Source organism: Meles meles, chromosome 3, assembly GCF_922984935.1.
Source record: "Meles meles chromosome 3, mMelMel3.1 paternal haplotype, whole genome shotgun sequence".
NCBI classification, from domain to species: Eukaryota; Metazoa; Chordata; class Mammalia; order Carnivora; family Mustelidae; genus Meles; species Meles meles.
In genome coordinates, this window is record NC_060068.1 from 26,580,256 (window position 1) to 26,652,344 (window position 72,089).

The 72,089-nt window shown below is 38.8% G+C and overlaps 1 pseudogene; it reads left to right on the plus strand.

Annotated features, from left to right (window-relative positions):
• Window positions 1–3,596: 3,596 nt before the first annotated feature.
• LOC123939177 lies at window positions 3,597–59,323 on the plus strand (annotated as a pseudogene).
• The last annotated feature ends 12,766 nt before the right edge of the window (window positions 59,324–72,089 follow it).

Consider the following 72,089-nt stretch of genomic DNA (forward strand, 5'->3'; position numbering starts at 1 on the left):
ATCAAAATTAAAACCTTCTGAGTTTTAGCGATAATTGTTAGCAAAGTGCAAAGGCAATGTACAGAAATGAAAAAAAAAAGAAATAGCCCCTTCCAAGATGGCCAGGGGTGGAGCCGACCAGGGAATAATAAGTCACAGAGGGAGGAGCTGGACTCCTTCTTCTTTCCTCTTAAAAAATACTGTAATTTCTACCTGAACGAATTTTCTTTTGGTGGTGCTACCAGAGTATAAGGGAGAGATTTTCTGATCACTTTCCAATGTCTCAAATCAGAAGCTTTACACAGTCTTCACAGCAGGAAGAGAAAGAAAAGGAGGACAGAAGGAGCACACAGGAGAAGAATGGGCTTCCCACGTACTCACTGGCTTCACCCTCATTCCTGCCCTGGGTGGGAGACTAAGTTAACAACTAACTCTTGCCAAGTCCAGTCATCAAGTAGAGCTGTGACAGCAAGAACACAAGGAATTCATCAAAACTGGCAAATATTGTAATGGAAGAACAAGAAGGCCTTGTTGGCAGACTGATCACAAGAGTATTATTGGCTTCAGCTTGCCATTTTATTGAGGACATTTTAATAAATATTTATGAGACACTGCGGGGAGGGGCAAGATGGCAGAGAAGCAGGAGATCCTGTTCCAACTGGTTCCCTGAAGTGAGCTAAATATCTACCAGAACACACTGAATATCAATGAAATCAGCCTGAGATGTAAGATTATACACTTCTGCATCTCTATGGGGACAGAAGATCATCAGTGGAGAGGTAAAGCGGATGGGAATGCTCAGACTGATATCAGAGCATAAACAGAAGGGGGAGGGAGCCACCAGAAGAAACCCGTTGAAAAGAAATACCCCAATACAAAAATTCGCTGTGATTGGGGACCATTAACTTGAAGTCTGGATAAAAGCACTCAAAAAGAGCAAAATAGCTTAAGGGCTAACTGGTGGAATCAGGTGGTCACAGACATGGGCTTCAGCCCATGATCCCAGGACAGTCACTGGCAGTGAACACCGACACCAGAGATAGCCCAGCAGGGGCTCCAGTCCGAGGTCCTCTGAGCTCATGGCTTTTTGCTTTTTGCACCACTGCTTGGGCTGGGTGCATTCCCATCTGCAGCTGAGAGAGCCTGGTGTGGGCGCCAGCTGGTGGTCTCTGGACCCACAGCCTTCTGTGACCCTCGTGACTGCAGGGTTTGAGTGCCTGTGCCTGAGAGATACCAGCATGAACTCCAGTTGGGAGTCCCCAGCCTGCAGCCATCCATGACCTGCACAACCACTGCCCCATGTGAGCACACCTGGTGCAGATGTGGGCTCCAGACAACAGTCCTGGCAATGGCAGCCATTTGGCTTCAGGCTGAGCCAGACCAATATTTCTGGTGGTTTTAGTGGCAAGGGGATGCATAGAAAAGTGGGGGGGCCTCAGGAGACCACTGAGATGGTGGCTGGGGGTGCGCACTGCCTGTGAGAGGCTGCAGTGTTCAGGAGAGTGTGCAGAGGAGGGTCTGTGTGTTCTGAACCACCCAGAGGGGGGCAGACTGAGGCTTCTTTCTGAGGCAGAGGTCTGGGTGCAGACAGTTTATTTTTCACAAACCATCAAAAAGCCCCCCAAAGCTGCAAACAACATAAACCTCCATAAAAGTAGAGTAGAAAGAACTGGTTTCCACAGAGCCCAGCCCCTTGATAGGGGGCAGGGTGACTCAGCCAAAGCAAGATTGACTGTAAAACAACGTGACAGGACCCTCCCCAGGAAAACAAACCAAAAAAACAAGAAGTCAACAGCCACAGGGTCCCCATAAAACTGTAAGCCCCAACATCAGGGGAAAACAATATAGTAAGCTCCCAGTATCACCCAAAACCTGTATATTTCATAGATATGTTTTCTTTCTTCTAAATTCTTTCTCATGATTTTTTTTCATTTAATTATTTAACATACTTACCATTACAACTAGATGTTTAATACAACATATTCCACAATAACCTTTTAACTTGAACTTTTTTCATACACATACTGGTGTTTCTTTCTTTTTGTTTAATATACATATAGATATAAGCTACAAGGTAACACTTTTTCCCCTATTCAATACTACTACATATAAAGCAATTTTAATTTAATGTACCTCTGGAGAGTTGAGTTCTTTAAAAAGAAAATAAGGTACACCCAGATTAAAAAAAAAAACAAACAAAAAAAAACAGAAAAAACCTCACCCACATTAAGGGTTTATAATCACCTTTCTATCTCCTGCTGTCAGTGTTTCTGTGTATTTTTTTTCTTTTTTATTATAGAAATTTCATTCATGGGGTTCATTTTGGCTGGGTTTTTCTTTTTTCTTTTTCTTTTCTTTTAATTGTGTCAGTCTTTTGGTTTGCTCATTTTTGTTTATGTACCTTACATTACTTTTAGGGCTCATTTTGGCTGGATTTTCTCTCTGCTTTTCTCTTTTTTCACTCTCTCTTTTTCCTTTTCTCTTTCTTTTTGGTGGTGACTTCCAACGGTTCCAAGACTTTCCAGGATGCACCTTGCCTGGATCATGTTTGATATATTTAGCTATACATTCCATCAATCACCTTTCACAAAAATGATTAAGAGGAGGAACACCCAACAGAGGAAAAATTCAGAGACAGTGATCTCTGCCAAAGAGATGGGCATAAACAGTAGGTCAGAAAGGGAATTCAAGGTAACAATTACCCAGGCAATGTCTAGGTTGGAGAAGACCATTTGTTACAGCATATAATTTCTAAGGGCAGAAGTGAGGGATGATCTGGAAGTACTAAAAAATGCTATCACTGTGATCAAATCCAATTCAAACACTCTAACAGCTAAGTAAACTAAGGCAGAAGATTGAATTAGTGATCAAGAAGATAAACTGATACAAAAGAAGGATCAGGAGGAGGCCTGAAACAAAAGCTTAGAATCTATGAAAACAGAATTAGGGAAATAAATGACATCATGAAATATTCCAAAGTCAAAATTATTGGGATTCCTGAGGGGGTGGAGAAAGAGAGATGACTAGAAGATATAATTGAACAAATTCTGGATGCAATTTTCCCTAATCTGGGGAATGGAACGAGTGTTCATATCCAAGAGGTAGAATGGAAAGCCCTCAACATCAACAAGTCTAGAAAGACCTCCAGAAACCTAACTGTGAAATTCACAATTCATAATTTCAGACAGGAGTTATTAAGCACAGCCAGGAAGAAGAGATTCCTTATGTACAGAGGAAGGAACATCAGAATAATGTCAGAGATTTCCACAGAAACCTGGCAAGCCAGAACGGGCTAACAAAACATAGTCAGGGCACTAAATGAGAAGAATATGCAGCCAAGAATACTTTTACCAGCAAGGCTGACATTAAAAACAGATGAAGAAATAAGGAGATTCCAAGACAGGCAAGGTTTAAAAGAGTATATGACCACCAGGAGGGAGGCGGACAAGATGGTGGAGAAGTAGGAGACACTGTTTCAACCCATCCCCTAAAGTGAGCTGATTATCTAGCAGATCACTGTGAGCACACATAAAATCAGCCTGAGATGTAGGATTATACACTTCTGGATCTGTATGAGGGCAGAAGAGGCCAGTGTTCAGGTAAAGCAGAGTGGGAACATGGGACGGATATCTGAAGATAAGCAAAAGGGAGAGGAGCCACCAGAAGTGACCCATTGGAAAGTAATCCCCAACACAATAGTGCCCTGTGATTGGGAACCAGAATTAACCTGGAGTCTGGTTAAAAGCACTCAAAAAGAGCAAAAGATCTTAAGGGGAAATTGGTGGATCAGGCGGTTAGAAGCACAGCCTTAAGCCCACAGATCCAGGATGGCCACCAGCAGCGCTGTTCCAGAGAGAGTGCAGTGAAGCACCTAGGCTTTTGTCCCTGAGACACAGGCTCACCTGAGAACATCTGGGTGGTGGCACACAGAGAGCCTGGTGTGGATGCCAGCCAGTGCTCTCTAGAACCACAGCTTTTTGCACTCTGCATGTGTGTTGTGCAACTGGGTTCTGAGTTGCACTCCACACCCTTCCCTGAAAGAGGTCCATGCAGGCACTAGCCGGTGTTCTCTAGGACTGGGAGAGTCTGAATACACCCAGGCTGTGCCAGTGTGAAAATCTCAGTGTGCTATCTCTGGTTGGGATCTCTCTTGAGGCCCTCTGGACCTGTACAGGCAGCCACAGCAAAGGCAACCACTGGAATACAGCTCTCTTGACTAATACTGCTCACTATTTTAGTAGCACTGTGGTACTAGCGGGAGCTCCTGTGACAGCTGAGACTGTGGCTGGGGATGTGCTCTGCTGGTGGGAGGGTGGGAAGTGGCATAAGGGGAGTTAATATGCTCTGTATCACCCAGAGGGAAATAGACTGAAGCATCTCTGTGAGACAGAGGTCTAGGTGCAGTTTTCTTTCCTCTAAACCTTAGAAGAACCACCAAAAGCAACCAATGGGGGAGGGGAACCTCCAGAGAACAAAAGCCTGAAGAAACAGTTTCCTCTGTGAAAGTGTGAAGTGAAGAAACCTTCCACTTGATGGGGGGGGGGGGGTAGGAGGACTCAACTCTAGCAAGACTGCCTGAAAAACCACAGGACAGTCCCCTCCTGTAGAAAACCAGCCAAAACAAAACAAACATACAGACATACAAACAAAAAACAAAAATAAAACAAAACAAAAGCCAAGAGGACAACCACCACAGGATCCTCATAAAACTAAAACCCCAATATGAGGGGAAAAGAACACACTAAGCTTCCGGAATTGCCCTAAAAACTGTAAACTTCATAGATATACTTTTTACAATTCATTCCTACTATTCTCATACTTTTAATTTTTTATGCTCCATCTTAGCTCTAGGGATGTGGTGTGGGAGTGCAGGTGTGGTGCAAATACAGTGATCTGGTGTCCCTACTGCACTCCAACTGAGATTGTAGGGGAAGTGTCTAGAACCGTGGCTCTTGGGCTGAGCTCAGTCATAGCATTTTGTTCATACCACCTGTTTATGTACAGATGGGAACAATGATGAGGCTTCCATTGTAGATTGAAAGTGAACTTCAGGGGAACTTGGTAAGTGTGAGGCTTGCATCCATAAGTTGGACGATGTATGAGCTGATTTGAGGGTGATGCTTTCAGGAACCAGTGTGAAGGCTGGTAGAGTCTAGGTAACTTAAATATAAGTGGGATGTGGATTGCTTGTGTGATCTTAGCACTTGAAACATCCTGTGCTTATCTGCTCAGACCCTGCTCACCCTGCCCTGGGTTCCACAAACATCAGGCCCCTGGGTTGGCTGGTACCAGAGAGCTGCTCACACCTTGAGTCTATATTCCTTCATATCAAAAATGGGGGCAACTTTACTAGAAGGTGATTGTGTGAGTAGGAGGCAGGAGAAGGTAGTTTTGGGGAGGAGATATAAAAGGGTAGGGACAGATATAGTCTAGAGGAAGGAAGGAAGAAGGGTAAAAAAGACTCTGACACAGGTCCTTGTCCTGGCCCTTCCTCCCCAAAGGCAAAACATTAGCTTTTGGGAGGTAGCAGGGTGTGGGTTGCCTTTGTTCCATACCTGGTCTTCCCTGCCCCTTAGGGCTCTAGGGCATCACAGGACAGCACCTGCCAAATCACAGACCAGCACTGGATCCATCCTGTCTCCTTCACTGTTGATTGACCCCCACACTTTAGGGTTCTGGGATCTTTCAGGACATTTGGAGCTCCAACAAGCTAGGGTGGGACTACTAGTCATAGACATGTGCTGACAGGTAGAGCACTACTAGAGACAGGTAGAGAGGTAGAGAAGTAGATTTATAGATTCACAGAAGACTCAGGTATTTCAGAATGTTCCTTCACAGAGGCACTCTTCACTCATTACAGCTCTTTCCATTTTTTTCAATAGTTACTAATAGACCTGAAGTAAGAAATTGTGCTCAGTGTTTCGTGGCATCACATATTTTCATTGTCTGGTTTCAGGAGTGTGTTTCCTATGTCATAGGTTTTATGTTTGTTCTGTAGAACCTATCAAAGAGCATCACGAGAATGGTTCTTCCACTTACCATCTTACCCACAAGGTAGGAGAGCTGGCTTTTTCCAACATTTGATGATTTTAATGTGTTTTGTATTAACCAGATGTGTAGTAGTGATAACTCAGTCAGGTTTTCATTTGCATTTTTCTCATGTCTAGAGATGTTGAAACTTTTTTTCTTGCACTTATTTGCTATCTGCATGTTCTTTTTGATGTGATGTGTGTTCACGTCTTACTGTCCATTTTCTGTTTGGATGTGATGTGTGTTCACGTCTTACTGTCCATTTTCTGTTTGGATTGTTTGCTTTTTTCCAGTTAAATATTGGGGGTTCTTTTTTTTTAATCTTTCTCTCAGTGTTAGAAAATTCATTGTTTATGCACCACACCCAGTGCTCCATGCAATAGGTGTCCTCCCTATTACCCACCACCCAGCTCTACATAGAAGTTCTTTGTCAGATATGTGGTTTGCAAATATGTTCACTTAATCTATATCTTGTATTTTTGTCTTCCTAATATGAGCAACATTCTTAGTAGAGTAAAAGTTTTCATAAGCAGTGAAGGCCTGCTTATAAGATGTTTTCTTTTATGAAGTGTGCTTTTAGTGCTATGGTTAAGAACCCACCAATACCTTAGGTCCTGGATATATTCTCCTGTGTTTCCTTTTTAAAATTTTAATACATTTATGCATTATTTCGATTCAATGGTGTCATAAATTTGAGTTCACTGTTGTATAAGGGGTGAAGTTTAGGTAGGTATTTTGATTTGCTTTTGCTTTGTTTCCCTGCCAGTGGGTATCTAATGTCTCTGATACATTTTGTTGAAAGGACTATCCTTCTCATTAAGTGGATTATTTACCATTGTCAAAAATCAGTGAGTCATACTGGCATTGGTCTACTTCCAGATCCTTTCTTTTCTTTATTGATCATTTCTTCAGCAATCTTGAGATGGAGCATCCTAATTGCTCCCGATTCATTCCTTTTCTTCTTCTTTTTTTTTAAACTCTTATTTTAACTTAAATTCAAGTTAGTTAACACATTGTGTATTTTTAGATTCAGGGGCAGAATTTACTTATTTATCAGGTGCATATTATGCAATCATCTGTCAATGGATGTCCAGGATTTTTCCATATTTTGGCAACTGTGGACATTTCTGCTATAAACATTGGGATGCAGGTGCCACCTCAAATAACTAGGTGTGTATCATTTGGATAAATAACTCTGCAATTCGTTGGTTGTATGGCAGTTTTATTTTTAGATCTTTGAGAAACATCTATATTGTTTTCTGCTGTGGCTACACCAGTTTGCATTCCTACCAATAGGTAAGAGGACCCCCTTTCTCTGTATTGTTGCTGAGATCTGTTCTTTACTTAGTAGTTAATTTTAGCCAATCTGATATGTGTGAATTTGTATCATACTCTTTTTTTGTTTTGTTTTGTTTTGCTTTTGTGATGGGTCACGTTTGTTTTTAATTGATTATTTTTTTAAAGAAAGAGGTAAAATTGTTTATACATAGATGGCATGATTGTACATCTAGAAAATAAATTTTAAAAATCTACAACAGGCATTAGAGCTTGAACTTGGCTAAGAAAAAGAACATATGGTCAATATATCAAACAAGTTGTTTTTCTATATTCTAGCAATAATTAATGTGACTTGGTCTCTATTTTTTTTGTTGTTGTTGTTGTTCGTCAACCCTATTAGGTGTTTGATTATTTTTTTAATTTTTATTATTTTTTATTTATTTGTTTATTTGTTTATTTACAGCATAACAGCTATTTTTTATTTATTTTTTATATTTTACTTTGTTTGTTCAGTGGTCCAAGATTCATTGTTTATGTACTATATCCAGTGCTCCATACAATATGTGCTCTCCTTAATACCCACCACCAGGTGCACCCATCCACACATGCCTCTTAACTCTAAAACACTCCATCTGTTTCTCATAGTACACAGTCTCTTATGGCTCATCTCTCCCTCCAATTTCCCCCAATTCACTTTTCTTTTCATTCTCCTAAGTGAAATCATATGATGATTGACTTTCTCTGCTGGACTTATTTCATTCAGCATAATCTCCTGAAGTCCTGTCCATGTTGATACAAAAGTTGGGTATTCATCCTTACTGATGGAGGCATAATATTCCATTGTATATATGAACCATATCTTATTTATCCATTCATCTCTTGAAGAGCATCTCGGCTCTTTCTGCAGTGGCCGTTGCTTCTCTGAACATTGGGGTAGAGATGGCCCTTATTTTCACTACATCTGTATCTTTTGGTTAAATACTCATTATTGCAATTGCAGGGTCATAGGGAAACTCTATTTTTAATTTTTTGAGGAATATCTACACTGTTCTCCAAAGTGGCTGTACCAACTTGCATTCCCACCAATAGTGTAAGAGGGTTACCCTTTCTCCACATCCCCTCCAACTCTTGTTGTTTCCTGTCCTGATAATTTTGTCCATTCTAACTGGTGTAAGGTGGTATCTCATTGTGTTTTTTATTTGAATTTCCCTGATGGCTAATGATGATGAACTTTTTGTGTGTATGTATGTATGTCTGTTAGCCATTTGTATATCTTCTTTGGCGAAATGCCTGTTCATGTCTTCTGCTCATTTTTTGTTGTGATTATCTGGTTTTTTTTTGTTGTTGTTGTTGTGTGGGGTGTGTGTGTGTGTGTGTGTGTGTGTGTGTGTGTGTGTGTGTGTGTTGAGTTTGAGGAAATCTTAATAGATTTGGATATCAGGCTTTTGACTGTAGTGCCACTTGTGAATATCTTCTCCCATTCCATGGGTTGCCTCTTTGTTTTGTTGACTGTTTCCTTTGTTGTGCAGAAGCTTTTGATCTTAATGAAGTCCCCCAAATTCATTTTGCTCTTGTATCTTTGTTTTTGGAGACGTATCTTAAAAGATGTTACTGTTACCAATGTCAAAAAGGTTACTGCTTATGTTCTTCTCTAGGATTTTAATGGATTTCTGTCTTACTCTTGTTTTGAGTTGGATTTCCCTCATGATAAGAAATGATGAGATTTTTTCATCTGTCTGTTGCTCATTTTTATCTCTTCCCTTGGGGAAATATCCGTACATGTCTTTGGCCCATTTCTTGAGTGGATTATTTGTTTTTTGAGTGTTGAGTTTGAGAAGTTCTTTATATAGTTTCAATACTAGCCCTTTATCTGATAAGTCATTTTCAAATACCTTCTTTCATTCTGTGGGTTTCCTTTTAGTCTTGCTGACTGCTTACTTTGCTGTGCAAAAACATTTTGGCATGTTTTTGTAGTTCTTGAGGAAATCCCAGTAGTTCATTATTGCTTTTCTCTCCCTTGCCTCAAAAGATCTATGTAACAAGAACTTGCTGCTGGTGAGCCCAAAGAAGTTATTGCCTATTTTCTGATCTAGGATTTGATGGATTCCTGTCTCAAATTTATATCTGTCATCTATTTTGAGTTTACCTTTGTGTATGTTGTATAAGAAGGGTCCAGTTCCCTTCTTCTGCATGTGCTTGTCCAATTCTTTAATAGCTATATTATTGACTTACAGTTTTTCTTCTGTTATTCATTGCTAACCTTCATTACATTTTTATGAGAAGATATTTTATATGTTTCAATATTTTAAGTTTATTACAATTTATTTCATGGCCTTACATATGGTCAGTCCTAGATACTGGTCCATATGGATTAAGGAAATGCATAATCAGATGTTGTTTAAGGAAGCTTTTGTTTTTGTTTCTAAGAATAGAAGATTTTATTTATTTATTTATTTATTTATTTATTTATTTATTTATTAAAGCTCTTGTTTATTTCACAGAGAGAGAGATAGTGAGAGGAGAATGCAAGCTGGGTGTGTGGGAGAGAGAGAAGCAGGCTTCCCTCTGAGCAGGGATCCTGATATAAGGCTGGATCCTAGGATCCTGGGATCATGACCTGAGCCAAAGGCAGATGCTTAATGACTGAGCCACCAAGGCTCCCCAATTTTATTATTTTATTTTATTTTTAGTTTTTATTTGAGAGAATGAGAGAGAGGGGAAGAGAGTGTGCATGAGAGATGGGAAAGTAAGTGGGAGAGGCAGACTTCCTGATGATCGGAGAGTCTGATGCAGGAATTAATCATGGGATTCCAGGATCATGACCTGACCTGAAAGCCATTGCTTTATCAACTGAGCCACCCAGGCATCCCTGGGAAACTGTTTTGTGTATACCTGTTTAGGCTGATTAGTTTATAATATTTCGGGTTATTTATTTATTTATTTATTTATTATTTTTAATTTAACTGGATTATTTATTCTTTTTTAATTTAACTTCTGTCTGATTGTTCCATTATTGAAGGAGGGATGCTGAAATTTTCAACCCTTACTGTAAAATAGTCTCCAACTAGTTTTTCATTCAATTCTTTCAACATTTGCTTCCTATATATTGGGAATCTGATATTTGGTCCATATAGGCTTATAATTATTTTGTCTTGTTTGTTCAAATTCCACTATAATTTATACAAAATGTCTATTTACTATTATTAATTTTTATATTATTTTATATTTCAGTGTTCCAATATTCATTGTTTATGCACCCTACCCAGTGCTCCATACAATATATGCCCTCCTTCATAACCACCACCAGGCTAACACATTCCCCCACTCCCCCTCCCTTCCTAAACACTCAGTTTCTCAGAGTACTCAGTCTCTCATGGTTCACCTCCCCTTATGATTTCCCCCAAATTACTTTTTTTTTCCTTCTCCTAATGTCCTCCATATTATTCCTTATGCTCCATAAATGTGTTCATAACAGCAATGGCCACAATCTCCTAATTTTGGAAAGAGCCCAGGTACCCTCAACAGATGGATGGATAAAGAAGATATGGTCCATATATAAAATGGAGTATTATGCCTCAATGAGAAAGGATGAATACCCAATTCTTATGAATAACTTTTGACTTAAAGTCCACTTTGTCTCATATTATTGTAAATTCATATTTTTCTGACTATGCTTTGCATGGGTTTTCTTTTATTCATATCCATTCATTTTTCAAAGTATTGAGACTTCATAAATACACATTGAATGTCTTATGGTGAATGTATACCATATCTTTATCTGTCTATATCTATATCATCTATATCTATTCCATTCTGAAAACCTATGGTGTAACTAGATTATTTGATCCCCTTACATTTACAGTAATAAATGTTTCTGATAAACATGGAATCGATTTTTCCATTTTGTCATTTGTTTTCTGTAGTCTTATAATTTGTTTCTTAATTTCCCCATTACTGTTCTGTGTGTGTGTGTGTGTGTGTGTGTGTGTAGTTGATTGTATTTTCTAGTGGCATGATCAAATTCCCTTTCTTTTCCTTTTTATACAAAACGAAAATGTGTTTATGGCCTTGAAGTAGAAACAGTCTTATTAAATAAGGCATAGAGAATGAACCAAATGGCAGTGCCTGGGTGCTCAGTCATTAAGCAACTGCTTTGGCTCAGGTCCTGATCCCAGAGTCCTGGGATTGAACCCCACATTGGGCTCCCTTCTCAGCGGGAAACTTTCTTCTCCCTATCCCACTCCCTCTGCTTTTGTTCCTCTCTTGGGTGTCTCTCTCTCTGTCAAATAAATAAATAAAATCTCAAAAAAAATGAACAAAATATATATTGATAATAATTATATTTAGAATATATTGCACTTTTAAATTTAAATTCAATTTAATTAACATATAGTGCATTATTTGTTTCAGAGGTAGTGTTTTATAAAATACATACTACAGATGGGGTAACTGGGTGATGGGCATTAAGGAGGGTGCATTATGTGATAGGCACTTGGTGATATATTCAACTAATGAATCATGGAAAAATACATCAAAAACTAATGGGGTTCTATATGTTGGCTAAAAAGTAAGAATTGAAGAAATTGATTTTCTTTTCTTTAATATTTTATTTATTTATTTGACAGAGATCACAAGCAGGCAGATAAGAAGGCAGAAAGAGAGAGAGAAAGAGGAGGAAGCAGGCTCCCCGCTGAGTGCAGAGCCCAATGTGGGGCTTGATCCCAGGACCCTGGAATCATGACCTAAGTAGAAGGCAGAGGTTTTAACCCACTGAACCACCCAGGCACCCAGAAATAGATTTTCTTTAACGTTATAATGGGGATTACATATAACAAATTACAGACTTAAAATTTGAATTTGAATTGATACTTCATTTTGTTTGTTTCAAATATTTATTTAAAATCTGGTTAATCTAAAATGTTAATGTCATAAAAAAAAATAAAATAAAATCTGGTTAATCTAATCTCAAATATTTATTTAAAATCTAGTTAATCTAATCTCAATATTCATTTCAGGAGTAGAATTTAGTGATCCAGCTTATATATAACACCTAATGCCCATCACAAGTGCCCTCCTTAATTCCTGTCACTCATTTAACCAACACCAACCCATCTATCTCCAAAAACCCTCAGTTTGTTAACTATAGTTAAGAGTCTTCAATGGTTTGCTTCCATCTCTCTATTTTTCTTGCCTTCCCCTATATTCATTGTTTTCTTTCTTAAATTTAATCACATCTATAAACTCGATTAGTATACATAATTTCTCCTCACTTTAGGTATTAATTTCCTCCTCACAAATTAATTCTTTACATTTCATTTACAGACTAATATTCTCAAACATACATCTTCTAATTTCTTTAAGAAATGTAAATTAAGTTTACAAATCCATATTACATTATTTTATTTCAACCTGAAATAAAGTGTCCCTTTGACACTTCCTGTAAGACAGGCCTGCTAATAAAAACCTTTCACTGTTTTTATGTATGCCTTAGTTTCTTTCTTTCTTTTTGGTAGGATAATTTTGCAGTTATAATTTTTCATTTAACAATTTTTATTCTGCCATCACTTTGAATATATTTTTCACTGTGTTCAGTTCTCAATTTCTGCTGAGAACTCAGAAGACATTCTTACTGATGCTCTCCTGTACATGACAAGTTGCATTTTTCTTGCTGCTTTTTAATACATTTTTAAATATTTTGATAATTTTATTGTGTTTGTTTTTGTGGATCTTTCTGAGGTTATCCTACTTGGAGTTTGTTAAGTTTCTTGCATTGTATAATCGTATCTGTCATCAATTTTGAGATTTAGTTTTTTTTTTTTTTTTTTTTTCATTCAAATGATCTCTCTGGCTCTTTCATTTTAATCTCCTTCTGGGATTCCTATAACATATATAGCATTCTACTTAATGGTGATCTAGTTATAATATTAGTTATCTTCCCATTTCTTTTGACTTCTTGTCTCTTTGCTCTTTGGTCTTTTTTCTTTTTCTTCTTAGAATCTGCAGATATGGCCCTGCCTTCATTTTCATTAGTGCATTTTTTCCTGACTGTTCAAACGTTCCATTGTATGTCCCTAGTAACTTTTTCATTGTAGTTTTTGTAGTTTTCAACTTTAGAATTTCTGATTCTTTTTTGTTTATTTTTTTGCTTTGTTTTACAATTCATATCACTTTGGTGATATTCTCATTTTATTGACTTGATTTTTCAAACAAAATTGCTTTAGTTATTTCTCTGTGTTTTAATTTACTCATTTGATCATATTAAAGTTAATTTAATTTTTTTTTTGTCTAGGATTTCTTATCTCTCTGTTTCCTAAAGGACAGTTTCTATCAATATATATTGTTTCCACCTAAGAACTAGGTTTTCCTACTTCTTTGTATCCTTGTGATTTTTTGTTGTTGTTATCAGCCAAAAAGTAGGCATAGGAAATGAAAAAATATAGGCGTCTCTCCCAGTTTATGCAGACTCCTTATGTCCATTATTATATTACTATGTAAGTACTTTTATTGCCTTTAAACTCCTCTGTGTTCTGACAATTTATTTCTCCCCAACACATGATCCTGTCAGCTACTGAACTTTTAATGTCTTCATAATGCTGCTCTTTCCAGAATATTTTATCGTTGGAATTTCACATTATATAGTGTTATAAGATTGGCTTCCTTCACTTAAGAATATACATATAAATTTCTTCCATGCCTTTACATGGACTGATAAGCTAGCATATTGTTAGTTTCCAAGTTTTTGCAATTATAAATAAAACTGGTAAACATATGTATGTTGATTTTTTAAAACATTTTATTTGTGGGAGAGAGAGTGCACAAGCAGGGAGAACAGCAGGTGAAGGAAGAAGCAGGTTTTCCACTGAGCAAGAAGCCCAATGCTGGATTGGATCCCAGGATCCCATGAATGGAACCAAAGTCAGATCCCCAACCATCCAAGCTACACAGGTGTCCCAAAGTTCAGTTTTTGTGTGGATATGTTTTCATGTTTTGGGGACTGCTGGATTATATTGTTAAGATACTTTTAGTTTATTAAGAAACTGTCAAACTATCTTTCAAACTGGTTGTGTCATTTTTCAGCCCTGCCAGTAAAAAAAATCATCACTTCTGTTGTGCCACATCATCATCTGCATTTAGTCTTATTGTTGCCTTGACTTTCATCATTCAAATAGATACTTAGTAATATCTTATTCATGCATTTATTTCCATATAACTGATGACACATAATGTGAAACATTGTATATTTTGCTTATTTGCTGTCTATCTTCCTTAATGATGGGTCTATGGGATGTAGTCTGGTTTCTTAATTTTTTTCTTTATTTTTGATTTCAAGAGCTTTTTGTAGATTTACAAAGACAATTTTTATCACTGATATCTTTTAGGATGTTATCCTTTCAAAATTTTCTGAATCTGCGGCTTCCTGTTTGATTTTAGTTCTTTCTTTCATATATCATAAGATTTAATTTAATAATTTGTAGTGTATTGAAACTTGTTTTTAAAATAAATTATTCAAACCCTCAGGTTGTTTTTCAGAGTCCATAGTCTCTTATGGTTCGCTTCCCCTCCCCAATGTCCATAGCCCGCTCCCCCTCCCCCAATCCCACCTCCACGCAGCAACCCCCAGTTTGTTTTGTGAGATTAAGAGTCATTTATGGTTTGTCTCCCTCCCAATCCCATCTTGTTTCATTTATTCTTCTCCTATCTCCTACCCTGCCATGTTGCTTCTCCATGTCCTCATATCAGGGAGATCATATGATAGTTGTCTTTCTCCAATTGACTTATTTCACTAAGCATGATACGCTCTAGTTCCATCCACGTCGTCGCAAATGGCAAGATTTCATTTCTTTTGATGGCTGCATAGTATTCCATTGTGTATATATACCACATCTTCTTTATCCATTCATCTGTTGATGGACATCTAGGTTCTTTCCATAGTCTGGCTATTGTAGACATTGCTGCTATAAACATTCGGGTACACGTGCCCCTTCGGATCACTATGTTTGTATCTTTAGGGTAAATACCCAGTAGTGCAATTGCTGGGTCATAGGGTAGTTCTATTTTCAACATTTTGAGGAACCTCCATGCTGTTTTCCAGAGTGGTTGCACCAGCTTGCATTCCCACCAACAGTGGAGGAGGGTTCCCCTTTCTCCACATCCTCTCCAGCATCTGTCATTTCCTGACTTGTTAATTTTAGCCATTCTGACTGGTGTGAGGTGATATCTCATTGTGGTTTTGATTTGTATTTCCCTGTGGGAGGTTGGGGGAACAGGTGGTGGGTAATGGAGAGGGCACGTTTTGCATGGAGCACTGGGTGTTGTGCAAAAAGAATGAATACTGTTACGCTGAAAAAATAAATACAATGAGAAAAAAAAATAAAATAAAATAAATTATTCCTCAGGACCTATGTCTGTCTCAATCAGTGAAGAATATGACACTTGATCTCGGGGTATTAAGTTTGAGCCCCATACTGGGTGTAGAGATTTCTTTAAAAATATAAGTTACAATTTGGCATTGTATGCAATGGTTAATTTCACATATCATCTAGAATTCTTCTGTGTTATCCTCTAAAAACATTGTAGTTTTACATTTTGCATTTAGGGCTTCAATGCATTTTGAGATAATTTTGGTGCAGAATGTAAAGTGTTTTTCTAGATTTTTTGTTTGCTTCAGGATGTCCTGTTGCTCTAACATCATTTTGAAAAGACAATATTTGCTTCATTGTGTTGTCTTTGTTCTTTGACAAAATTCAGTTAACTATATTTATGTTGTTTTTGTTTTTTTGTTTTGTTTTACCACTGATATCTTCATCTAGTCTCACACCAGACTTCTAGCCATGATTTGTGCAGCTTTGTAGAAACTCTTGAATTTGGACATCATCCATCTTTCAACTTTCTTCCTTTTCAATATACTATTGGCCATTCTAGATCTTTTTCTCCCACACGAGGTTTATAATTACTTTGCCAATGTCCACAAAATAACCTGATGCAATTTTGATTTGGATTTCATTAAATCTATAAATCAAAATTAGTAGATTTCACAATATGTTCACAATATGTTCACAACATTAAGTCTTCCTATCCATTAAACTGGATCATCTAAACATTTATTTGATTCTAACTGCATTCTTCAGAACTTTGTGACATATTCCTTAGAAGTGTGATACATATTTTATTTTATTTGTACCTAACCTTTTTTTCTCTTTCTTTCCCTTCTTCTTTCTCTTCCCTTCTTCCTTTTTTTTTTCTTGGTGATAATAATGTAAATGATATTGCGTTTAACATTTCATATTTCACTTGTTCATTGATGGGTAGTATTGCAGTTTGTATACTAAAATTTTGTCCTGCAAATTTACTCAGTTACTTATTATTTCACGAGAGCTTTTGTCTACTCTTGGATTTTCTACCCAAAAAATAGCTAATGTATTAACAAATTTTTTTTAATTTTCCTTCTCAATTTATATACATTCCATTTCTTTTGCTTTTCTAATTGAATTTCCTTCTATTTTCTGCACAATGTTGAAGAGGAGTAATGAGAGGAAACATACCTGTTTTGCTCATGATCTTACTATGAAAGCTTCTAGTTTCCCACAATTAACTCTAAATTTGGCAGTAGTCTTCTTGTAGAAATTTTCTCATCAAGTTAAATGGTTACCTCTATTCCTAGTATACTAAGAGTTTTAATTTTGAGTGGGTATTGGATATCGTAAAACACTTTTGTACAACAGAGTATTGTACAACAATGTGATTATTTTCTTCTTTAGTATTTTGATATAATGAATCACAGTAAGTGATTTTGGAATGTTCAGTCAATGTTGCATAATGAATAAATCTACTTAATTGTGATGTATAATACTTTTTATACATAGTTGCATTCAATTTGTATTTTTTTTTTTTTTTTTGAGGATGTTTGCCTCTATGTTCACAAGAGACACTGATGTGTCAGGTTTTACAACATTGTTGAAATTATGATAGGGTAATGATGATATCATAGAAGGAATCAGAAGTATTCCAATTCTTTTTATGCCCTGAAAGCAAATGCAGGTAATTAGTTTAATCTGTTCTTTCGAAGTTTAATAAAATTCACCACTGAACCCACCTGGGCCTGTGGTTTTTGTTTTGGAAGATTATTGATTTACTCAACTTATTCAACAGATAATGAACTCTTCATTTTGTCTATTTCTTCTTAATGAGTTTTGGCAAACTCTCTTTCAAAAATTTGTCCATTTCCACTAAGTTATCAAATTTACCACCTTCAGTTATTCATAGTATTCTTTACTGTCCTTTTTTTTTTTTATTTACAGCATAACAGTGTTCATTGTTTTTGCATCACACCCAGTGCTCCGTGCAGTACGTGCCCTCCCTATTACCCACCACCTGGTTCCTCAACCTCCCACCCCCCGCCCCTTCAAAACCCTCTGGTTGTTTTTCAGAGTCCATAGTCTCTCATGGTTCATCTCCCCTTCCAGTTTCCCTCAACTCCCTCTCCTCTCCATCTCCCCATGTCCACGGTGTTCTATGTTATGCTCCACAAATAAGTGAGACCATATGATACTTGACTCTCTCTGCTTGACTTATTTCGCTCAGCATCATCTCTTCCAGTCCCGTCCATGTTGCTACGAAAGTTGGGTATTCATCCTTTCTGATGGAGGCATAATACTCCATTGTGTATATGGACCACATCTTCCTTATCCATTCATCCATTGAAGGGCATCTTGGTTCTTTCCACAGTTTGGCGACCATAGTCATTGCTGCAATAAACATTGGGGTACAGATGGCCCTTCTTTTCACTACATCTGTATCTTTGGGGTAAATACCCAGCAGTGCAATTGCAGGGTCATAGGGAAGCTCTATTTTTAATTTCTTCAGGAATCTCCACACTGTTCTCCAAAGTGGCTGCACTAACTTGCATTCCCACCAACAGTGTAAGAGGGTTTCCCTTTCTCCACATCCTCTCCAACACACGTTGTTTCCTGTCTTGCTAATTTTGGCCATTCTAACTGGTGTCAGGTGGTATCTCAATGTGGTTTTAATTTGAACCTCCCTGATGGCTGGTGATGATGAACATTTTTTCACTTTACTGTCCTTTTAATTTCAGTGGGATCAGTATTCATGTTTCCTCTTTCATTTCTGATATTAATCAATTGTGTCTCCTCCCTCTTTTATTTAATTAGTCTGGTTAGAGTTTTATCAATTCCATTAATAATTTTGTAAGGATTTATTTAAATTCCACGAAGTTAAGATAAAGTGTAATATTGGTTTCAGGTATACAATATAGTGACTCAACACTTGTATACCTCACCTACTGCTCATCACAAAACAAAGGTGCTTTTTAATATAATAACCTAATTTCAAATGATTTTTTCTTTTTCTTGATTTTCTCCATTGATTTTACTGATTTTGCTCTAGTACTTATTATTCCTATCTTTTTTCTTTTTTTGCTACATTATAATTAATTTAATATTTTGTTACATTGTATTTATTGCTCTAATATTTATATTTCTTGAGATGGGAATACAAATTTATGATATTAGATTTTTTGTTCCTAACATATACATTAATATATGCATTCAACAGACTTCCATGTAAGCCATGTGTCTCCACATCCAATAAATTTCACTGTTTGTTTGTTTGTTTTTTTTTAATGTATTTCAACAGTTAAGGGGAAACTGGGTGTCTCTTTTAGAAGAGCCTGTGGTTTTCAAAATTGGGGTCATGAGTTCAATCCCTCATCTGGTGGTAGAGATTATATGTAATTAAACTTTAAAAAAAATCTTGAGCTTTATGTGTTTGCCTAAGTTATTTAGATGTGTGTTGTTTAACCCTCACATATGTTGTTATGTTTAATGTAGCTTTCAACATTGATTTCTAGTTGCACTCCTCTATATTCTGAGAAAAGATGTTATATAAATGCTATTAACATTTTTAAAAGTGTATTTTGCAGCTCAGAATGTGATCTATTTTGGTGTATATTCCATATATGTATGAAATAATGTGTGTGCTAATGATATTGGAATAAGTCTATACAAGTTCATTCTGTGGAAAGTTGTTATTATTATTATTATTATTATTAATTATCATTCAAAATATATTTTTTTAATTCTAGTTAGGTAACATATATGGTGAAATTGATTTCAGGTGTTGAATTTAATAATTTATCACTCACAAATAACACTCAAATGTCATCACAGCATGTATATTCCTTAAGGCCCATTACCCACTTGGCACATCCCCCTCCAAATTCCTTCATCAACCCTCAGTCTGTTTTCTACATTTAGGAGTTCCTTTAGGCTTGCTTCCCTTTTGTTGTTGGTGGTGTTTAATATCCTTATGTTTGTCTGTTTTTTTTTAATACCGCATATGAATGACATTATATGGTATTTTCCTTTCTCTGACCAACAAGATTTCATTACCATAACACACTCTTGCTCTGTCAACTTCATGGGAAATGGTAAGATTTCATTCTTTTGAATGAGTGTGTAATATACATATATAGGTATATACATTCATATGTATTTATATATATGTGTGTGTATAAAACATCTTCTTTATAAATTTCTCAGTTGACAGACATTTTGTCTCTTTCTATAATTTAACTACTGTTGATAATGCTACTATAAACATTGAGATGCATGTGCCCCTATGAATCAGTATTTTTGTTTCCTTCCAGTAAATACCTAGCACTGCAATTGCTGTGTCCCTGGGTAGTTCATTTTTTTTTTTTAATTTTGTCATACCTCCATACTGTTTTCCAGAGTAGCTGCACAAGTTTGCATAATCACTAAGAATGTCAGAGGTTTCCCCTAGTTCCACATCATCACCGACATCTGTGGTTTTCTGTTTTGTTAATTTTAGCCATTCTGATAGTTGTGAAGTGGTAGCTCATCCTGGTGTTCATTTACATTTACATCATGTTGAATGATGCTGAGAATATTTTCAACTCTCTGTTAATCTTCTGTACATCTTCCTTGGGGAAACGTCTGTTCAAATCTTCTGCCAATTTCTTAAATGAATATTAAACTTTAGGATGCTGAGTTTGATACATCTTTTATGGAATTTAGACTTACACCTGATGAGAAATTTGCAAATATATTCTCCCATTTGGTAGGTTGCCAGTTGTATTGATTGTTTCCCTTGTTGTGCAGAAGCGTTTTATCTTGATGAAGTCCCAATGGTTCATTTTAACTTTCCCTTCTCTTGATGCAGGATGCATATTTAATAATAAATTTCTGTGAATGTTGACAAAAAAGTGACTGCCTGTCTTCTCTCTCTCTCTCTCTCTCTCTATATATATATATATATATACACACACATATATATACATATTATGGTTTCCTGGCTTACATTTAGGTTTTCCAAATATTTTGAATTTATTTGTTGTGTATGCTGTAGGAAAATGGTTGTTTTATTCTTCTTCCATGTTGCCATCCGGTTTTACCAACACCATTTGTTGAAAAGACTGGCTTTTTTAAAATTGGATTTTTCCCCTATTTTGTTGAATATTAGTTGACTGTAGACTTGAGGATTAATTTCTTGGGCCTCTATCCTATTTCATTGGTCTATGTGTCTCTTTATGCTCCGGTACAATACTGTCTCAATGACTGCAACTTTGAAAATAAAGGTTACAAGGTGGAAATGTGATTCCTCCAGGTTTGTTTTCTCTTTGAGAATTATTTTGGCTGTCAGGGTCTTTTGTGGTTCTCTACAGATTTTAGGATCTTGTTCTGTTCAAAATGCTTCTGGTTCATTATAGGGACTGCATTGAATGGGTAGATTGGTTTTGGTATTATAGACATTTTAACAGTAATTATTTTTCCAATCCATTGGCATGGAGTGATTTTGCATTTCTTTGTGTACTCTTTAATTTCTTTATGTGTTCTATAGTTTTCAATTTAGAGACCTGTACCTCTTTCATGAGGTTTATTCCTAGATATCTTGTGTTTGGTTCCATTGTGAATGAGACTAACTCCTTGATTTCTCTTTCTGCCGCTTCATTATTGGAAATGCAACAGATTTCTGTATAGTGATTTTATATACTGCAACATTGATGAATATGTGTAATAGTCCAGTAATTTGATGGTGGAGTCTTTTATGTTTTCTACATAGAGTAGCATGTCGTCTGCATATCCTGAAATTTGTACTTGTTCCTTGTCAATTTAGATGTTTTGTTTTGCATTTTTCTTTTCTTTTTGCTGCCTGACTCTTAAGTCTTGGACTTCCAGTACTATGTTAAATATCATTTGTGAGAGTAGACTTCTCTATCTTATTCCTAACTGTAACAGTGAAGCATTTTTTCTGCTTTGAAGATGATATTGGCTGTAAGTCTTTATATATGGCTTTAATCATGCTGATTTATATTTCTTCTATAACAGCTTTGTTCTGGGTTTTAAAATTAATATTTCTTATTAACATATAGTGTATTATTTGTTTCAGGGGTATACATCTGTGATTCATCAGTCTTTAATATTTCATAGCACTCCCCATAGCATATATCTTCCTCAGTGTCCATAACCCAGCCATTTCAACCCTCCTAACTCCCTCCAATCCAGCTGCCCTTAATTTGTTAAGGGTCTCTTATGGTTTGTCTCCCTCTCTGGCTTCATCTTGTTTAATTTTTCCCTCCCTTCCACTATGGTCCTCTGTCTTGCGTCTCAAATTTGTTGATGGTTTTTATGTAGAATGAATGCTCTACTTTTTCAAATGTTTCTTTTCTGTACCTATTGAAAGGATCTTATGGTTCTTACCCCTTCTTTTATTAATTTGGTGTATAACTTCCATTGATTTCCAAATACTAAACCACCCTTGAAGCACAAGAATAAGTCCCATTTGATCATGTTGAATAATTTTTAATGTCCTGTTGGATTTGATTTGCTAGGATCTTGCTGAGAATATTTGCATCCATGTTCTTCAGGGGTAATGGCCTATTCTCCATTTTTATTGGAGTATTTATTGTTTTTATTATCAGGGTAAAGCTGCACTCATAGAATGAATTTGGAAATTTTCCTTCCATGTCCACATTTGGAAGATTTTATTTATTTATTTGACAGACAGAAATCACAAGTAGGCATAGAAGCAGGCATAGAAGGAGAGGGGGAAGAAGGTTCACTGCTGAGCAGAGAACCTGATGCAGGGCTCAATACCTGGACCCTAGGATCATGACTGAGCTGAAAGCAGATGCTTTAACCCACTGAGCCACCCAGGTGCACTCATTTCCACTTTTTGTAATAATTTGAGAAGAATATGTATTAACTCTACTATAAATGTCTGGTAGAATTTCCATAGGAAGCCCTAGGGCCCTGAACTTTTGATTTTGGGGTCATTTTTGATCACTGAATCCACTTCTTTATGGGTTATGGATCTGTTCAGATTTCTAATTTCTTCCTAGTTCAGTCTTGATAGTTTGCATGTTTCTAGGAATTTATTAATTTCCTCCATATTGCCCAGTTTGTTGTCATATACATTTTCATAATATTCTCTCATAATTGCTTGTATGTCTGTGGTGTTTGTGCTGTCTCCTCTCTCATTCATGATTTTACTTCTTGGATTCCTTTCTGCCTTCATTTTAAGAATTCCGCCTATGGAATTTACCTATTTTATTAATTCTTTGGAAGAAACATCTCTTAGTGTCTTCATTCTATTCTAGTGATTTCTTTTTTGTTTTGTTATTTTTATGTCACTTATATGTGCTTCCATCAATTTTATTGCCCTTCTTCAACTTCCTTTAGACTTAATTTGCTTTTCCTCTTCTATCTCCTTTATATGTAAGGTTAGGTTTCATATTTGACCCTTTTATTGCTTCTTGGGTTGGACTGTATTGTAATATTCTTCCTACTTTTGACAAATCTTGCTGTATCCCAAGGTTTCAGAATTATCTTATTTTCATTTGCTTCCAGGTATTTTTAAGATTTCTTATTCAATCTAATGGTTAGTCCATTCATTCTTTAGTAGGATGATCTTTAAGTTACATAAATTTGTGTTCTTTCCCATTTTTTTCTTGTGGTTGACTTCAAATTTCATAGTATTGTGGTCTGAAACTATGCCTGCTCTGCTCTCAGTCATTTTGTACTTGTCGAGGACTAATTCAGGACCAAGTATGTCATCTATTCTGGAGAATGTTCCATGCACAATTGGAAATAATGTGAATTCTAATATTTTAACTTGAAATATTCTGAATATATCTGTCAGTTCTGTCTGGTCCACTGTGTCACTCAAAGCCATGGTCTCCTTTTTGGTTTTGTGCTCAGATGATCTGTTTGATGCTTTAAGTGAGATGTTTAAGACCCTCACTCTTCTATGCTGCCTAAAGCAATCAGTATTTTCAATGCCATTCTGATCAAAATTCCACTAGCATTTTTCAAAGAGCTAGAGCAAACAATCCTAAAATTTGTATGGAATCAGAAGAGACCTCGAATTGCTAAGGAAACTGAAAAAGAAAAACAAAACTGAGGGCATCATATTGCCTGATTTCAAGCTTTACTACAAATCTGTGATCACCCAGACAGCATGACACTGTCATAAAAACAAACACATAGAACAGTGGAACAGATTTGAGAGCCCAGATATGGACCCTCATCTCTATGGTCAAATGATTTTCAACAAAGCAGGAAAAAAATATACAGTGGAAAAAAGACCGTATCTTCAATAAATGATGTTGGAAAAATTGGACAGCTATATGTAGAAGAGTGAAACTCGACCATTCTCTTACACCATACAAAAGATAAACTCGAAATTGAAACAAAACAAAATGAAAAAAACCTCAATGTGAGGCAGGAATCCATCAGAATCTTAGGGGAGAACATAGACAGTAACCTCTTCAACATTGACCACAGCAACTTCTTTCAAGAAATGTTTCCAAAGGCAAAGAAAACAAAAGTGAAAATAAATTTTTGGGACTTCATCAAGATCAAAAGCTTCTGCACAGCAAAGGAAACAGTCAACAAAACAAAGAGGCAACCCACGGAATGGCAGAAGATATTCACAAATGACAGTACAGACAAAAGGTTGATTTCCAGGATCTATAAAGAACTCCTCAAACACACACAAAACAGATGATCATATCAAAAAATGGGCAGAAGACATGAACAGACACTTCTCCAATGAAGACATACAAATGGCTATCAGACACATGAAAAGTACATCATCACTAGCCATCAGGGAGATTCAAATCAAAACCACATTGAGGCACCAATTTACATCATTTAGAATGGCCAAAATCAACAAGACAGTAAACAACGTGTGTTGAAGAAGATGTGGAGAAAGGGGAACCCTCTTACACTGTTGGTGGCAGTCGAAGTTGGTACGGCCACTTTGGAAAACAATGCGGAGTTTCCTTAAGAAATTAAAAATAGAGCTTCCCTATGACCCTGCAATTGCACTGCTGGGTATTTACCCCAAACATACAGATGTAGTAAAAAGAAAGGCCATCTGTACCCCAATGTTTATTGCAGCAATGGCTACGGTCATCAAACTGTGGAAAGAACCAAGATGCCCTTCAACGGATGAATGGATAAGGAAGATGTGGTCCATATACACAATGGAGTATTATGCCTCCATCAGAAAGGATGAATACCCAACTTTTGTAGCAACATGGACGGGACTGGAAGAGATTATGTTCAGTGAAATAAGTCAAGCAGAGAGATTCAACTATCATATGGTTTCACTTATTTATGGAGCATAAGAAATAAAATGGAGGACATGTGGAGATGGAGAGCAGAAAGGAGTTGGGGGAAATTGGAGGGGGAGATGAACCATGAGAGTCTATGGACTTGAAAAACAATCTGAAGGTTTTGGAGGGGCGGGTGGTGGGAGGTTGGGTGAGCCTGGTGGTGGGTATTATGGAGGGCACGTATTGCATGGAATACTGGTTATGGTACATAAATGGTGAATTCTGGTACACTGAAAAGAAATTAAAAAAAAAGACCCTCGCTCTTATTGCATCATTTTCAATGAGTTTCTTTATGTTAATTATTAATTGATTACATATTTGACTCTTCCCATGTTGGGTGCAAAATATTTATAATTTTTAGGTCTTCTTGTTTAATAGACACCATAATTATGAAATAGTGCCCTGATTCATCTTTCCTTACAATCCTTGGTTTAAAATCTAATTAGTCTGATATAAATATGGTAACTCTGATTTTCTTTTCACATTCATTATCATGGCAGATTTTCCTATATCCACTTCAATCTGCTGGTGACCTTACATCTAAAATGAGGCTCTTATAAGCAGTATATAGATAGATCTTTTTTTTTTTAATCCATTCTGATACCCAGTGCCTTTTGATTGTAACATTTATTCCATTTACATTCAGAGGAATTATTGACATATAATATTTTAGTGCTTTTGTGGGGCAGCTGGGTGTCTCAGTCAGTTAAATGTCTGATTTAGTTCAGGTCATAATTTCAGGGTCCTGAGATTGCGCCCCATGTTGGGCTCTCTGTTCATCAGAGAGTCTGCTTCTTTCTATCTCTCTTTCCCTCCCATTATTCCTGCTCTTTCTCTCAAATAAATAAATAAATAAATTTGAAATATAAAATAAATTACTGCCATTGTATTGTCTCCAACTTTACTGTTCCCGGACATCTTCTCTGTTCCTTTCTAGTCACTGTTGCTTTTTGGTCCTTCTTCCCCTCTCAAAAAGTCCCCCATAAGATCTCTTCCAGGGCTGGCTTAGTAGTCATGACCTTATTTAATTTTGTTTTCTCTGGGAATTTTTTGTCTCTCCTATTCTGCATGGCAGCTTTGCTGGATAAAGTATTCTGGGCTGCATAGTGTTCCCATTCTGCATGTTAATACAGCCCATCACTTTATTATGGCCTACCATATTTCTGTGGACATCTCTGCTGTGGACCTGGTTTGGCTTTCCTTGTATAGTTTTTGTTTGTTTGTTTGTTTGTTTCACTTACTAATTTCAGGATTGCTTACATATCTGTACCTCTTGGATTTTGATGTTTGTTGCCTTCCCCAGATTCAGAATATTTTCAGCTCCAATTTGATCAAATAAGCCTTCTATCCCTTTCTTCATATTCTGGGATTCCTATGATATGAATGTTATTATGTTTTGTGAATACCCTCAGTTTCTTAAGTCCACATTGGTGAGCCAATACTTTTCTTTCCCTCTTCTTTTCAGCTTCCTTATTTTAAATAATGTTGTCTTCATGTCATTGATTTATTCCTGTTCCATCCATCCTCATTGTCATTATATCCAGTTGGTTTTACATCTTAATTATAAAAATCTTTTTCATTTTAGCATGACTTGTACTTAGTTCATTAATCTCTGAAGTAAGGTAAAGCATTGTGTAGGTCTTGTAAGCTTTTTTTTTTCAATCCCAGCTTTTTAATTAATCCCATGCATAATACTTATGTATTTTAATTAGGTACTTAGCCATAATTTTTTTAATGATTTTTTTTCATTTGGGGTAAATTCCTCCAACTATCCATTTTTTTCCCTAGGTCACTCTTGTGTGATTTTGTTGTGTGTGTTTGAGTGTTATGAAAGACTGAAATCTCCTGTTCCTGAGAATAATGGCTACATAAGAATTGGTCCTATATATTACAAGGAATTGCACTGCAGAAAATGTTACAGAGTGTCCATTCTTCTTCTTCTTCTTCTTCTTCTTCTTCTTCTTCTTCTTCTTCTTCTTCTTCTTCTTCTTCTTCTTCTTCTTCTTCTTATTTTTCAGCTGCTCTTTCCCTCAGGTCAGTCCTCTATAGAATTTCTCCCTCCTGGAGTGGCATGATAAGTTCCAACTGCTAAAAGGAAAAACTCGATAGCAAGAATACTCTATCCAGCAAGGCTTTCATTTAGAATAGAAGGAGAGGTAGATTTTCCCAGAAAAAATATTAAATGCAAAACCATGATGTCCCTATCTCCCCTGATGCCATCAGGCTGTGGGTCCCAAATTCACAGTCCAGCCACCCTCCTGCCCAAGTCAGCATGCATTGTCTGCCACCTGCTCAATGTCAATTCAACACGCCTTCAACTCAGATTGCCAAGGACTCAAACTAGTACTCTTCCCTTCAAATTCAGTGTGTGCACAAAAGTGGGCATAATTATGAGAGCAGAATGAATCAACCCAGACAGTGACATTAATTCTGTGGAATATATAACGGATAAAAGGAGAATGTTTGAATGAGAACATCTCCAACAGGCACATCAAAGAACAATACATACAACATGATTCTGGTTAGTAAAAGAAACAAACCCAGGAAAAATAAAATAAGACAAAAATCAGAGAGAAAGACAAACCAGTAGAGACTCTTAAACAAAAGAAACAAACTGAAGGTTGCTGAAGGGGAGGAGAATATGGGGATGGGGTAATTGTGTGATGGGCATTAAGTGGGCTACTTGATGGAATGAGCACCGGGAGTTATTTGTAACTGATGAATCACAGCACTCTATCTCTGAAACCAATAATACACTTCTGGTTAGTTAATTAAATTTGAATAAAAAAGAAACCACCCCAAAAAGAAAGAATTTCTCCTTCCCTACAGTGGGAAATATATAGATCTTGATCAGTGTGTGGTATTTTAATTAGGTCTTCTTGTTTAAAATAATCCTGATCCTATTTACACTAGATATGAAGCTTTGTAACATGTAAAGATAAGTAGACTTGGTAGGTCTGGGAAGGGTTTGTTTTTGTCTCTGAGAGAGGGACCTATTGAACTGGGTTCTCAGGCTAATTTGCCCTAGTAAGTCAATGCACCTTGAAATTACAAAGGGGCTCGGGTTGGTGTAAGTGGCTGCTGTTGTGGATGGACAGGGTGAAAAATGGCCTCACTACATTCTCTTGTCCCTAGAGAGGGGAGATCCTAGCAATTCTTTTCAGAAAGCCTTCATAAAGAGCAAGAAATCTCCCTTCTTTTGTCCTAGGCTTCCATCAGAATCTGGCTTTCACTTTCTGTGTTTATGAGACATCTGCTTGCCTGGCAGTGTCATAACCCTATGCTTTGTATCAGATATTGGGTTGGGATTAAAAAAAAGAAAAAAAAACTGGAAAATATGGAACTGGTGTGGTGTAGACCCATGATGATACTCTAGGGGTGGGTCTTGCTATGTTATGGTTCGTGATGTTTTGTCCCAGAAAAGCAGCTGTTTGTCCACATAGGTGCTCAGAATTTATGGTCAAGCTAGGCCTAAACCTGGCCTCCAGTTTAATTGCCTTCGGCAGGGGCTTCTGCTGCTATAATAGTGAAACAAAGAATGAAACATTTAAATGACTGTGCCACCCAATTACCCCTCTTCTAGGATTTTTATAGTTTCAAGAACCCTTTAAGTTTATGGTTGTGTATGATGTAAATGATGGGCACATGTTTTTTAACATGTACCTGAACAGTTTTCCCAGCACCAATTTGTTGGTGAAATATTCCTTTTCTTGGATATCCTCTCCTGCTTTTTCTTTTTCCAATCTTAAATGCCTGTATAATTGTGGATTAATTTCTGGGATTTCAATTCTATTCCATTCATCTATGTGTCTCTTTGTGCCAGAACCATACTGTTTTGTTTATGACAGCTTTGCAAGAATACTTGATGTCTGTTATTGTCATAACCTTAGCTTTTCAAAGGTCAAAATTTCTTAGGCTATTTGGGGTCTTTTATAATTCTATACAAAGTTTGAGACTGCTTCTTCCATTGCTGTGCAAAATAATGTTAGTATTTTGATAGGGATTCCATTAAATGTGTAGACACTTTTGGGTATTATAGATATGTTAATATTTGTTCTTCCAATACATGAGCATGAAATGCCTTTACATTTCTTTTTGTAATCGTTTGTCATCTTCAAATTCTTTAATCAGTGTTTTATAATTTTCAGAGCTCAGGTCATTCAGCTATATTACTAGGTGTTACCCAGAGTTATCGAAGATATAAAAGACCCATTTATATGATATCACAAATGAAAGAGGAGAAATAACAATCAACAGCAAGAAATCTAATATATATATATATATATATATATATATATATAACATAATAAAATACTATGAAAACTATATCACAGGAAATGCCATGAAATTAGAACAACCTTGATCAGTGCCTAGAAATGATAAACTATGAGAACTCTAATTGGCAGAAATTGAAACTTGAACTGTACAATAAACAACAAGGATATTGAATCAGTAATTAAACATTCTCAACAAATGGATGCCCAGAACCAGACATCTTCACAAGTTGGAATTCAAAAATGAATTCCACCAAACATTTAAAGAAGATTAAATACTGCTTACTCTTAAACTATTCCAATACATTCAAAAGTAGAAAAACCTCCATGTTTATTCTATTCCACCATTACTCTGATAACAAAACTGGATAAAAACACCACTAAAAAACAAAACTGTACACCAATTTCCTTGATGAATAGAGAATCAAAATTATTAACAAAATACTAGCAAGCCAAATCCCACAATGCATTAGGAAATAATTTATCTGGTGTGACTGTGTGGTTCAGTTCGTTAAGCATATGTCTTCAGTTCAAGTCGTGGCCCCAGGAACCTTGGATCCACCCCTGCATCAGACTCCCTGCTCAGCAGCGAAGTCTGCCTCTCCCTCTCTAACTGTCTCTTCAGCTGCTCATGATCTCTCTCACTTTCTTTCTGTTAAATAAATAAATAAAATCCTTAAAACATTTTCCATAAGTAAGTGGGATGTATTCCTGTGTTACAATGATGGTTTGGTATTCACAAATCAATGTGACACACCACCTTAATAAAAGAAAGAATAAGAATTGTATGATCCTTTCAATAGATGAAAATAATACATTTAGAAAAAGGACAGCATCCCATCATGGTAAAAACCCTAAATAAAGTAGGTCTAGAGGGTTCATGCCTCAATAAAGACTATGTATGACAACCCCACAACTAATATCATCCTCAAAAGGAAACACTGAGAACTCTTCTTCTAAGGTCAAGTGCAACACAAGGATGCCACTCACAGCTGTTATGTAACATACTACTTGAAATCTTCCCGCAACAATCAGACAATAAAAATATATAAAAGACATCCAAAGTAGCAACAACCAAAGCAAAACAAGCATTATTTATATATCCAGTAGGAATACTTTTTTTTTGTTTCAGTATATGATAGTCATTTACAGAAAGTAGGATTAATTAAGGGTGTCCAGGTATGTATGCCATGGACTGATATATTAAAATTTTCATCTGTTATTTTATTGAATATATGTTATTATTTTGGGGGAGAAGTGGCTTTTTTATATCTTTAAAATGAATCACATAGAGGCACCTGGGTGGCTCAGTGGGTTAGAGCCTCTGCCTTCAGCTCAGATCGTGATCCCAGGGTCCTGGGATGGAGCCCCACATTGGGCTCTCTGTTTAGCAGGGAACCTGCTTGCATTCCTCTCTCTCTGCCTGCCTCTCTGCCTACTTGTGATCTCTGTCTGTCAAATAAATAAGTAAAATCTTTAAAAAATAAAATGAATCACACATAATTATTAAATAATCATATATAAGTGGCTGACATCAAAATATTGTTTTACTAGTAACTGACTGTGATCCTGAAATTTTGAATAACATTGTGGATTTAAGCAAATATTATTATCCTGATACTTATATTGGGCCCAGCGAAAGAGTTGATCCTAAGTGTTCTTTGAATACAGATATATATTTGTGTCAATATTTGTTATTTGGTTCTACTTTGAAGATATATGTCATATAATAGATTAAACACTTGGGAAATAAGTTAAAGCTATTAAATCAAGTATAAATTTTTTGCCTTATAGAATCACTTATATCACAATGTAGAGCAATATTTTACCACAGCAATTGCATTCTGAGATTCAGCCAAGAACGAAAATTCTCAAAATTTCTTCACTAGAAACCAAAGTGAACACTCTTTCCTTTCAAGAAAAGAATAAATAGGAGTCACAATGGCAGAAGAGTAGGGGTCCTAAGTTTGTCTCATTCCTTGAATAGAACTGGATATCTATCAAATCATTCTGAAACCTGAGAAATCATATAGACATCTGAGAAAAGAAATGCTGCAAGGCTACAAATAGGAAAGTGACCTGATTTTGGAAGGTGGAAGGTGCCAGAGACTTGAATCAGGTGTGAAATAGCTGAAGATACAGGAGAAGGGAGGTAGCTGTCCTAGAGAGGCTATTGCAAAGTACTATAAGCAGTGGAACATAAAATCAATTTTTTTTAAATTTTTTATATATGTTGTTATGTATTTTTTGCTTTTATTATATTTTATTTTATTTCATATTATATTTCTTTTTTCATGTTGAGATCTAGTTTCTCTTAACAAGCAGAAGAAAACACAAAGATATCTAGTTTCTTTGTTTTTGTTGTGGTTTTTTTCTTGTGTTTTCTTTTTGTTTCTTCTTTTCTTGTCTTGAAAAAATGATGAGATGGAGAGATTCATCACAAGAGAAAGGAGATGGAACTCATAGCTACAGATTTAATCAACACAGATACAAGAAAGAAGTCTGAGCTAGAATTTAAAGCAAAGATTATAAAGATACTAGCTGGGCTTGAAAAATAAAAACATAGAAGGCACTAGAAAATCCATTAGTATAGACATACAAGGACTAAAATCTTGTCATGCTGAAATTAAAAATGCTATCACTGAGATGCAGGCCAAGTGGAGGCCATATAAATAAGGATGAGTGAAATAGAAGAGGAATTCAGTGATACAGAAGACAAAGTGATGGAAAATAATGAAGTTAATCAGAAGAAAGATAGACAACTCCTGAATAATAAAGGTAGACTTATGGAGTTCAGCATTCAATAAGTGAAATAATATCTATATTGTAGGAGTCTCAGAAGGAGAGTAGAAAAAGAGGCAGAAGGTTTATTTGAACAAATTGTATTTTAGAACTTACCTAAACAAACAAAAAAAAAGGAAATAGGTATTCAAGTACAAGAAGCACAGAGAACTCCCCTCAAAATCAACAGAAGTAAGTCAACACCATGTCATACTAGAGTGAAAATTCAAAGTGAAATTTCAAAGATAAAAGAAAATCCTAAAATCTCCTTGAGACAAGATGTACTTTCCTACATATGTAGGCACATAAAGCTGGCAGCAGACCAGTCCACAGTGACATGGAGGAACTGAAAGGACCCGCATAATCTATGTGCTATGTTGGAAAAATATGCATCCAAGAACACTATATCCAGCTAGGCTTCCATTCAGAGAAAATAATAAATAAATAAATAAATAAATAAATAAATAAATAAATTAAATTTCATGAACACTAACCAAGCCCTGCAAGAAATATTAAAAGGGACACATAGAGGGAAAAAAAATCTCAAAAGTAACAAAGACCAAAAAGGAACACAGATAATCTATACATACAGCAACCTTATAAGTAATACAGTGGCACTACATTAAAATTTTTAATAGTTCTATAATTGTAAATGGATAAAATGCTCCAAACAAAAAACATAGGGTATGAGAATTGATTAAAAAAATCTCATCAATACACTGCCTCCAAGAGATTCATTTTAGAAAGAAACTTCCAGATTTCAAGTGAGGGGGTAGCAAATGATTTATTGTGCTAATGGACATCAAAAGAAAGTGCAAGTAACCATCCTTATGCCAGAGAAAATAGATTTTAAAACAAAGATTATAACAAGAGATGAAGAAGGATAGTATATTATAATAAAGGGGTCTATCCAACATGAAGATCTAACAAATGTAAATATTTATGTCCATAATATGGGATCAGACAATTGTATGAATTAATTAATAATATGGGGCACCTTAGTGGCTCAGTGGGTTAGGCCTCTGCTTTCAGCTCATGTCATTATCTCAGGGTCCTGGGATTGAGCCTTGCATCAGTCTCTCTGCTCAGCAGGGAGCCTGCTTCTCCCTCTCTCTATCTGTCTATTTGCCTACTGGTGATCTCTCTCTCTCTGTAAAATAAACAAATAAAATATAAAAAAATAATAAACTTAAGGAATCATTGATAATGATACAATAATGGTAGTGGACTTTAACACCCTAAACATAGCAACAAATGAATTGTCTAAGCAGAAGATAACCAATGAAATAAGGGCTTAGACACATTGGACCAGTTGGATGTAAGATATATAGTCAGAGCATTTCATCCTAAGCAGCAGAAATCACATTATTCTTCTGTGCACATGGAACATTCTCCAGAATGGATTACATACTGTGTCATAAATCAGGTCTCAACTTTTTGAAAAAGATTTAGATCAGGCCATTCATATTTGCATACCATAAGGCTATGAAACTTGAAATTTAACACAAGAAAACATAGAAGGACCGCAAATGCATAAAGGTTAAAAGGCATCCTACTTCAGAATGAATGGGTCAACCAGACATTTAAAGAAGAATTTTAAAAATACATGGGAGCAAACGAAACTGAAAACACAACAGTTGAGAACCACTGGTAAACAGCAATGGCAGTTCTAAGATGGAAGTATACATGATACAGGTCCCCCTCAAGAAACAAGAAAAATATCAAATGCACAACCTAATCTTACACCTAAAGAAGCTGGATAATGAACAGGAAATAAATCCCAAATCCAGTGGGAGATGAGAAATAATAAAGATTAGAGCAGAAAGCAAAGAAACAGGAAAAAAAGGGAAATGAAACTAGGAAATTGTTCTTTGAAAGAATTAAATAACATTGATAAACCTCTACTCAGATTTATCAGAAAAAAAAAAAGAGAAAGGACCCAAATAAATAAAAGTGTAAACAAAAGAGGAGAGAACACAACAAATACCCAATAAATGCAAACAATCATAAAGAAATATTATGAGCAATTACATGCCAACAAACTGGACAATCTGAAAGAAATGGAAATGGATTCGTTCCTAGAACATGTGAACTACCAAAACTGAATCGGGAAGATAGAGAAAACCTGAATAGACACAAAACCATCCAAAAAAAAAAAAGGAAAAAAAAATGAATTAGATATCAAAAATTTCCCAAAAAGTGTCCAGGGCCAAATTGCTTCCCAGGGAAATTCTACCAAGTAGTAAAATAAGAATTAATGTCTTTATTTCTGAAAGTATTCCAAAAAAATAGAAAAGGAAGGGAAGTAGAAAACTCATTCTATGAGACCAGCATTACCTTGAGACCAAAACCACACAAGGATGCCCCACTGAAAAAGACAATTACAGACCATTATCCCTGATGAACAAAGATGCATACATTCTCAACAAGATACTAGCCAACAGAATACAAAGGTACTTTTAAAGGATTATTCACAAAGACCAAGAAGGATTTATTCCTGGGCTGAAAAGTGGCTCAACCTCAGCATATCAATTGTTGGGATACATCACATTAAAAAATAAAGGGCAAAAATACAGTAAAATAAAAACAAAGGACAAGAACCATATGACATTCTCAACAGATGCAGAAAAAGCATTTCACAAAATATTTCATCTTTCTTGAAAAAACTCTCTGCTGTGTAGAGAGAAAGGGTATATAACTCAACATCATAAAGACCATACAAGAAAGACCCACAGTAGATATCATCCTCAACAGAAAAAGACTAATTTTCCCTGTGTTCAGGAACACAACAGGTTGCCCACTCTCACCACTGCTGTCCAAAAGCTCAGCATGGAAATGTGTGATTCCTCTCATAGGGTGTCTCCTATGCTGTTGCCTTTTGCCTCCTTATCACAGAAAAGCAACCCCACACCATGCAGTAGCAAGAAGTTTATGTCAACACAGAGTAGAAAACTGGCACATATCTAGACTCACTGTTCTCAGGCAGGTTTCCTGCTCCTAAAGCTCAGCTGTAAGATAACTTTTTTTTTTTTAACTTTCTGAAGTCTGGGAACTGTGTCACACTCAGGCAGCACCTATGTTCATGTGACCCCAGGGATCCTGAGACAAATCTTGTCACACTCAGGATTCCGTCTGGCTTCACCAAATGAGCACTTTTAAGCCAGGTACACCCCCAAAGTAGTAGACTTCTAAATGTTATCATTTTGTGGGCTGCTTCTAATAAGACTTTGTGGCAGCCTCCTCAAGTAGGCTTCTGCCCCTAAGATATATCATACCAGATTCAAATCTTCACACCACCTCCCTTCCAAATGGTGGGCCCTTCTCTACTTGTAGACCTGCAGCATTTGTTTTATTAGATCTCTGATCTATTTATTGGTGTTCAGAATGCTCTGGTAACTACATAGCTATATTTGATGGAGGAGACAAACATAACTCCCTCCCTCACTGCTTTCAGTTGGAGGCGGACGTGAAGATGGTGAACGTGCTGACCAGCTAGATTTTGTTGTCCTAATTTTGGAGAGATGGATGTTGTTTTTGCAAAGGTAATGACTTGGGACACAGCTTCATCCTTTCTAGATTTAGGTTTATTGTGGATAGATATAGCAAACATAATACCTACCTTTTTCTACACTTATAGATAACCTTTAATGGAAGAGTGGAGAGTAGCATTTCCTTGAGTGTCATGTTATTGACTTACCCCTAAAGTGTGACAGTTCATGGGGTCTAATGGCCCATAACTTCATTAATATTGGTGTTAGCATTACAGTGAATGGTGACAATGAGTGACAGATTTAGCTTTGTACTGGTTGAGTCTTTCAGCCTCACCATGAACTTCACTATAAATACATCCAAAATATGAATTTTTCGTCTTGAAGGAAAGTTAATCTCTTTTCCAGGTGATGATGTTAAAAGGGTGACTGAGAAATCCATTGGTCATTGGCTAGCTGAGCTACCTGGTGATTGGCTACCTGAATGACGCCAACTTCCGAGTGCCTGCGTGATTTACCAGGGCATAGTTATGACATGGCAAGAAGGCATTGTGATGCCCCAGGGCTATTATACAAGCATGGCAACAGCACAGGCTACACTGAGGAGAGAGATACCACTTCATCCAAAGCTCTTCCTACTATTCCTCACATTCTCTGCCCAGTTCTCTCCCATTTCAAGCCACCTTCCCACACCTCCTACCCTTCACCTGGCAACTCCTGGCCTTGTTTCGCACTGTGAGGTTGGTCTGGCTGCTCAGGTTCACATTCCAGTTTGGCAAATGGGAGTGGGACACTGGAAATAAGAACACCATGGATTCTCAGCCTGCTGAGTCCCACACCTCTGGGTTAACAAGTGGGCTCAGCACAGCAAAGTTCAGTCCACGTCCTGATAGAGCACTGGTCACACTACTACTCTGGAGCCCTCCAGATTGGATCCAAAATGAATTCCTCCAAACATACAGCTGACCCAGAGGTGCAAAATGTTTATAATGTCTCCAGACACTTTGCAGAGATGGCATTTGGGAAAATGTGTGTACTGAGAGAAGTAATAACCACATTATTGAGCATGTTTTGAGTCCTTGGAATGCAGGTCCTCAGACCAAAGTCTGTCTGACTCAGCTCAGCAGGCAAAATACTAATCCCCCAGACACCTAGATCAGAAGCACAGAAACCACAAACCCTCAAACACAGCATAAAACAACAACAAAAAAAATGTCATTCCTTACAAAGAATACCCACCAGGAACTAAAAAAAAACTGAGAGCCTTCTGAACCCATTTGACATTAGGCAGATGAGTCAAACAGACATGGGGTGGATGAGGATCCCTCAAATGACAAACTGGTCAACCCAGTACAGCATAAGGCAAGCAAGTCCAGAGTACACTGGGCTTGCCAGCTCCCAAAACACCATGATTGCTGCATCTCATATCAGCAATGGGAAAAGGACTGCCTACCTGGGAGCATCACATTGTACCCTTGGATGTGGAGTTCAAAAACTCAGCTTTGCATTAGGCCAAGCATGTGCCTGGACAGGAAGATCACCACATGCCCTTCAAATTAGGAACCTTGAGCAAAGCAGAGCACTAGGCATTCAAGGCTTCAGAACACCAGTAAACCTCAGAACACATGTTCTGCTGAATAGGTGACTCAGAACCTGCTGTCCTGTCACATGGATCTCAGGCTCACTATATGCCTTTGGATATGGAGCCCTCCAAACCAGCAGACCATCAAGCAATCAAGCCTTCAGCACACTGGGCTTTCAGGAGATTTTAGATCATGAGCTCACCAAGCCAGCTATGCACTAGGCCAAGGCATCACCTGAATAATGGACTCCCCATGTGCCCTCAGACCTAGAGAACAACTATGCTCACTATTGTTGAAGATTAGTTGACCATAGAGTTCTGGGACCAATTCTGGGTTCTCTACCCTGTTCCATGGATATATGTGTCTGTTTTTATGTATTTTATTACCTTGAATATTACAGAATTGTATCATACCCTGAAGTCAAGAGTTCTGATGGATCCAGGTTTGGTGGTTTTCGTCAGTATTTTTTTGACTAATCAGTCTTTTCTGATTCCATACACATTTTAATATTTTTTATTCAAACTCTGTGAAAACTCCTAATGGTATTTTGATAGGGATTGCACTGAATGTTTTGAATACTTTGGGTAATATTGACATTTAACAATATTTGTTCTTCCAATCCATGAGCATGGGAAGTTTTTCCATGTCTTTGTGTCTTCCTCAATTTCTTTCATAAGCATTCTATTATTTTCAGAGAACATCTCTTGACCTCTTTAAACCTCTGTACCTCACAATTTTTGGTGTACTATAAATAGGATCTGTTTCTTGATATCTTTTTCTGTTGCTTAATTGTTAGTGTATAGCAATGCAACTGAATTCTGTGCATTGACATTGTATCCTGTGATGTTGCTGGATTCCTGTATCAACTTTAGCAATTTTTGGAGGAGTCTCAGGGTTTTCTACACATGGTATCATGTCACCTATGAAGTATGGCTTTAATTTCTTCCTTGTTGATTTAGATGCCTTTAGTTCTTTTTTTTTTTTTTTTTATGATTGCTGAGGCTAGGGATTCCAGTAGAATGCTAAACAACAGTGATAAGAGTGGATTTTTTTTAACTTTTTAAAAGATTTTATTTATTTATTTAAGAGAGAGAGAGAGAATACAAGTAGGGGGAGTGGGAGAGGGAGAAGCAGACTTCCCACTGAGCAGGGAGCCCAATACATGGCTCAGTCCCCAAACCCTGGGTTCATGACCTGAGTGGAAGGCAGACACTTAATGACTGAGCCACCCAGGCACCCCAGGCTTGGAGACTCTTATCAAATTTGTGACCTACTGGGAAAAGCTCTTACTTTTCCCCAATTGACGATGACATTCACTCTCTTCCTTATGTAGCTATTATGATATCAAGGTATATTCCCTCTATCTCTATATAACGGAGGGACCTTTACAGGAAAGGATGCTATAGTTTCCCCTATGCTTTTCCTGCATCTATTGAGAGGATCATATGGTTCTTGTCCTTTCTTATATTAATATGGTGTGTCACATTGATGGATCTGTGGATGTTGAACCATTCCTGCAGCCTAGGAATTAATCCCACTTGGTTGACGTGAATAACCTTTTTAATGTACTTCTGGATATTCTTTGGTTAGTATCATGGTGAGAATTTTTTCATGTATATTCATCAGGGTTATTGGCCTATAATTCTCCTTTTTAGTGGGGTCTTTTTCTGGTTTAGGGATCAAGGTAATGCTGGGATCATAGAATAAGTTTGGAAGTTTTCCCGCTATTTCTACTTTTTTAGAGCCTTTTCAGAAGAATAAGTATTAATTCTTTAATTGTTTGATAGAATTTCCCTGGGAAAACATCTGTACCTGGATTCTTGTATCTTGGGATATTTTTGATTCCTGATTCATGCCCACTGCTGGTTATAGGACTTTTCAGCTTTTCTATTTCTTCCTGACCCAATTTTGATAGTTTCTATGTTTAGATAAATTTGTCCATTTCTTCCAGATTGCCCATTTTTGAGTATATAATTGCTAATAATGTTTTTTTTTAAATAATTGTTTCTCTGTGGTGTTTGTTGTGATCTCTCTTATTTCATTCATGATTTTGTGTACTTGTCACTTATTTTTGATAAGTATGACTAGGGGGTTTCTCAATCTTATTCATTCTTTCAAACACCCGGCTCTGCTTTCCTTATTCTGTCCTACTTTTTTGTTTGTTTTTGCTTGTTTTCCTGTATCATTGATTTCTGCTCTTATCTTTATTATTTCCTTCCTGCTGCACTATTTTTACTTTCTTTGCTGTTCTTTTTCCAGTTCCTTTAGGTTATATTGTGTATTTCAGGCTTTCTTTCTTCTTGATTAAGGCCTGTACTGCTTTATACTTCCCTTTTAGGAACATTTTTGTTGCAGTCCAAACCTTTTGAATTATTGTAGTTTCCTTTTAATTTTCCTCCAAGTATTTTTAATATTCTTCGTTAATTTCCTGGTTTCCCTATTCATTCTATATAGTAGGATGTTCTTTGACCTCCATGTATTAGTGAAGATTTCCTTGTGGTTGACTTCAAGTTTTGTTTTTTTTTGTTGTTGTTGTTGTTGTTGTTGCTTTTTGGATTTTTGTTGTTGTTGTTGTTGTTGTTTTTAAGAGACAGAGAGATCACAAGTAGGCAGAGAGGCAGGCAGAGAGAGAGAGGGGGAAGCAGGCTCCCTGCCAAGCAGAGAGACTGATGCAGGACTTGATCCCAGGACCCTGAGATCATGACCCGAGTCAAAGGCAGAGGCTTAACTCACTGAGCCACCCAGGTGCCCCTGACTTCAAGTTTTTAAGCACTGTGGTCTAAAAACATGTATGCTATGCTCTCAGTCTCTATGCTCTTTTTGAGACCTGATCTGTGACCCAGTATATAATCTATTCTGGAGAATGTTCAATGTGCACATGAGAAAAATGAGAATTCTGTTGCATTAGGATGAAATGTTCTGAACATGTCTGTTAAGTCCATATGGTTCAGTTTGTCATTCAAAACACTTGTTTCCTTAGTGGTATGCTTCAATGATCTATACATTGCTGTGAGTAGTGGGGTGTTAAAGTCCCTGACTATTATTGTCTTATTTTCAAAGCATTTCTTAATTTTTTTTTATTGATTGGTTTATGTATTTGGCTGTTCTTAAGTTAGGGACATCAATATTTATAGTTCTTAGATATTTTTGTGGTGTATATCCCTTTATTATGATATATTATGCATATATAATATGTCATATTGTGATATGACACTATATCATACAATCATTATTACAGTCTGGTTTACAATCTACTATGTCTGATAAAACCATGGCTACTCCAATTTCTGTTGATGTCTACTAACATGAGAAATGGTTCTCCCCTGATAACATTCTGGCTGGTTGTGTTTAGGTCTAATATGAGTCTCCTGAAGACAGGAAATTGATAGGTCTTGTTGTTTTTATCCCTTCTGATACCATATATCTTTTGATTGAAACATTTCCTCCATTTCCATCTGTAGTCATTACTGAAAGGTGTGAAGATAGTGTTATTGTATTACCCATAAAGTCACTGTTTCTGTAGATTCTCTCTGTTCCTTTTTGGTCTTTGTTTTTTGGGAGGCTCTCTCACCAAAGGATGCCCTTTAATATTTCTTCCAGGGCTGGTTTAATGTTCACAAATTCCTTTCACTTTTGTTTACCCTGGGAGCACTTTCTCTCTCCTTCTATTCTGAATGACATCCCTGTTGGATACACTAATCTTGGCTGCATATTTTTTCCCATTTAGCACATGGAATATGCCATACCAGCCCTTTCTGGCCTGCTAGCTCTCTGTGTACATGTCTTCTCCCAGCGTCCTCTGTCTATCCTTGGAAGTGAAGGGCCTCTTTTCCTGAGCTGCTCTCAAGGCTTTCTCTTTATCTTTGAAATTGGCAAGCTTCAGTATTATATATCAAATTGTTGACCTATTTGTATTGATCTAAAGATAGGTTCCTTGTGCCATCTGACACTGAACGTTCCTCTCCTTCCCCAGATCAGGGAAATCCTGAGCTATAACTTGCTCAAATGCACAGTCTGCCCCTTTATCCTGGTCCTCAACTCCTAAGAACCCTCTAACATGGATATCATTTCACTTTATGGAGTTGCAGAGTACCCAAAGTCTCCTTAATGATCTAATAGATATACTCTCTTCTTTCAAATTTCTTATTTTCTACCATTTTATCTTCTATATCACTGATTTGTACTCCTGCCTTATTCATCCAGTTGGTATAGCCTCCACGTTTTCAGTTCTGTGTTGAAATCAGGCCATGTCACCTATCCTAGTACCATGCCAGCCCCCACAGGCACTGAGGTGTCTTACCCTTGAATCCTACGAGGAGTAAGCTTCAAGAGCCTCACAGGGTTTTCTTAGCATGCCTAACACAACCAGGCCCTCTCTACTTGCAGGATGGAGTGCATGGATCAGGAATACACAGGGCTGGATTTTCACCTAAAACTGTTCTCTAACACACTTTTGGCTTCCTTCTTTCTTCCTTCCTTCCTTCCTTCCTTCCTTCCTTTCCTGTTTGTTTTTGTTTTTGTTTACATCATATTGGTTTTTAAAGGTAATCCGGTTAGATGCAAATATAGCCACATGGAGGCCCTGAATGTTTTAATTATACTTAATCTGACTTTGAAAACAAAAGCATTGAGTTCCACCAACATGGGTAATGGGTCTGTGACAGGTGTTTCCCTGCATTGAAATGTCAGTCATAGCACTTTCTTTCTAGGCATTTTTTAAAATAGAGTTATCATAGAGGGTTATGTTACTTTCAGGGGTACAATACAGTGATTCATCTATTCTGTACCTTACTCAGTGCTCATCATGATAAGTATTCTCTTCATCCCTTTGTCTCTTTCTACAATACCTTACCCACCAACCCTCTGGAAACTATTTTTTTCTCTAGTTAAGTCAGTTTCTTGGTTTATCTCTCTCTCTCTCTCTCTCTCTCTCTCTCTCTCTCTTTTCCTCTGCTTGCTTGTTTATCATTCTGTAAATATGAGTGAAATCGTAGGGTATTTGTCTTTCCCTGACTTATTTGGATCAGAATTATACTCTCTAGACCCATCAATGTCATTGCAAATAGCAAGATATCATTCTTCCTGATGGCTAAGTGATATTCCATTTTCTAAATATGCCACGTGTTCCTTATCCATTCTTCACTTGATGGACACATGAGACACTTCCATCACTTGGCTATTGCAGTTAAAACAAACAAACAAAAAACTCTCCCAAAAGATAATGCTTCTATTGACATAGGGGTGTATATAACACTTTGATTTATTGTTTCCACATTTTTTGGTAAATAAACATTAGTGCAATTACTCGGTTGTACAGTAGTACTATTAGTTACTTTCTGAAGAGGCTCCATCTGTTTCCATAGTGTCTGCCCCAGTTTGCAGTCTTACCAAGAGTAAAGATTTTTCCCTGTTCTCTGCATCCTCACCAACATCTGCTGTTTCCTGTGCTAGTTTATTTATTCTGAGAAGTGTGAGATGGTATCTCAGTGTGGATGTGGTTTGTATTTCTCTGATTATGAGTGGTGCTGACCATCATTTCATATGTCTATTGGCCATCTAGACGGCTTCTTTGGAACATGACTCTTTATGTCTTCTGATCAAATTTTAATGGCATTGATTATTTGCTTTTTGGGTTTTGAGTTGTAGAAGTTATTTATATATTCTGATACTAATAGAATAATTTAAAGATGGAGAGTGAAATAAATTCTCAAAATAATTTGAGATTTATATCTATTTGTTTTTGTTGTTGAATAACAGCAGTCACATATCCAATATGGAAGTAACACAACTGTGAAGACATTGATTATCCTTGCAAGGGGTTGATCAAAACCTAGCATTTCTTCTCTCTGTAACACCAGGTTTTTGGAGGGAATGTTATGTAATCTTGCTGACAATGACTACAACTGTGTGAGGGTAATTCAGTCCTTAACTGTGTGAACCTCCACAGTCAGCTTCTAGGTACCATGCATGGGAAAGAACAACAATTCTCCTCAATTTCTGGCTTGAGTAAGATATTCTCACTCCCACTAATCATTAGAAGCACAGTCACATCCTCATCAGTATAAGCACTCATATTGTCATGCTCATCTCGCAGTGTCTGAGGGCCCACTCAGCAGCATAAATCGACCCCTTACAGACTCATTCTGGGAATTTTTCTAGAATAAAAAGACTGAGCTCCCAGTACCAATAACTGGCATGCCACAGGTACACAAAGATATTGTGACGTGAAGACAGGCATGAATAAACCAGTGCATTGTCTCTAAGGTGATACAGACAAGTCTCAAATTTGAATCTGTGTCTCTGGGTGTGAAGTTTCTGTGGGCTGAACCAGCATGTCAGCATCTGGATCCTCATCCTATCCCTTATAATCCACAGCCTAACCCATCCTCGAACAAAGTAGACACTATTAAATAAACACTTATGGAATAAATGAGCATACACATTCTTTCCCAGCTTCATAATTCCCAACTGTGCAAGGACACCAAGGCTTGAATATCAATCTAGAATAAATGTTGCCATAGAGCCCAGGCTTTTTCTCTTCCTTGCTCAGACTCACAGTCACTCCAGTAGTGGCTCTCAGGTATCCCTCCTTTTCAGAGTAAGATGAACAGGGCTTTCCAGCTGTCAACCCTCTGTCACAATCAGAGTGATTTTCCTGCTTGAGCTTTTATCATCACATACGTCTCTGTTCAGCAGCTACCTTCTCCCCCTGGGACCAAACCCATCCAGTGTCTGTGAAAGTGATCTAAACCATGTGTAAAGGTGTGTTCCAGGCACCAGAAGGATATTTTCATTAATGTAAAAAGCTAAAACCACAAGGCAAAATTATTCTGAACCAAAAGAGAACTGAGGAGCTTCTGCTCCTGTTAACAACAATATGTGACTTAAAGACAGAAGTTAATTTATGGAAAAATGTGTAAAACTGATTTCATGAGAACTATAGTTGATGGTGATTTGAGTTAATCATATTTTATTGTGTATATGAACATTGCTAAAAGAAAACATCATAAAAGTTATTTTTACAAGGAAACATGTAACTGTGGGGAGAGATGATAACCAGAATTGTGTGATTACTTCACAAAATATACATATATCACTCTGTTGTATATCTTATGGGAATAGAAGGTTACATGTCAACTATATGCAAATTCTAAAAGTAAATGAATAAACATAAATCTGCAAAAAGTAAAGTCTGTGCCACTAAAACTAATCACTTTTATGCAAGCACTTTTATGTGAGCCAGGAAAACTGGAAGTCAAAGGAAAGGACTCTGGTTGTGAGACTCAAGGAAGACTTCACAGAGGATGAATTATATGTGTGCATAAGCAATGAATCTTGGAACACTGAAAAAAAATCAAAAGAAAGAAGTTTTCCATTTCGGGAGGTTAGGGCCTGGTGGAAGAGCATGTAACCACACATCTCAAACCAGACACTGTAAATAATCTTCTTTCACCTTAAATGAATTAGGTCATTCTTTCAGAGGCATGAAAGCCCCATGTGACCTCTTTTTCTTTCTCCAAAATAATCTGTGTAATACATATTCCTCAAGACTCAGCCCAAAACACAACTCTATGTCCTGTTCTTCTCAGTCCGCAGACCCCAACCTCTGTCTACTTCACATAGCTGGCTTTTAGTGTAAATTGTTGTAGTCTCTAATCCCATTTCGTAGTTCCTTATCAGACCATTTCATTTGGTTTGCTTTAGCATGCTTTAATCTCCCTCATGCACTGAAACCTTAGGTTTTTAGTGGTTTGTCCAGTAAGGTATGAACATAAACAGTAGATCACTTATTATACAAATAACATTTTTTTAAAAAAGTAAAGATGAATTACAAGTGTAATTTAAGCTGCAAATTACACAGGTATTGTGGTGAAATACATAGGTGGTGAGGCTCACCTTGGATTTATCCCAAGAACTTAAAAATGCACTAATTTTTTCTCAAAGTGAAAACTAAGGCCGTTCCTCAACTTTTATTCATTGTGTCTTCACAGAATGAACTTCCCACCAATATCCTTTAGAAAACTGGTTGAGAGCTAGCTCATTGTCAAGGTAAAAAAAAAAATTGTCCAGCAACATATTAACATCTCCACCTTCCAGGGCTACCTGTATTACAAGTTATCCAGTGTACTTCAAATATGAAAGAAAACTCAATAGTAAGTTTTAAAAGAAAAATATTTAAATTCAATTTAAGTAACATATGTTATATTTACATTCAGAGGTGGAATTCAGTGATTCAACACTTGCATATATGCCCATGCTCATTCCATCAAGTCCCTGCCTTAATATCCACCACCCATTTTCTTGATTCCCCCAACCACCTCCCCTCCAGCTACCCTGTTTGTTCCCCAGAGTTAAGAGTCTGATATGGTTTATCTCTTTTTTCCTCTTATTTCATTTTCCCTTCCCTTCCCCTATGTTCATCTGTTTTGTCTCTTACATTCCACATACTAGTGAATTCATATGCTATTTTCTTCTACTGACTAACTTATTTCACTTAGTGTAACACCCTCTAAATCCATTCATGTGGTTGCAAATGGCTTGATGACCTTCTTTATGATGGTTGAGTAATATTCTGCTGTGTATATACAAATGGTGAACAAACATGAAATAATGCTCAATATCACTCAACATCAGGGAAATATAAATCAAAACCACAATCAGATACCATGTCACACGGGTCAGAATGGCTAAATGGAAAACATTTTGCTACAGCATATTTTTAGTCAGGAGCCATGATCATAGAAAATTATAAAACCAACACATAGATAAATTGTGTCAGATGCTCTACTCAGGAAAAATGATTTTGGGGAAAGAGAGAAAGAAAGGGAAGAAAGAGTTATCTTCAGAGAGGAGACATTTAAACACATCTAAGGAAATGGTGGACTTAGTTTCATCCCCTTCTTCACATGTTTATGCACAAGATGTTACAGCCTTGTGGTGTGTTTCTGTGACAACAGCACACCTCAGGGGACCCCTTGACATACCTGCTCCTTGAAGGTATGAAATTCGAGTGGGACCCAGTTGGTAGATGAAGATTCCCCTCCCTGTACTTCCCTGAGTACAGAGAGCACTCCTGAAGGACAGTTGCTTCAGTTACTGCTATTACCCTAGTCTTGTCCACTGGTTCTTATCATGAAAATCTTTCAGTCTCAGGGATCTATACTTGAAAGTGTTCCCAGCATCAAAAGAGTAAAGGGAATTTCTGATTTTACCAGAACCCTTAAAAATCACTATTAACAGGATTCTAAATCAAAAAAAGCTGGATCAAAACCCAAATAGTGTGAATATATATCACTGTGTCATCTTTTTTTTTAAAATAGAATTATTATCCTAACATGTTTATTGAATATATTTGGCTTACATTTGTGAAAATAGAATTCTGTTTTCCTGGGATTGATTTAAATAAGGGCAGTGTTGTACCAATAAATCAGGTGACCAGGCTGGGGACCCTCATCCTTTAGTACTTCAGAGGAAATCTGTGGGTTCCCAGTGCTGACAAGAACATATGATTATATACAAATATAATCCCCTTTAATGGATATATATATTTATCATATATGGGAGTATAAGGATCCATACTCTTTTTAAATATCTTTTTAGAGGGCTGAGGAGAGGGGCACAGGAAGAGAAAGTCTTATACAGGTTCCACACCAGACTTAGAGCCCAGCTTGGTGCTCCATCTCACATCTCCTCAGCTGAAATCGAGAGTCAGATTCTTAACTAAGTCACCCAGAAGTGCTAATCATTTGTACCCTTATAAAAAATATTGGAATCTCTGTTGTACTAAATTGGTTTTATGTGAGTGGCCGCAGCTTACAATGAAATAGCCACATTGGTGAGTATCATAAGGTTACCAATGGTATATTAGGAACAATGGGTTTTAGAACTTGGATGGATAGTAGGCATTTCCTATTTATAATTCAACTGAATCTGACAAGCATTGAGCACCAAAATTTATATTGTCCAGAAAACTAAGATGGTTATTGTTAGGATGGGAAAAACTGGTGTCATGGAGAACAGAGAAGAAAGCATTCCCAAAGGTCATCAAAATATAGCAGAGCCACCACAGTTCTATAACGTGTCTGTCTACTGTAGATGGAAATAAAATAACGCAAAACCTTAGCTATAATAGGGATTGACTTTAATCCAGGATTTCTCCACTTTCAAATGTGCTAAAATTATATGTTTCTTTATGATTCTGTGTTTTGCATTTTATGTTTATATATTGTGTGTGTGTGTGTGTGTGTGTGTGTGTGTGTGTGTGTGTGTGTTCTACTTATGGACATGTATGTTAATTTTCCCAAGAGAATTAGGTTATGTTGCTTTATTATTAATCCACAGTAGGACTGGCAATTGTTACAGATTTAAAAAAAATTCATACTCTAAACATATAAACTGAGAACCATTTGGAGCAATTAAATGCAATGTGAATTCCATTACAAACTAAAATGAGATCATTTTAACCACTATTTTTTAAGAATTTATTTTAATTCCAGTTAGTTAATGTACAGTATAATAGTTGATTCAGGTATACAATGTAGTGATTCAACACTTTCTTGCAATACTTGGGGTTCATTATAAGTGCACTCCTTAATACCCATCCCCTATTTAGCTCATCTCCTACACACTGTCCTCTAGTGACCATCAGGTTTTTCTTTAGAGTTAAGTGTCGGTTTATTGGTTTGCCTCTCTTCTTTTTTTTCCCTTTGTTCCTATGTTTCTTAAATTTACGTATGAGTGAGATCATATGGTATACACACACACACACACACACACATACTGTCTATATATATCACACACACCACTTTGTCTTTAATATAAATGTGAATCGATTTCAGGGTTTTCTATACTGTCCCACTGATCTATGTTTTTATTTTATGACAGTACCATACTATGTTGATTACTATACCTTTGTAATATAACATTAAGACTGGAACTGTGCTGCCTCCCATATTATTTTTTTTTTTCTTTTCAACATTTATTTCACTTATTAGGGATCTTATTTGGTTCCAGTCAAATTTTAGAATTGCTTTTTCAAGCTCTCTGAAAAGTGCTGTTGGTATTTTAATGGGGATTGCATTCAATGTGTGAATTGTTTGGGTAGGATAGACATTTTTACATTTTGTTCTTCCAACCGAGGAGCATGAAAAGTCTTTCTATTTCTTTCTGTCAAATTCAATTTCTTTCATCCTTTTTTTTTTTTTTTGCACTTTCCAGACTACAAGTATTTCCCTTCTTTAGTGAGTTTTATTCTTAGGTATCTTATTATTTTTGGTGCAATTGCAAATAGCATTGTTCTCTTATTTCTTCTTTCTGCTGCTTCATTAGTAGTGTATAGAAATCTAACAGAGTTATGCACATTGATATTTTATCCTATGATGTTACTGAATTCATTGATCAGTTATAACAGTTCTGGGTTTTTTGTTTGTTGGTTGGTTGGTTGGTGGGCTCTTCACGGTTTTCTGTATAGAGTATCATGTCATTTGAAAATAGTGAAAATGTTACTTCTTCCTTTCCAGTTTAGATGACTTTTATTTCTTTTTGTTGTCTAATTGCAGGAGTGCCACAGGGAAATCAAGTCCCCCAGACCAGACACTTGCCAGAAAGCCTCTGACCAAACCCCCTTCAACAAAACTTGGCACTAGGGTAACATGTCACCTGGATATTGGGGTGACCAGGAGATTTAGGAATCACCAAGAGCCTGTGACATGTGCACCCCCTCCAATGCAATAGAAAACAGGGGCATCGAATCCTCAGAAAGCCGGACCTCCTGGGAGTCTTGAGAATATAAAACCTCTTACCAAACTCTGCACTGACAAATGAGGAACCCTGACACCAGGCTGAAGGAGAATCCTCTGAACAGGAAACACCAATCCAGGAGAACACAGGGTAGTCAAATCCACAGAATTCCATGTTTGCCAGGACCTCCAGGCCATGAGCATTCCAAACAAGCTTGGAACTGACAAATGAGATTCCTGGACATTGGGATGAAGGGCGTCCCCTAACTGGGCACTCTATGGCCCAGAAGAGCACAAAACAATTGACTCCTAACAACACCAGACCAAGCAGGAGCCTTCCTCAAGCACCCAGCTCCACTTGCAATAGAATCAACTGGACATCTATCAAGAGATCAGGAACCCTTCATCCCAAAACAGTATAGGGCCATGGTGTCTGTTAGAATGGTAGGTGCACAAGGCATGCTCAAACCATGAGCTCTCCAATAGAGCTCAGCGAGAGCCAAAGGAATCCTGGACACTATGCTGACCTGGAACCCTCAGTCATGAGACCTCCAGCCCAGCTGAAAACTGGGTGCTAGAATCCCCTGGAACCCAGTCTGACAAGAAGCCCTCAGAACACAATTTTTCAACACAGGTGGGCACATGACGTTCGGGTTCCCAGAACACCAGGAGCTCTCATGCGAGGAGGCCTCCAACACAGGTTGAGTTAACACAGGTCAAGTTAACCACCTGGAGTGTATAATATGAGAAGGAGCCCTCATAGGATGAGCTGTGCAACCTAACACAGCATAAGGCAATCAGGTTCTCAGAACACCAAGATTTCAAGGAGACCTCTGACCAAAACCTCTCCAAACCAGACCAGGAAGTGGACAAATATATTATCTGGACAGTGGGTCCAGTGGGAGCCTTAAGACCAGAAGCTCTCTAACATACCTCTGTACCAGGGAAATGAGTAACCTGGACACTAAAACAAAGACAGGGATTCTTCTAATGCAGTAGAGAACACAGCAATGAATTCTTCAGAACACCAGGCCCATTGGATGCCCCGAGACCATGATATACCTCACCCCACTGCACACTGGGCAAAAGAGTCCCCTAGACACTGAGCTGAGTGGAAGTCCTCTACCTGGGAGAACTTCATCCCAACAAAACATAGGGGAGTTGAGTCCTCACAACATCGGGCCAACCAGGAAGTTTAAGACACTCCAACTCAGCATAAGAGGGGACAGAGAACTCTCTTGGACTAGGATGACAGAACTCCCTCTGAGTGGGGCCCACCAGCTGAGCAGACAACTGGAAGATGAGTCCCTAGAAAACCAAGCCCACTGGGAGATCTGGGGCCCCACATCCTCTCTTTCAGATTGGCACTGGACCAGGTCTCTCAGACACCAGGGTGACAAGGAAATCTCTGACCCACAACCTGCTAACTCAGTAGAGCACAGGAAAATTAGATCTCCAGGACACAGGCTGACAGGGATACTTCTGGCCATGACTCCTCCAACCCACACTGCACTGGGCTAACAAGTCCCTAGAACACTGTTTTGACTAGAAACCCTTTAACTAAGGTGAAACAAGGGCATATGATTCTCCAGTGCTCTGAATGGACTTCACTCTATGGTTCTTGTAGATTGTCACCTGGGTACCTTTCCTATTTTAGGGAGATATCCTTAGGAGACAAGTGTATCATGCCAAAAAGAGGAAGCACACAAGAAGTTTGAAGATTTTGAAATAGAACTCATAAATGAAGATGAGGTGTGGGGGCTATAGGGATTTGTAGAAGAGACTTCAGACACTGAGGAACAAGGAGTCCTTGGTTCAGGTACTCCAGGTAGAGGAGAGAATCTCCAGCCTGGAAAGAGAGTGGGAGACACTAGAAAAACAGGTCAAGTAGTGGGAAGAGAGCCAGGCTCACTCTGTGAGGTGGAGAGATACTCTGGGTACATGAAGGACTTGCTGGAAGCTTTTGCCTTCCAGGCAATGTCCTTGAGGTTATGTTCCTGCACACACACACACACATTCAAGATGGCAGAAAACTGAAGCTGGAAAAAGTCTGCATGAGTTTTTTTTTTGTTTTTTTTTGTTTTTTTTTTTAAGATTTTATTTATTTATTTGACAGATCACAAGTAGGCAGAGAGGCAGGCAGAGAGAGTGAGAGGGAAGCAGGCTCCCTGCTGAGTAGAGAGCCCAATGCGGGACTCGATCCCAGGACCCTGAGATCATGACCTGAGCCGAAGGCAGCGGCTTAAAGCACTGAGCCACCCAGGCGCCCTGCATGAGTTTTAATATTTATCAGGGGACTAAATGACTAATTTAAAACCATCATTTCAGAAGGAGTAATTTACCAGAAACAAACGCTGTGTGATTGTGATGTACAGCCTGGCTTATAGTCACTGCTGTGTCTTCTAAATATTCACATTATCCTGTTGGTGGAAGGCTCCACAGCTCTGAGAAAGTTTTGGTTAATTATTCAGAGTTTACACTGAGCACACAACCTTCCTGTCCCCATCAACACTTTCAGACATCCTGAGTTCTAGAAACCAAGGTCAGCTACTGAGGGCAGCCCCATTCTGATTGGAAGGAAACAATGAGCTGTATGTCCATATGTATATATGTTGGGAAAAACAATTTTTGTCCCAAGCCCTACCACTCATGTTGTGCAAACTTGAGTGTGGACCCTGACATGAAGTTTTAAATCTCTAGCCACCACAGCAAGTACTTCCTGACTACATGTCCCTGTGATGCAGGCCTTTGGAGAGTAAATGTGACAATAAGATGAGGGAACCAAGGTGGAGGGAGGCCAGAGGCATGGGACTTTTCCCTGTCTCTAGATGACTTCCCGTGGGGTGAGGGAGGCAGGTACAGACTGGAGTGAGTGAGCATCCTGGAGTGTGGGCTCTCTGTTCTGAGCCACAGAAACACTGAGATTTTGAGGGAGACACATAAATTATTACTGGATGCTCCAGGTGAAGGGTAGATGGACAGAGTAAAGCAGTGAAGGAGACCGGTAGGAAGAGTGGAAACAGGTGCACATGGAAAACTTGAAGTTGTCTGTGGATATGGAGGAAGGTGATTACTTCTTTTTTTTAAATTTAATTTATTTATTTATTTCAGTGTAACAGTATTCATTGTTTTTGCACAACACCCAGTGCTCCATGCAATACGTGCCCTCCCTATTACCCACCACCTGTTCCCACAACCTCCCACCCCCGACCCTTCAAAACCCTCAGGTTGTTTTTCAGAGTCCATAGTCTCTTATGGTTCGCCACCCAGAAGGTGATTACTTCTAATAGAGCTATTATTCTGACAAGAATTTGACAGAAGAAAGGAGGAAAGTAAGTTTCCAGGTCTGTCTTCTCCCTGGAGATTGTCACTTATGAAAGAGATGAAGTGGAAGCTCAGGGAATTGTGGATACCAATGAGCTGAGGTCTGCCTGTGGCTGTAGCTGAGTTGGAAGAGAGCCTAGAGCGATGGTGCCCTAGAGAAGCTCAAGGCACTGAGTTCATAACACTGGGGCATCAACTTATGGGAGCAGTGGAGGAGGTGGATCTTGGAGAAAAGTTAAAACTCCTTAAGATGGATGGTGTCTGAGCTTACAGGAGGGCTGTCACTTTCAATAGCCAGTGGGGAGGCTGGTGGAGTCCAGGTCACTTGATTTGAAGGCAAAGTGGATCACTTTTGTGATGCCAAAGCCTGTGAACCTCCAGTGGTCAACAGCCCAGACCCCATTTACCCCACACATGTATTTCTGGACACAAAGTCTTTTGAAGCACTGGGACCCCACCTTTGGGGTGTGAGGCAGAGTAACTCACCCCCTGGTTATTCCTTCATCTCTAAAGTGTGGGTAGCTTTGGGGGGACGGTTGTGTAAGCAGGATGCAGGTTATGGCAGGGTGGTAGAGGGTGTCTACAAGAGCAGGGGACAGATCCTTTCCAGAGTTGGGGAAGGGAGTGATCTAGGTATTTGTCTTGTTCATTCCTTCCCAAACTCAAAAAAACAGTTCTGGGAGGACAGCAATCTGGGTGCTGCCTCTGTCTTGTCCCACACCTGGCCTTCTCTGCCCCTTCTGTACAGTGTGTCACAGCCCATCTGCCCAGTCACAAACCAGGGCCAGACCTCACCTATCTCCTACACTGCTGCTTCACACACACGTTAGAGAGCCAGGTTGGGACTGCCAGTTTTAGGAAACTATTCTGAGGTGTGTTGACAGGTTGAGCACTAATATAGGTGTGTGTGGGGGGGTTCGTACATTTATAGATTCACAGAAAGGTTCAGATAGCACAGAAACGTCCTGTCACAGAGGTAGTCTTGGCTTATTTTGCCCCAGAGTAACATCCTACATAACTACAGAACACTATTAACGCCAGAAAACTGACAGTAGTATGATAGACATGTCTGCTTCTCTCAGTTTGTCATGTACATTCATATATTTAAAAGTGCAATCTGGATATGGAAGTGCTCCATCAGCACAAAATCTCCCTCATGCTATTCACGCCTTTCCCCACCATCCCTGCTCATGGCAACCACCTCCTTGTTTTACATTTTGGGAATTTTGGCATTTTGTTACATGAGGTGATTCCTACCATTCTGAACTGTGATGTTGGATTTTTGTTTGTTTTCACTCAGGATAATAGCCCAGGATCTATCCAAGTTCTCTGTGTCAGAATATATGGCTTTTTCTCACTGAATTGGTCTCTCTAGTATGTAAATGCCACAGTTTGTTCATTCAGTGACCCTTTGAGGGACATTTTGATTGTTTCCAATATTTGGAGACTATAAATAATATCAAGGTGAGTATTTGTTCATAGGGTTTTGTGTGCTCTTAAATTTAATCTGAGATAAAGGTCCATGAGAGTGAGTGATTGCTGGGTTTTAGCATTTATGCTTCATGTTTGTAGAGCCTATCTAACTCTTACCAGAGTAGCTGTTCCATTTGAATTCCCACCAACAATGTAGGGAAGCTTACTCTTTCCAACATTTGGTGTTTTTACTGTGTTTGATATTAACTAGCTGTCCTACCAGGTTTGTAGTAGAAATTACTCAGTCAGGTTTTCATTTACATTTCCCTCATGGCTCCTAATGTACAGTTTTTTCTTGTGCTTATTTACCATCTGCATATTATCTTTGGTGGGGGATTCATGAGCTTCAGGATGTCTATTACCTTTAAATAAATAGTTGTGTTTGAATGCAGAAGGAGTTTATGGATCTCTGTATAGCACAGCTCAGGATCATAGTCACTACAGCCCCACCCTAGTCACTGCATTCTCTGCGTGGTGGGCAGGGGTCTCCAAGGCTCTGAGAATGTGGTAGTGAACCAGAGGGAGCTGACAGTCAGCATGACCTGCGCATCCTAGTAAACATTGTTCACACACTGACTCCTCTAGATCTCAAAACCAGCCACTGGGGTGCTTTCAATCTGATAGAAAGGAAAAGGGAAGCTGAGTGTCTACACACAGGTATTTTTTCCACAGACAATTTCTGACAAAAGAACTAACAGCCTTTGTGCCTAAACTTGGCTCCAAACATTGGCACTTACTGTCTCTGCAATGAACACATTTACATTCCATTGTAATTACATTACATTACATTACAAAGAAGTAATACAGCCATGACCATTCAAAAAGAAAAGTAAATGTGGTAAATTGGGAGGGCTATGTCCATAAAGGAAAGGTGGAAAAAATGGGGACAAATAATCCAATTTACTTTACTTTACTAGCCTATAATCCCCTAAACAGAAGAATATAGTTCTTCTGTGTTTCCAGTGCCCAGCACCCTGCCTGGCATTAACAAATGAAGCCAAGAAGTTTGAAGGAAAGAGTATGAGCAGCTTTGTTCTAAATATATTTATGTCTCTAATTCTTTTCATTTTGGATCCAGAATGGTTTACATTGTAATCCAAGCACCCTCTTTTGTAGCTCAGAATTTTTGGAGTAACATCAATAATAGTAAAATTAATAAAAGATTGTATCTTTTAAGTGTTTACTATGTGTCAGAAACACTGTTAAGGTTTATGATGTCATTTCAATCTTCAAACACATTTATGAGGTATACATTGCTGTCTCCGTGCTGTGGGTGAGTTGACTGAGAATCCAAAAGTTTCAGGGATGTACTCAATGTCACACAGGAGGAGATAGAGCTATGATGTGAACTCTGGCCCTCTAGGCTCTATAGCCTCCTTTCATGCACTGTGCTATAGCACCTCTACCTATAAAGTCCAACCAATGCCACTTTCCTCTTTTGTAATATAGGGATGCACAAGAGCATGACCACTCTGTATAAATGTTACCAGGTTCACAGGACTTTCCTGACCCAGTGAACCTTGCACTCTGGGAACTCAGCAATGATTATATCTCTCTATCCTTTCCATTTCATATCTGACTCCCGGTGCAAGATTAATGGAAATTTTCTTCAGGATATGATTCTCATAATCTACAGTTAGCTTTGTTAAACTTACACTACTAAACCAGTAAGTCCATCCTAGGACCTCCACTAAAATTTTCTCCAAAATCAAACCATTATTTGTAGACTTATAAAATGCTTAGGAGTGTCCCAGTGACTAGGTATTTCCCTTGGATACTAAAGGTTTTCATGACCCTTCAGGGATTCTGAAGTTAGCCTCCCCGCAAAGAAGATTTATAGAGGAAGCTTGAACCAGGAACATTGATGTTTCAGTTGAGTAGGTAGAGAGAAATCAAGCAAGTGGCAAGCAAGATGCCAGAGTGACCTGTGAGGTGCAAAGCCCAAAAGCAGGTCAGCTTTTCCCAAACTCTGTTTAGAAATTTCAAACCTTTCTTCTCCTTGTGTCCTCAATGTTATTCCTTATGTTCCACAAACAAATGAAACCATATAGTCATTGACTTTCTCTGTTTGACTTCTTTGACTCAGCATAATCTCCTCCAATCCCATCTGTGTGATGCAAAAGTTGGGTATTCCTCCTTTCAAATGGCTGAGTAATATTCTATTGCATATATGGACCACATCTTCTTTATCCACTTTTCTGTTGAAGGGCATCTTGGCTCTTTCTACAGTTTGGTTATTGTGAACATTGTTTATATGAACATTGGGGTATACATGACCCTTATTTTCACTATATCTCTATCTTGGGGATAAATATCCAGTAGTGCAGTTGCAGGGTGATAGCGTAACACTATTTTTAATTTCTTACAGAATCTCCACCCTGTTTTCCAAAATGGCTGCACCAACTTGCATTTGTACCAAGAGTGTAAGAGGGTTCCCCTTTCTTCCCATCCTCTCCAACATTTATTTACTGCCGTGTTATTTTTTTCTTCCCATTCTAACTGGTGTAATGTGTTATCTCAATGTGATTTTGATTTGAATCTCCCTGGTGGCTAACAATGATGAACATTTTTACATGTGTCTCTTAGCCATTTGTATATCTTATGTTCATGTCTTCTGCCCATTTTTCAACTTGATCATCTGGGTTTTTTGAGGGGGTGGCAGGTGTTGAGATTTTTATGTTATTTAGAGATCTTGGATATCAGCCCTTTGTCTGTATTGTCATTCGTCGATATCCTTTCCCATTCCCTGGCTTGTCTCTTTTTTTGTAGACTGTTTCCTTTGCTATACAGAAGCTTTTATCTTGATGAAGTCCCAAATGTTCATTTTCACTTTTGTTTCCCTTGCCTTTGGAGAAGGGGGAAATTGGAGGGGGAGATGGACCATGAGAAACTATACACTCCAATAAACAAAATGAGGATTTTAAAGAGGCGGGGGTGAGGGGATGAGTAAGCATGGTGGTGGGTATTAAGGAGGATACATATTGCATGGAGCACTGGGTATTATATATAAACACTGCATCACAAAGAAATGATGTATTGAATGGTGAGTTACATAATAATAATTATTTTAAAAGGAATTTCAGACATTGAGGTTGGGAGGTGCAGTTTATCTGCAAACTCAAGGGACATTTGTTTTGGAGAGCATGGTGTTGGACTAGGGGAGGGAGAAGCACCTACTGTGTTCCAAGCAAATTAGACAAGTGAGGCTATTTGATCCTGAGAGAAAAAAATCTACAGTTAGGAAATAAAGCTTATGAGAAGTGAAATAAACTTGAGCAAATTTATAAATATAAGAGTACAAGATGGGGACCTAACTCATCTCACCTAAGGTGAGAACTGAACCCACCTCCTCCAGAGACATACCAAATCTACACCTATTTATAGATCCTCCTGAACAAGAACTGAGAACAGCCTGAACAGCTTCTGCACATCAGAAGACCGAGAGACAGAGACATCATAACACAGGAATCACCCCTCAACAGCCTGCCAACTGCACTGGGAGGGATAGTTCTGTGGGCTGTGAGCTAATGTGTCTGCACTGGCACACAGAAAACAAGCTACAGTTCACAGAGCAACTAGAATGTGAAGGATCTTCCCTGAGAGCCTCACCCCTGACAATGGGGAAGGAGTGGTGCTGGATCTCCTTCTGTGTCAAGTCACAGGCAAGCAACCTGGCTCACATTCTGCTCCACTTTTATAGTATGTACAGAAGCAGGGTCTGAACACCCTCACTGGTGTACCACCTCGCTGATCCCAGGGTCCCCAGCCCACTCAAACCCAGCTGTGCCAAGAAGCAGCCCCAGCATGCACACACTGGGAGGCTCCTTGTCAGCATTCACTAGAGCTCCAGACATCATACTGAGTTGACACAGTTGCTAAGCATCCAAGACTCCAGGCCTGCTCCCATCTTGCATGGATAATCCCTAGTTATGTGGATTTGTGACATCCTGGGTCATGTTTGTTTGAGCTCCAGCTGCCCTGAAAAGGAGTACCTTATGTGTAAATCCCAGGATCCTATAGCTCACACTCTGTCAGGACACTCAGAGTGCTGAAGACATTCCAGCTTTCAACCACTTGAGCTTCAGCCATCTTGCTAGTAGGTATTGTGCACAGAGAACAACTGCCATCCTAAATCCACCCCAGCAACAGATATCTTCCCAAAGTGTCCTCTTTTCAGAGAGCCTTGGGGCATTCCTGCCCATGCCCACTTCAGTTACAGATGTACTTCCAGGCTACCTCCCCACATGCAGACAATCCAAGAAAACCTCAGCACCTGATCCATCTCCACTCCAGCCACCCTCTGAAAAAACAGCCCTGTGATAGCAGTTATCTCTTAGCTTCAGCCAACCTGCCTGGATGTCTTCAGTGTGAAGACCCTATGTTTCTTGTAGAATGACTTACACTAGCCAAGCTATGTTAACAACCCAGGTATCTCCCAGAGATTTATGCATAAGGGCTGCCCTTCACCAAACAACAACCTCCCAGCTTGCCTAGCCTAAAGTCGCCACCTGCACCTCCCAGAGAGTCCCAGGCCATAATCCAGTGCCTATGCACTCCAGAGCACTCCCACAAACTTCCCACCACCCCATGGCTCTGCACTCCACCCACACCCCCAGAGAGTCCCCGCCCAGACCCTGATTCCCACACACCCCTGGGCAGAGAAGAGCCTAGAAGTACTGGCAGATCCTGGTCCTCCTCCTTCTTGGCATCAGCAGACTGCAGCCCTGGATTACAAATTCAGCATAAGGGAGAAATTCCAGTTGGAAGAAGAAGTACAAGATTCAGAAAATTGCTTTTCATGTACTTCACAAGGTCACACAAGGATCACTGCACCATTCCAACCCCTTCAAAACTTGCTGTCTCTGATACTACAAATTAGAGAGCCATATTTGCCTTAGCATCCAATGTTGTTCCAGCAGCACCACTGCAGAAGAGAACAAAGCAAAGTTTTATAGAAATGCTGAGAATTTCAGCATTTATAAATACACCACAGAGATAGTATAAGTCTCCCTTGTTAAAGATTTATGACTTAGAAGCACATAACATTGAAACATGGAGGGAGTCTTAGCCCCCCAAAATACATAAGCCTTTAGTTTAACATAGCTCCAGATCCAAGCCTTTTCTATGCTCTACACTCGCTGATTAAAAAAAAAAAAAAAATCCACATCTTGCCAGTTATCATTCTATCAGTGGTAATGCACTTTATATACTTACCCTCAAAAGAATCCTGAAGTTCCCCAGCATTTTATGTCTGATATGCCAAAGTCTACCTTCATGAAGCAGAACCCAGATGCCCTTACTTTTGGGACCCACCTCTATATCCCTTCACCCACCAGAACATTTCCATCAGGAAAGCCTTGAACATCTATTTAGAAAGAAGGTGGCCAACCTTCACTGTGGTGCATGAGTCAGGACAAGCTGTAGACATTTATTCCAAGTCTGATGTAAAGTAAACTTGTTGATGAGAAAACATACATTAACCTAGATATCACAGTGACCCAGGCTCTTAGCACTTCTTACAGTGTCTTGATGGTGTCATGAAGTGTAGTAAGCTATGGATCCTAGGCTGATTAGTGTGGGCTGATATCTGTGGGCTGCTGGTCAGAACTGAAACAGAGAGCTCATGGGTGTCATTTCTCTGTCAGATGTGAGGCAAGTCCTGATGCTCATTTCCACAGGGGCACCACTGATTCATTTTTTTTTAATTGAAGCATAACTGACATGAAATAGTATATTAGCTTCATATGGACATTATACTGATTGAACACTTTTTTCCTTGTGCTATGTTGACCAGAAGTGTAGCTACCATTCTTTGCCAGAGACAATATTCCAATAACATTGACCATATCTCCTATGCTGTGCCTTTTATCCCACATGTCCATTCCATAATGGGAAGCCTGTGTTTCCCACTACCCTTCACCCATTTCTCCCATGCCCCACTCTCTTCCCCTCTGAGAACTCTTTTAGCAGATCAGTTTGTTCTCTATATTTATACATCTGATTCTTCTTTTTGTTTTGTTTTGTTTCGTTTTTCATTTGTTTTGATTTTCAGATTCCACATTGGAGTGAAATCCTATGGTATTTGTCTTTCTCTGTCTAACCAATTTCTGTTAAAATTATACCTTCTGTGTCCATCCGTGTTCCAAATGGCAAGATGGCATCCTTTTTTGGCTTAGTTATTTTCCATTTTATATATATATATATATATATATATATATATATATATATATATATATCAGTGCTCTGAATATATCCACACTGTACATAGATATGAGTATAACGTGATATTTTTTTCTTTTGGGGTTTTTTGACAGATAGAAAAATTAATATAACTCCTACTGTTTACAACAAATAGATGAATGGATAAAGAACAGGTGATATATTATAACAAATAGATGAATGGATAAAGAGCAGGTGATCTTTCAGAATCTCCACGATCTTCCCTATAATTACAACACAAATATGAATTTCTCCTCTTGAGGGAAACTTTACCTGGTTTCCTTTAAAACATGGTTTCCAGATAGCAGCAATGTCTACAATAGCCAAACTATAGAAAGAACCTAGATGTCCATCAACAGATGAATGGATAAAGATGTGGTATATATACACAATGGAATACTATGCAGCCATCAAAAGAAATGAAATCTTGCCATTTGCAAAGACGTGGATGGAACTAGTGGGCATCATGTTTAGTGAAATAAGTCAATCGGAGAAAGACAACTATCATATGATCTCCCTGATATGAGGAAGTGGAGATGCAACATGGGGGGTTAGGGGGGTAGGAGAAGGATAAATGAAACAATATGGGATTGGGAGGGAGACAAACCATAAGTGACTCTTTATCTCACAAAACAAAGTGAGGGTTGCTGGGAGAAGGAGGGATTGGGAGAAGGGGAGTGGGGTTATGGACATTGGGGAGGGTATGTGTTATGATGAGTGCTGTGAAGTGTGTAAACCTGGAGATTCACAGACCTGTACCCCTGGGGATAAAAATACATTATATGTTTATTAAATAAATAAATAAATAAATAAATAAATAATTTTTAAAAAAAGAAAATGAAATAAATGTGAGTGGAAGTGATTGCTGCCACTTCAGAGCAGAAGGTTTAAGAGCCATTGACTGATTCCTCCTAAAACCCAAGACTTGCAATGTTCCAGATACGGCTTGCTCCTTTAGCCTTAGTCCCAATGTGGAGACAGTACATGGAGCAGAGACCCAGATGATCTGCATTATTCACACATGTGAATGGGGAATAAAACTTTGTTCTTCTAGGGGTGCCTGGGTGGCTCAGTGTGTTAAAGCCTCTGACTTCGGCTCGGGTCATGATCCCAGGGTCCTGGGATCAAGTCCCACATCGGGCTCTCTGCTCAGCAGGGAGCCTGCTTCCTCCTCTCTCTCTGCCTGCCTTTCTGCCTACTTGTGATCTCTGACTATCAAATAAATAAACAAAATCTTAAAAAAAACTTTGTTCTTCTAAAAAACAAAACAAACAAACAAACAAACAAACAAAAACATGGTTTCCAGGAAATGATGTCATGAGGGTCACTAAGAAATCCTTCAGTCATCAGCCATCCAAACTGCCCAGTGATTGGCCACCCAAATAAGGCCAACCAGAAAGTGCCCTGGAGATTGGACAGGGAATGGTTTTGACATCATAGGAAGGCACTGTGATGCACCAGGGCTGTTATAAAAGGACATCTGCAGCCCAGGTTGCACTGAAGAGGGAGATAGTGCTTTAGCCACAGTTCTTCCTATGATTCCTCACATTCTCTGCCCTGTTCTCTTCCACTGCTCATGGCAAGCACCCTGCCCATTCCTCCTTCCTTGGGCCTCCCACCAACACTCTCACACCACCTTCATGTTTGTGTTTATCTTTGTGCCCCTCTGTGCTCCTGAGAGTCCTCAAAGCAGTACCCAGTGACTTCTGGACCCATTTCCCACTGTGTGGATGGCCCAGCTGCTCAGTGACACATTCCATTTTGTACATGTGAATGAGGCACTGGAAATCATAGTTCTTTATATTCTTAGCTGGGTTCCACATCTCTGGGATCAAATCTGGGTTCAGCACAGGAAAGCTGAGTCCATGTCCTGAGGGAACACTGGGCCTACTACTATTCCAGAGCCCTTGAACACAGATCAGCATAGCGAACATGAATACCCTAAGCATCTGGCCATCCTGATGTTCACAATGTCTCCAGACAACAGGAAAAGAGGAAATTTCATGAAACAGGTATTGGCAGAAGGAATCACCACATCTCTAGACATAGTATGAGTCACTGGAACACAAGTCCTCAGACCACAAGCAGTCTGACCCAGCTCAGCAGTGGACACACTAATTCCACAGACTCCTGGCCAACCAGGAGCCTACAGGCCACACACACTTGAACACAGCATAACACAGGCAAATTCAGACTCCAGAACTGAGAACCCACCAGGAACTCAATGAATGGAAACCTTCTGAATGCATTTGAAACTGGGCAGATGAGTCATAGAGACACTGGTTGGACAAGGAGTCCTCATAACACACCTTGCCAATCCAGGGGCAGCACAAATCAAGTATGTCCAGAGAGTACCAATCTTGCCAAATGCCAAGAAACTATCAGTCTTGCATCCCAGGTCAGTACTTGGAAAATGATTCACATGAACAGCAGCATCACCATATGCCCTTGGACATGGAGACCAAGAAAGAGCCTTGGGCTAGGCCACAAAGACACTAGAGACCAACAAATCAGCTCTCTGGTAGGCCAAATAAGAACTTGTATAGAAGGTTCACCATGTACCTTTATATCTGGACACCGATAAGATAGCTCTGTGATAGGCCAAGAAGACAACTATACAGCAGGTTCACCATTTGTACTTTGATATCAATAACAACTCAGCTCTGTACTCTGCCAAGTAGGCACCTGGAGAGTGAGATCATTATGTGCCCTTGAACCCAGAAACCAAAAACTCATCTATATCCTGGGCCAAGGAGGCACCTGGACAAATGATTCATCATGTGCTGTACAACTAGAGACCAACAAAGTATATCGGGTCTAGGTCAAAGACTCACTGGGATCAGGTTTTCACAAAGTGCACAACTCTACTCTCTATTAGGCCAAGAATGCGCCTTCACAGCAGGCTTACTGTAGGGGCCTGGTTAGCCAGAGGAACTTACTTGTAAACCCTGGATATAGGGGCGGGCCAGGCCAGATAGCCATATCCAATCAGTGGGGTGCACATATATTAACTGTGGTGTGTTGAAATCTCATTGGCCACCTGTGTGTGGGCCAGGCTCAACCACCCCTATAAAGGTTAGTCTGTGAGGCTGGAAGGGGGGAGAAGTAGGAGAAGTTAGAATAGCCATGGGAGATGTAGGAGGATTTGGAATAGCCATTGGGGAAGTAGGAGGAGTTAGAATAGCAGTTAGAATAGCCGTTAGAGTAGCTGTTAAAGTAGCCTTTGGAAGCCGTTAGAGTAGCCATTAGGGTAGCTTTTGGGAGCCATTAGGGTAGTCATAGGAGTGATAGTGTCGGGGTCATCAGGAGCAGCACCACCCCAAGCTGTGGCCCCACCAGGAGCGGCCTCACTGCCCCCAGCTGCGACCCCACGGCCAGCGGCCTCGCCGCCCCAAGCCGCAACCTCACTGGAGTGGCCTGGTCCGGAGCAGCCTCGCCAGAGTGGTGTCATTCCAGGGAGCAGTCTCGTTGGCATGCGGCCTCATCCTTGAGCGGCCTCGTCTAGAGTGGCCTCTTCATCATCAGGAGCGGCCTCGTCCGGTGTGTGGCCTCGTCCAGGGAGTGGCCTTGTTGGAGTGGCATCATGGGGAGCAGAGTCTGTGTCGACGGGGTTGTCATCCTTGTCGTCCTCCTCATCTTCACCTCTTTGTCATTGGGAGTGGCATTCTCATCTTCATCGCCTCTACATAAGAGATGGCCCCGACCGGTCGGTTTGATTTTCGATGCTTGGTGTGAAATAAAGCTTTGCTTGATTTTTGCTTTGTGTCAGTCTCGTTCCTTTGATCATGGACCCTAACACTTACCATGTGCCCTTAGACCTTGAAACCTAGAACAGAGCTCTGAGTTAGGCCAAGCAGGCACTGGGACAGCAGGATCACTGTGTGCCCTTCAAACTCAAGACCAACAAATCATGTTGATAGACACCTTGATAGTGGCCTCACCATTAGCCTTTGGAACTGGAGACCAACAACTTAGCTGTCTGATAAGGCAAACAGGCACCTGGACAGAGACTGAACTAAATAAATTCTCAAAATGATTTCTAAGTTATTTCCTTTATTGTGTGTATGTTATTGACTGACATACTTATCAACATAGTCTGGGGAAAATTTGGAGAAATATTTAATGCTCATTCAGAAGTACCTATGCACTGGTGAATTGTTGCTTTATTTGTGATATAACACTCAGTGAGAACTTTCACCAAGGAGGGTATAATTGTTTCTTTGTTAATTTTTTCAAAATGAAAAACAAACAAAAATACAAAACAAACAAACAGACAACAAAAACGATCTTTCTTCTCTTGTGTCATTAGCCAAGACTGGTTAGAGAAACAACATGAAAGTTGCACAACACTGAAGACAACAGTCATCCATACAAGGTATTATGCCTCCATCAGAAAGGACGAATACCCAACTTTTGTAGCAACATGGACAGGACTGGAAGAAATTATGCTGAGCGAAATAAGTCAAGCAGAGAGAGTCAAGTATCATATGGTCTCACTTATTTGTGGAGCATAACAAATAACATGGAGGACATGGGGAGATGGAGAGGAGAGGGAGTTGAGGGAAACTGGAAGGGGAGATGAACCATGAGAGACTATGGACTCTGAAAAACAACCAGAGGGTTATGAAGGGGTGGTGGGAGGGGGTGGGGTGGGGAGGGAGGTTGAGGAACCAGGTGGTGGGTAATAGGGAGGGCACGTACTGCATGGAGCACTGGGTGTGATGCCAAAACAATGAACACTGTTATGCTGTAAATAAGCAAATAAAAATAAATTAATTAATTAAAAAAAAAAAGAATCATGTGATCTGCGAAGAGAGAGAGTTTGACTTCTTCCTTGCCAATTTGGATACCTTTTATTTCTCTTTGTTGTCTGATTGCCATTGCTAGAACTTCTAATACTATGTTGAACAAGAGTGGTGAGAGTGGGCATCCTTGTCGTGTTCCTGATCTCAACGGGAAGGCTGCAAGCTTTTTCCCATTGAGGATGATATTTGCTGTGGGTCTTTCATAGATAGATTTTATGAAGTTCAGGAATGTTCCCTCTATCCCTATACTTTGAAGCGTTTTCATCAGGAACGGATGCTGGATTTTGTCAAATGCTTTTTCTGCATCCATTGAGAGGACCATGTGGTTCTTCTCTCTTCTCTTATTGATGTGTTCTATCACACTGATTGATTTGCGAATGTTGAACCAACCTTGCAACCCAGGGATGAATCCCACCTGGTCATGGTGGATAATCTGTTTAATGTGCTGCTGGATCCTGTTTGCTAGGATCTTGTTGAGAATCTTTGCATCCATATTCATCAGTGATATTGGTCTGAAATTCTCCTTCTTGGTAGGGTCTTTGCCTGGTTTGGGGATCAGGGTAATGCTGGCTTCATAAAAAGAGTCTGGAAGTTTTCCTTCTGCTTCAATTTTTTGGAGCAGCTTCAGGAGAATTGGTGTTATTTCTTCTTTGAAAGTTTGGTAGAATTCCCCAGGGAATCCGTCAGGTCCTGGGCTCTTGTTTTTTGGGAGGTTTTTGATCACTGCTTCAATCTCCTTACTAGATATCGGTCTATTCAGGTTGTCAATTTCTTCCTGGTTCAATTTTGGGAGTTTGTAGCTTTCCAGGAATGCATCCATTTCATCTAGGTTGCTTAGCTTATTGGCATATAACTGTTGGTAATAATTTCTGATGATTGTTTCTATTTCCTTGGTGTTAGTTGTGATCTCTCCCTTTTCATTCATAATTTTATTAATTTGGGCTTTCTCTCTTTTCTTTTGGATTAGTGTGGCCAATGGTTTATCGATCTTATTGATTCTTTCAAAAAACCAGCTTCTAGTTTCATTGATACGTTCTACTGTATCTCTCGTTTCTACCTCATTGATCTCTGCTCTAATCTTGATTATTTCCCTTCTTGCATGTGGAATTGTTTTGATTTGTTGTTGATTTTCCAGTTCTTTAAGGTGTAGAGACAGCTGGTGTATTCTGGATTTTTCAATGTTTTTGAGGGAGGCTTGGATGGCTATGTATTTCCCCCTTAGAACCGCCTTTGCTGTATCCCATAGGTTTTGGACCGAGGTGTCTTCATTCTCATTGGTTGCCATGAATTGTTTAAGTTCCTCTTTGATCTCCTGGTTGATCCAAGCATTCTTAAGCAAGGTGGTCTTTAGCTTCCAGGTGTTTGAGTTCTTTCTGAACTTTTCCTTGTGATTGAGCTCCAGTTTCAAAGCATTGTGATCGGAGAATATGCAGGGAATAATGTCAGTCTTTTGGTATCGGTTGAGTCCTGCCTTGTGACCCAGTATGTGGTCTATTCTGGAGAAGGTTCCATGTGCACTTGAGAAGAATGAGTATTCTGTTGTTTTAGGGTGGAATGTTCTGTATATGTCTATGAGGTCCATCTGGTCCAATGTTTCATTCAATGCTCTTATTTCTTTATTAATTTTCTGCTTCGATGATCTGTCTATTTCTGAGAGAGGCGTATTAAGATCTCCTACTATTATTGGATTCATATCAATATGGCTCTTTATCTTGATTAATAGTTTTCTTACGTAATTGGGTGCTCCCATATTGGGGGCATAGATATTCACAATTTTTAGATCGTCTTGGCGGATAGTCCCTTTAAGAATTATGTAGTGTCCTTCTGTATCTCTGACTACAGTCTTTAGTTTAAAATCTAATTTATCTGATATGAGAATTGCTACTCCGGCCTTCTTTTGAGGCCCATTGGCATGAAAGATGCTTCTCCATCCCTTCACTTTCAGTCTGGGTGTATCCTTAGGTTCAAAATGGGTCTCTTGTAAACAACATATGGATGTGTCCTGTCGTTTTATCCAATCTGCAACCCTGTGTCGTTTTATGGGTGCATTTAGGCCATTCACATTGAGAGTGATTATTGAGAGATAGGTTTTTATTGACATCGTGTTGCCTTTGAAGTCTTTCTGTCTATAGATTGTTTCTATATTTCTGTTCAATGATATTCTTAGGATTTTTTCTCTTTTATAGGACCCCCCTTAATATTTCCTGCAGTGTCGGCTTGGTGGTTGCAGTCTTTTAAGCCTTGCTGGTCTTGGAAACTCTTTATCTCTCCATCCATTTTAAATGTCAGTCTTGCTGGATAGAGTATTCTTGGTTGCATGTTCTTCTCATTTAGTACTCTGAATATATTTTGCCAGCCCTTCCTGGCTTGCCAGGTCTCTGTGGAAAGGTCTGACGTTATTCTAATGGGCTTTCCTCTGTATGTAAGAAGCTTCTTTGTCCTAGCTGCTTTTAAGAGGGTCTCTCTTGAAACATAATTCCCCATTTTAACTATAAGGTGCCGTGAGGACTTTCGAGAATCTAAAATCTTGGGAGGAGATCTTTCTGCCTCTAGTACATGAACATTGTTTCCATTCGTGAGATTGGGAAAATTTTCATAGACAACTTCTTCCACTATATCTTCTAGACTTCTTTCTTTTTCTTCCCCTTCAGGGATTCCAATAATTCTGACGTTGGAACGTTTCATGGAATCGTTTATTTCCCTGATTCTGTTTTCGTGGCTTCTGAGCTGTTTGTTCCAGGCTTCCTGCTGATCCTTTCTCTCTATCTGTTTGTCCTCCCGATCACTAATTCTATCTTCTGTCTCAGTTACCCTAGCTTTTAGAGAATTTAGATTGGACTGGAACTCATTGAGAGCATTGTGAACATCATCCCTGGTGGCTTTCAGTTCTGCCCTAACATTGTGAACATCATCCCTGGTGGCTTTCAGTTCTGCCCTAATCAATTCTGTTTGGTCATCCATGGCTTTCTCCAACCTAGCTATTGCCTGGATAATTGTTAGTCTGAATTCCTTTTCTGACATATTGTCTATGTCGATAGCCATTAGTTCTGTTGCAGAAGGCCCATCCTCTGTATTTTTCTTCTGTTGGGTATTCCTCCTCCTAGTCATTTTTGTAAGAGATGACTAAACAGATGCAGCTGGACTTATCGATTGTGGTGCAGTCAATGTGCACCCTGGAACGCTTCTGTGCAATCAGGATTCCCCACCCAAATGAGAGAAAAAAGAAAAGAAAAAGAAATAGAGAAGAAGAAAGAAAAAAATGGGGGAAAGAAAAAAGGAAGAAAAAAAAAAAGAGAGAGAGAGAGAGATAGGAAAAAAAAAGAAGATACAAGAGAAGGCTCAGCCCAAAGTGGCACAAGGTAAGATTTGTGGAGTATACAAACAAAAACAGACAGACAAAAAGAGTGATAAAAGTATATGACAAGTGAAAAATATATGTATATATAAGCAAAAAAAGGGAAAAACCTCCTCAGAAAGAACCCCAAGTATAAGATTTATATATTGTCAGGACAGACACAAATTCACAGAAACACTGACAGAACTAAAAATTGGGAGAATGGTTATAGATTCTCAGTGTGGGTGAGGAAGGTTATTTTGATTCTTCCTGAAGGTATCTTGATGTTTTTGTTAAGGGACTCAACTTTCCTAAGTTACAGGGGGATTAAAAACTGGTTTGCCTATAGGGGTAGCATTGATTGGGGAAAGGGGATTACCTTGAAGTTTAACTCTATATGTATAGTAGAAAATAAAAATTAAAAAAAGAATAAACTAGACTAAACTAAGTTAAAATTAAAAAAGAATTAAAAAAATAGAAAAACAAAAGAAAAACACGGGTGTATGTATCAAAAATTTCAGGTTAGAAGGTTATTAAAGAATTTGATGTACTGCACATCTCAGTGTGATGGTAAATAGGTTAAAAAATTATCTGTATGTATAAAAAAAAAAGAACCAGAATATTGGTAAAGAGTTAAAAATAAAAGTTGTATTTATGAAGTAGTGGTGGTTGTTCTCTTGTAGTCTTTTTTTTTTTTTTCCTTCCTTCCTGGTTGGTTTTCTGGGGGAGGGGCCTGCCACGTGGGTTTTCAGACAATGATGTTCCCTAAGTTAGGTCCTCCTGCTCCCCTCAAGGGGGTGAGCTCTTTTTTTTTCAGGAAACTGTTTTTTTTTTTTTTTCAGCCTTTTGTTCTCTGGGGCTTTTTATGTTCTTTCATCTGCTTTCTCTCTCCTTGACAGCTTTTGATGGTTTTTGGAGGTTTAGAGGAGAGCAAACAGCACCCCAACCTCCCTCTCAAAGAGATGCCTCAGACTGTTTTGCTAAAGCTGCTGGCAGAGTTGCTTCTGGGTCACTGTCCCTGGGGATGCAGGAGCTCCTCGTTGTACCCAAAACCAGGGCAGCGGTGGCTGTCTAGGCCGCTCCAGACCGCCAGAGAGGTTCCGAACAGAGATCGCACACTGAGATTTTCCCGCTGTCCCAGGCTGGGAATGTCTGGTTTTTCCTGCTGCCAGAGCTCCAGGCTAGCTCCTATGAGCACCTATCCCAAGGGAGGGTGTGGGACGCGCGCGTTTCAGGATTGCCGTCAGGCCAGGCTCCCAGCCCCTCACGGGAGACAGACCCCACTAGTTCTAGGGCGCGCTGGCGTTCAGGTGCACTCACGGCTCAGGGACGGAGACCTGATTTCTCCGCCGCACTCTCTCTGGCTCCGCGCCAGGGGAGGCTGTCCTGGGTCGGGGACTTAGGTCCCTGACCCTAACCGCCCAGGTTCCCACTATTACCCCCCCCACCGCGATCCTTTGCTGTTTGTTTTTTGAGTGCTTTCAACCAGACTCCAAGTTAATGCTGGTCCCCAGATGCAGAGCACTCTCGTTTTGGGGTGTTACTTTCCAATCGGTCACCTCTGGTGGCTCCCTCCCCCTTTTGTTTATCTTCCGATATCAGTCTGATGCTCCCAGTCGGCTTTACCTGCCACTGGCATCTTCTGCTCCAGTAGAGATCCAGACGTGTATAATTCTGATCTCAGGCTGATTTCATGGGTGGTCGGAGTTCTTTGGTAGGTAATCAGCTCACTTTAGGGTACAGGTTGAAATGGTGCCTCCTCCTACTTCCCCGCCATCTTGCTCCATCTACAGATCACATTTTGATGAATGATCAAAACCACTTAGTTCAATTTACAATTAAAAGTTACTGGTAGTTGGTGGGAGGAGTCAAGATGGTGGAGAAGTAGCAGGCTGAGACTACATCAGGTAGCAGGAGATCAGCTCGATAGCTTATCTAAGCATTGCAAACACCTACAAATCCAATGGGAGATCGAAGAGAAGAACAGCAATCCTAGAAACAGAAAATCAACCACTTTCGGAAAGGTAGGACTGGCGGAGAAGAGAATCCAAAATGATGGGAAGATAGACCGCGGGGGGAGGGGCTGGCTCCCAGCAAGCGGTGGAGCAATGGAGCACATAATCAGGACTTTTAAAAGTTTGTTCCACTGAGGGACATTGCTCCAGAGGCTAAACCGGGGTGAAGCCCATGCAGGGTCAGCGTGGCCCCAGGTCCTGCAGGGCCACAGAATGATTGGGGGTGTCGAAGTGTTGGAGAGCTTGCAGGTGTTAGAACGGAGAAGCCAGCTACAGAGACAGAGCTGAGGACTGAACTCTCAGATCGGGGTTACCTTGAACTGGTTGCGGGCTGGGTGAGCTTGGTGCAGGGCTGGAGGCTGGGGATAGGGGAGTGATTGGATGCTGCTCTCTGTGGTTGCACTGAGGGCTGGGGCCCCATGCTCTGGGATCCTCTGGGCCAGAGACTAGGAGGCCGCCATTTTCATTCCCGTCCTCCAGAAATCTACAGATAGCATACAGGGAACAGAAGCTCCCAAAAGCGAACCCGAGTGGATTAATTAGTCCGTCCCCTGGTAAGGGCGGGGCAATTGCGCCTCAGGCAAAGACACATGAGAGTCACTACAAAAGGCCCCTCCCCCAGAAGATCAACAAAATATCCAGCCAGGATAAAGTACATCTATCATGGATAGCAGGTTAAATACCTAGGAGAGAAGTGGAATTCCAGAGGAGGAGAAAGCAAAGCACGGAATTCATGGCTTTAAACCATGATCCTTTAGTCTTGCACTTAATTCAATTTTTTTTTCATTTTTTTCTTTCTTTTTTCTTCTTCTGCTAAATTTTTTAAAACTTTTGCCCTTTTCTTTTTTAACGTTTTTTGACTAGTTGACCTAAAATATATTTTTTCTTACTTTTTTCTATTTTTTCTTTATTTGTTTTATTTTTTAAATTATTTTTTATTTTATTTTATTTTTATATATTATTTTATTTTTATTTTAAATTAAGTTATTATTTTTTAAATTATTTTCTTTTTTTTCTGAACCTCTTTTTATCCCCTTTCTCCCCCCCCCCCCACAATTTGGGGTCTCTTCTGATTTGGTTACAGCGCATTTTTCTGGGGTCCTTGCCACCCTTTTAGTATTTTACTTGCTCCTTCATATACTCTTATCTGGACAAAATGACAAGGCGGAAAAAATCACCACAAACAAAAGAACAAGAGGCAATACCAAAGGCTAGAGACCTAATCAACACAGACATTGGTAATATGTCAGATCTAGAGTTCAGAATGACGATTCTGAAGGTTCCAGCCAGACTCGAAAAAGGCATGGAAGATATTAGAGAAACCCTCTCTGGAGATATAAAAGCCCTTTCTGGAGAAATAACAGAAGTAAAATCTAACCAAGTTGAAATCAAAAAAGCTATTTATGAGATGTAATAAAAAATGGAGGTTCTCCCTGCTAGGATAAATGAGGCAGAAGAAAGAATTAGTGATATAGAAGACCAAATGACAGAAAATAAAGCAGCTGAGCAAAAGAGGGACAAACAGCTACTGGACCACGAGGGGAGAATTTGAGAGATAAGTGACACCATAAGACAAAACAACATTAGAATAATTGGGATTCCAGAAGAAGAAGAAAGAGAGAGGGGAGAAGAAGGTCTATTGGAGAGAATTATTGGAGAGAATTTCCATAATATGGTAAAAGGAACAAGCATCAAAATCCAGAAGGTGCAGAGAGACCCCCTCAAAATCAACAAGAATAGGTCCACACCCCCTGAACTAATAGTAAAATTGACAAGTCTTAGTGACAAAGAGAATATCCTGAAAGCAGCCCGGGAAAAGAAGTCTGTAACATACGATGGTAAACATATTAGATTGGCAGCAGACTTATCCACAGATACCTGGCAGGCCAGAAAGAGCTGGCATGATATATTCTGAACACTAAATGAGAAAAACATGCACCCAAGAATACTCTATCCACTAAGCTATCATTGAAAATATAAGGAGAGATAAAAAGCTTCCAGGACAAACAAAAACAGAAAGAATTTGCAAACACAAAACCAGCTCTACAGGAAATATTGAAAGGGGTCGTCTAAGCAAAGAGAGGGCCTAAAAGTAGTAGATTAGAAAGG